The sequence below is a fragment of the Diplotaxodon limnothrissa genome, linkage group LG16 (genome assembly GCF_057381915.1).
Source record: "Diplotaxodon limnothrissa isolate DT_005_m linkage group LG16, D_limnothrissa_male_GT1.1, whole genome shotgun sequence".
NCBI lineage: Eukaryota > Metazoa > Chordata > Actinopteri > Cichliformes > Cichlidae > Diplotaxodon > Diplotaxodon limnothrissa.
Window position 1 is genome coordinate 13,744,050 of NC_140611.1, and position 53,982 is coordinate 13,798,031.

The 53,982-nt window shown below is 41.3% G+C and overlaps 2 protein-coding genes across 3 annotated transcripts; both read right to left on the minus strand.

Annotated features, from left to right (window-relative positions):
• Positions 1-203: 203 nt before the first annotated feature.
• Positions 204-18,946, minus strand: rbm44 (RNA binding motif protein 44). Its single transcript, XM_085374934.1, has 21 exons — positions 18,754-18,946; positions 18,565-18,613; positions 18,381-18,487; positions 12,807-12,881; positions 12,692-12,737; positions 12,588-12,622; positions 10,827-11,014; positions 10,526-10,725; positions 8,085-8,206; positions 7,620-7,975; positions 7,493-7,542; positions 6,125-6,274; positions 5,874-6,039; positions 4,718-4,752; positions 2,753-2,819; positions 2,514-2,595; positions 2,304-2,435; positions 2,152-2,219; positions 1,898-1,968; positions 994-1,198; positions 204-497 (listed from the first exon to the last, which is right to left on the minus strand). The coding sequence occupies exons 1-21, from the start codon at positions 18,944-18,946 to the stop codon at positions 204-206; spliced, it is 2,691 nt and encodes an 896-aa protein (XP_085231060.1).
• Positions 18,947-31,754: 12,808 nt separating this feature from the next.
• On the minus strand, positions 31,755-41,973 carry etv5a (ETS variant transcription factor 5a). 2 transcript variants are annotated; one of them, XM_085374211.1, is made up of 13 exons: positions 41,848-41,973; positions 40,163-40,303; positions 39,895-39,988; positions 39,760-39,807; positions 39,402-39,452; positions 37,757-37,880; positions 37,362-37,664; positions 36,946-37,256; positions 34,452-34,514; positions 34,037-34,105; positions 33,652-33,821; positions 33,464-33,565; positions 31,755-33,114 (listed from the first exon to the last, which is right to left on the minus strand). In XM_085374211.1, exons 2-13 carry the CDS (start codon positions 40,208-40,210, stop codon positions 32,884-32,886), a joined length of 1,614 nt encoding a protein of 537 aa, XP_085230337.1. In that variant the 5' UTR covers positions 40,211-40,303; positions 41,848-41,973; the 3' UTR covers positions 31,755-32,883. The 2 variants fall into 2 exon arrangements, with proteins under 2 accessions (XP_085230337.1, XP_085230336.1); XM_085374210.1 differs by having other exon boundaries at positions 33,458-33,565.
• Between the last annotated feature and the right edge of the window lie 12,009 nt (positions 41,974-53,982).

The following is a 53,982-nucleotide window of genomic DNA, read 5'->3' on the forward strand; positions in this document are numbered from 1 at the left end:
GTGCCAGACAACAGAAGTAGCAGCCTGAACATGCCTCTAACTTTAAGGCAGCAACATTGAGATTCATAAATTCTTCTTCGATCAAAAATTATATTCTTTATAGCAAGCTGATTAATAGCTTTTCCCTCTTCTTAAAAATAATATGATGGAATGAACAATCAAAGGTTCTGTCACATAACAAATCAGAGCTGTTGGTTTCTTTATTATGACTGCTTAGCAGTCTGCGGCCTGGTCAGAAGTTCAGATATCATCTCCCTGATGGTCCTGAGGGGCATGCCACAGAGGACGCCCTGATGCTTTGCCCTCAGCTCAAGCATAGCATCCACAATCCTCTGCCTCCCCACCTCTGGGTAGAGCTGTGTCAGCTCTGCTATCAGAGTATCAAAGCTGCTCATGGTGCCATAGTGTTGTGGCACAAAGGTTCCCTTTGCTGTAGGGGAGATGCACACCACCTTCCTGTTCCTGATGCTGGGCTTAACAGGAGGCGTGGTTATCAGCTGGAGAGAACAGAGGAGCACACATTTCCATATTAATGCACTCAAAAAACAAAAACAAACAAAACAAACAAGCATAGATCCAGTCCCGATCAAAGGTTTAAGACTTGAAAAATGGCAAACAAGCCAGCTGACAGAAAATGACAATGAATAGACATTTTTGCACAGATTTAGCCTTGCACAGGGTATGCGGTCCCAAACTTTTGCTCAGCTTTAAAACAGCCCGTTTCAGTTTAAGTGTTGTTTTCAATGAATTGCATGCTTTCAAAGAAAAAAAAGAAAAGAAAAGTTGTGTCCCACTCCCAGCTCTTCTTGTTGCATGCTGAAGCTCTACTTGGAACCTTGTTAAGATCCAACCATGCAAAATCAGATTTTTTCCCCCCCATTTTTCAAGTGGTCTTAAACTTTTGATCGGGACTGTATGTTCTGCTTCTAACAAAGATCTGAATGCACACTTAAAGTTTGATTGTTTTAGAATGCCTAATGCTCGTCTGCTCACCTCAGTGCTGCTGGAGTCAGTCTTGGAGGTTTGTGGTTTGGCAGCGTCCTGTGAGGAATCAGGTTCAGAGGCCGAGTTCTGGCTGTTGTTCGTGGGTCTGCTGATGTGCTCCAAATGTAAAACGCGACCTTGCATTCTGCATCCATTTAGCTCTTTCACTGCAGTCTCAGCAGACTGGGGGCCACTTAACATAACTATGGCAAATCTTCAGAACATAGCGAGTTGTTAAACTGGCATGCGTGTGCTGATTTGTGAAGCATTAGAATTCGCTGCTACAACCACACATAAGTAAACCTTCTAGAATTGTGTAGAAATGTAACATTTTACAGTTTTGTATAAAATTACAGCCCAGGACTTAATTCTAATCTCAGTGTCATTTAATGTTGGATAAACACTAGCATGACATTGCTACTGGACTTTTACATTACAAGCAATACATTAACATCTGCTTTTGACCAGGTAGATGATTTACTGTATCACTTTGCACACCACTGTGACTCCAGCGATTACATGGAGCAGGGTGAGTACTGCCAGTCTAACAAGAATAGAAATCCCACATGGCAAAACATAATTCCCTAAAGAAAACTGGTGGCCCAAGAGTAAACAGACCTGCTGCAGGTGGAGTGGACACAAGGGTAAAGTAATGTGTTGACAGCAGTACACAAAAAATATGACAGGATAATATCACAGATCACCTGGAATCAGCCAAACACATGCAGGTTTACTTTGATGCAGTTAAAGCATTCATACTCAGGATTGGAGTCACGATTTAAAGCCAAAAACACAGGGAAACTGGGCCCATAATAATGTTTTCCTTAAGGAAAGAATTGATATAAAGACCTGAATGTATGACTACTTAATGAAACAAGCATAAGCCTGAATAGTGGGGGAAAAAGGACCTCACCTCAAATCCTTTAAAGCAGAAATGCTGACTTCAGTGGGATGGTATTTCTCAAAGAACAGCATCATGTCACTCTGACAGGGACAAAGTTTCAATTAAAGTCTACACTGCCCTCTGCTGGCAATCACACTGCAGTACAATGGTTTTACATAAAAGGATCATTACACAATTTAACTTGTCAATTAAAATTTCCAATGCGAAAAAAAACAATGAATTTTAAATGACTACTCAAACAACATTGATGAGTAAATGTTCACCTCCGTCACATTGCTGGGCAGCTTGGAAACACACAGTACGGAGCTCATGGCCTCCTGACTGGCTGATTCTGGAATGAAAACAACTTAACTGCAGCTACTTAGAATTTTAATTCTCCAAACGTTCAGCCCTAATGCACTGTTTGCTCTCTCACCATCAGACACATGTGCCGTCACCGGTGTGGGGTCCTGTCTCACAGCAGTAGCTACATCATCTTCTGGAAGCTCCAGCTCTTCCTCAGCATCATACCATTTCTCACCTGTGTTCACCTCTTGACCTGCAGACCCTGTCCACAAAAAGAATTCCTCAGATAACCAGTATTCATAAATTGGTTACAGACGCTTCTGCGCATTATGGTTCGAACCTCCATCTTGAGGGATGAGGGTAGGAGCTCTCCTTGTACTGTCATTTTTATTTTTGAGCCGTTTTTCCTTTTCCTGACCAACCTGAGAAAAGAGGGGGAAAAGTTGACTTGTTCATGGTAATGAGGCCCAAATACAGGAAATAAAAAAAAAAAAAAAAAAAAAAAAAAAACCCCACACACACACAAAAACAAAACACCAAGCTGAAAAAAAGGACGTGAAAAACAACAATGTGAAGAACCTTTCCGCCTTGAGCATCAGGACGTCCACCATCTCCACTTGGTGCATCCAGCTTCTCCTGGGAGCTGCTTTGGATTAGAAAACATTTGTCATTATTTGGGGGGGGGGGGGGGGGGGGGGGGGGGGGGGGGGGGGTCCTCATCTACTCAATAGCTGAAGCAAAATAACATACAACTACACCGCGTTCCAATTATGCAAATGATATTTTCCCCTTATTTTTTGTAAATAGTCGATTCAGATGACAGTCAGCATAATTTTCGAGTCAACCATTAGAGTACAACTCAAATGTTACTCAACAAAACTGCCAATGAAAAAGTGTTTTTCAAAAATAAACTTAAAATGCACTGTTCCAAATTATTACGCACAGAGTTTCAAAACATTTTATAGATAGTAGAGAATTGAAAATGGTCATTTGTTGAATTTGCAGCATTAGTAGATCAATTTTACTGAAATCAAAAACATCTTAACAGGTTAAAGCTACATATTAACATAGGACCCCTTATTTGATAGCAGTTTTACAATTCTTGCATCCATGGAACTTGTGAGTTTTTGGAAAGTTTCTTCTTGAATGTCTTTGCAGGATGTCAGAATAGCCTCCCAGAGGTGCTGTTTGGATGTGAACTGCCTCCCACCCTCTTATTTTTTGGTTTGAGGATGCTCCAAAGGTTCTCAATAGGATTGAGGTCAGGGAGGAATGGGGACCACACCATGAGTTTCTCTCCTTTTATGCCGATAGCAGCCAATGATGCAGAGGTGTTCGCTGTAGCATAAGATGGTGCATTGTCTTGCATGAAGATGGTTTTGTTGCAGAAGGCACAGTTCTTCTCTTTCTACCATGGAAGAAAGTGGTCAGTCAGAAACTCCACATACTTTGCAGAGGTCATTTTCACACCTTCAGGGACCCAAAAGAGGCCAACGAGCTCTCTCCCCGTGATTCCGGCTCAAAACATGACTCCACCACGTCCTTGCTGACGTTGCAGCCCTGTTGAGACATGGTGGCTGTCCACCATCCACCACTGCATCCATCTGGACCATCCTGGGTTGCATTGCACTCATCAGTGAACAGGACTGTTTGAAAATTAGTCTTCTGGGCCCACTGCAGCCGTTTCTGCTTGTGAGCATTGGTTAGGGGTGGCCAAATATAAGGTTTATGCACAACTGCAAGTCTCTGGAGGATCCTACACCTTGATGTTCGCAGGGCTCCAGAGGCACCAGCAGCTTCAAATATGTGTTTGCTGCTTTGTTAGCAGCTGCTCTCTTAGTCTGATGCATTTGTCTGGCAGAAACAGTCCTCATTGTGCCTTTATCTGCACGAACCCACTCAGCCACAAATTTCTTACATTATGGTGATCATGCTTAAGTTTTCGTGAAATATCTAAGGTTTTCATTACGTGTCCAAGGCATTCAACCATTTCATGCTTTTCAGCAGCAGAGAGATCATTTTTCCTTCCTATATTGCTTGAAAATGGTGGTCTGCTTAATAATGTGGAACATCCTTCTTTAGTAGTTTTCCTTTAATTGGGCTCACCAGGCAAACTAATGATCACAGGTGTCCAAGATTGAGTTTAGTCATCCAAAGAGCCCTGAGACACAATTTCATCCATGGGTTTAATTGAAAAACGATCATTATGACACTTAAACACAATTCGCATAATAATTTGGAACGCGGTGTAAGTGCGTGTACCTGTTTAGACCTCTTTGTGGGGGCCCAAAATTGACATGTTACTATACTTGTGGGAAGCCACGGTCACTTTATGAAGACAAAAGTGCCCGTCCCCACAAGTTTGAAGGCATTTTTGAGACTCAAAATGCCGTTTTAGTGTCAGGGTTACAATTAAAAAATGAATGCCAAACCATAACCTATGTTTAGGGTAAGCAGCTAGGGAAAGCATTCTGTCAATTAGATGTCCTCACTAAGATAGCAAAATGATAGCGTGTGTGCGCGTGCACATGTGTTTTAATGTACCAAGATGAGATTTCTCCCAAAACTTCACGAATGATCTAGACAGGAAGACAGAAAAAGAAGTTATTTCCAAATAAAGTCCAATTCATCACCCAGCCCCACCACAGAGCTGGCAGATGTTTACTAGGGGTGCAACAATACATGTATCGATATTGAACCGTTCGATACAGTGCTTTCGGTTCTGTACGCATATGTATCGAACAATACAACATGTTTAATTTATTTTATCAACTTTTCTTCTGACGATGTCGTCTGTGTTGAGCGCTCAGTGGATCTGCGTTCGACTACTCTGCCTAGGCTGCACTGTCGAGTGCAGATCCACTAGCACAGCGCAAGCTAGCAAGACAGAAGCTAAGCTTGTTGCAACATGGCAAATGCCTCAACGCTACCCGAAACTGAACCTCCCCCACCCTCATTCAGATCTGGCCTTTGGAACCATCTTGGTTTTCATGTGAAGTATGACCCTGATGGTAAGCGTGTCATGGACTAAAGTAAAACAGTATGTCGGATGTGCCACGCAATGCTCAATTGGTGGGAACTAGTGTGTTAGCGCAGTTTGCTCGTTAACGTATTGACGTCGTCCAGCCCCATGCACGGGGCGATCGGCGGTAGCTCGTTAACAGAGATTTGCCGCGTTATGGTGTTAATGTCATTTCAACGAGATTAACTCCGACAGCACTAGTGGGAACACAACGAATATGACTGCACATTTACGCCGACATCATCCTAGTGCAAAGACAAGTGGAAGCAGACAAAACAAAAAGCACGCATACTACAAACTTTACGAGTCATTTAGACAGCCGTTAGCACATGATTCTCCTTATGGGGACCTGATATGTTTAATATGCTGCTGAGAATATAGCCCAGAAGAAGCGTATAGTATAGCTTTTATTTTGGAAAGAGCCATTTCTCTGTAATAAACTCTTTTCCAAAGATGAGTGATTCCTCAATCAGATATTTATTTTCTTTATTATTTTGTTGTTTCAGAAACATTAAATTGAAAAACTGTACTTTTGAGAGAAAATATTTATAATTTTAATAAATGACAAATTAAAAAAGGCATGAACATTTTTTTGTATCAAAAAAAATATCGAACTGTGACACCAAAGTATCGAACCGAAACGTGAATTTTGTGTATCATTGCACCCCTAATGTTTACCTGTGCAGGGATGTAACTTGATCCTGTGAGTATCTCGCCAGAGTCAACAGATAAAGGCTTCAGTTGCTGCAGGGGAAGCCCTGCCTGGATCTTACTCTTCATCTCATTATAGTCCAACTCCAGTTTTTGGAGAGCAGATATAATGTTTGAAGGAGGATTCTTTGCCCTGCAGTGAGATTCGGGACAAAAACTCTTGTCTGAGACAGAGGCTTATAGGCTCAGACACATATTGTAACTTGGTGCATACTTACACTAGGGTGAGCTGGTTTCCCTCAGTAGAGGTGTAGTATAGTCTCCAGCAGTGCTGTCTGCATATGCTGTACTGCAGTGCCAGGAGGGCTAGCTCTGCTTGCTGAGCATGGTCCATACACTCACACTCTTTTCTCAACTTGCCGCCAACACTGAGGGGGGGGGGGGGTTACATACACACATTATACTATACAGATCATGCATAAACAGGTCATGCGTGCGTATACTAGGGCTGCTCGATTATGGCAAAAATGATAATCACGATTATTTTCACTGAAATTGAGATCACGATTATTTGACGATATTTATTTAACCCTTTAAGACCTACCATAGAACCAAGTCCACCAGAGCTTATATTATTATTTTTTTTACATGTTGTAGTGCCATTTGTGGGAGCATTTCAAGTTGCTATACAACTGTTATAGCCCATATTTTAATAATATGTATGCATTAAGTCCATAGTAATTACATAAATTGCAAAAAAGTGCAATAAACTACAAAAAAAAATTGAAAATCGCTTTTGTTTTGTTTACATATATTTCTACTTGGAGAAATTTAAGAGGTTTATCCCTCAAAACTTTAAATACAATAAAGTTGCAAAAAAATAGTTTCCCACCACAGGAAATTTATTTTGAGTGTCTTCATAGTTTTATTTTGGAGATACAGCAATTTTTATATACTGCAGGAAAAACAAAAAACAATCCTATGATGCAAATTTGCAAAGAAAACAGCATGTGCATCATTTTACTGTGGGAAGTGTTACGAACAGCTGATAGGAACGGCAAAGCGTGTTTCTGGAATATTATGTTTTTGTTCCTGCAAGCGCTTTTTATGCAATTTTTGCAAAGCTATATGTGGAACGAAACCGTGACCTAGGACAAGCTGATGGCATAAGATGTAAGTACAACTCCTCCGGTTTCATATGCAAAACAAATTATTGCGCTAGCTTACACGGTTCAGATTCTACAGGGATTTAAAAATAGTTACGCAAAACGGAGCGTGCTGCTCTGACCGGCTTTAAAGGGTTAACAATAACTTTAAAAAAATAATATAAAATGGTGTGCAACACCACTGAAGTTTTTTTTTTTTAAACTCTCTTTTCAACCAACAGCAGTCACTCTCCTCTCCAAATAACTTCTGCTTAGCTTTCCGAGCTTCCCTCGGGTCCTCTTAATCAGCGGTCTCCACCCTTTTTTGCGCCACGGACCGGTTTATGCCCGACAATATTTTCACAGACGGCCTTTAAGGTGTCGCGGATAAATGAGGGAGGGGCTAATAATCGGCTCAGTCATTTTTAATGATCGTTGAAAGCCCAGATCGTAATCGTGATTAAAATTCGATTAATTGAGCAGCCCTAGCGTATACTTCACCTTTTTGTTTTCTCTTTCCCTTCCTGTGTTTTCTTCAGTTTGAGAAATTCCTGAAATATTAATAGACCATTTAAAAATGTTTTGCTGGAGCTTCTATGAATGACAGCTGTTTGGGTTCCAATCTTACCTTGGCGATATAGTCCAGATCTGCCATGCGCACTTCAGTGTTAATGTGTTTGTCAGCTGTTTCCAGGTCCTCAGTTTGAGTAAAGACTGACAGGCACTGCACCACCTCAGTGCCAATCATCGCATCACAGGTGGGGACGCAGGGCATAGGGGAGGTGTGCTTATCTACACTTTTTACCTTGGTGGCAGACTCATATGACCTCAAGGTCTCAGTGCTGGCTTCTGCTGTAACATCATTATTAGTGGTGACTGGACACGAGTGACCGCTCCGGTTTTGTTCTTTCAGACTGTCATTAGCCAGACAGACAAGGATGCTCTTATCATCCGCCATGAGGCTATGAAAGGTGTCGCTTTGATCTTCAAAGGTTAAGAGAGTTGATTGCAGTATGGTCAGTACCATGCATATCCTCATCTCTGCATATATGTTTTGTGGTGTTTTCTTCAGCTTGGCACAGAGGAAACTTACCCTGTTCTGGCTCCACTGCCTGCACAATGCTTCCATCGGTGTACTCTGGATCAATCATCTGAATCCTGTCAGTACTGCTGGAGTCTAGGAGAGACTCTTTGGTAGCCATTGGCCATTCTGACCTGTAACATCAAATAATGTTACTCATTACTCTCAGCCTAACAGGTAACTGTTATAGAAACCAAGTTCTTGTAAATATAATTAGAGTGGTGTAAGAGTGTTTGGTCTATGGAAATTGCATTTTGTGTTTACTTGGGTTATTTTGGTCTAATATCTAATCTTTGTTTGATGATTTCAAATATTTAAGTTTGACAAACACAAATAACAGAAAATCAGGAAGGGGGCAACATATGCACGACATTGAATATGCTGCAGATTTAGGTAACTTTAAATATTTTTTACATTTCTTTCCGATGTCTAAAATAAATTCATTCACTCTGTAGTTGGGGATAATTTAAATCCACAGTTGGTTTAAAGTAGATGTCCGTAGACAGACAGGAGCACCAAAGCTGAAGTCAAAAAGCTGGACACTGTCAGCAGCAACATGGATTTTAGACATGCAACACACATCCTGTGGGCCCACCATCCGCCAGAGGCGGCGTAGGGGTCCGGTGCAAGGTGCTTCAGGTCACTGTCAAGGGCAGGTCCCTTGCAATTTGATTACTCAAGCTGGCCATGGGAAAAGGGAATGTCATCTGTCTGGTATGGAAGGAAACTGAAGTGATGAGAGTTTGACAGAAAGAAAGAGTAGATGTAGCTGGTTCACCTCAACTGACATATTAGGGTCTGAAACTAGTCTCCTCAGAGGGGCTGGGCTCTGCTCCAGTCTAGAGTTACATCAGTGAGAGCAGCAGGCAGGTATACACCAGCCTCTGTGCCTTTGGTAACAGGTATGCACTGTCATTTGCACTTATGTGGCAAAATCATGGTTCAGAATACCTTCTTGCTGGTCAGGGGTTCAAATCCAGTAAACGGTAGGCTAGGCCCTCCATGCTACCTAATGTGTATGTGCTACAGTTAACTCAAGCCATACTGGCTTGTCTGTTGCTCATATTAACAAGGTCTGTGTGAGGTGTTGAATAGCTGTTTTAATGCTACCATGCATGTAATCCCAGGGGAAGGGGTTACATGAAGAGGATGTGGAACTTATGGCTTTGGTAACACCAAACATCTAGACTAAGGGTGAGATAGTAGCTCAATGTTCCAACATCCAGAAGAAGCAACTGCTATCACAACTAGAGATTGATGAGGTACAACACAAATGCTACAGCAAAGGGAACCCAGGACATCAGCTCAAGGGTTGAGAAATCAACATCCCCACCCTCCAAGATTGGTTACCAAGCTCTAAGAACAACTGGTGGGTTGCTGTTGAATGCAAGAGCAGCTGACCTGAAGTTTATGACTAAGCTGGAAACCTGGATCCTCAGTGGCTGATTACCAAGCCTACGTAAAGTACCTGATGAAAGTCTACCAGAAGATGTGAATGCAGCATTACGGTCAACGGCCACTGTCACAATGTATTTGGCTATATGGTAATTAATACCACCCAAAAAAAAAAGTCACTGGCTACCCTCTGCCACCCCTGCAGGCCACCGCCAGATCCTTCTGTCTCAGGAAAAGCAGGGCCCTCACAGGTGACTCCTTGCACCCGTTCACCACTTGTGTGAACCGTCTGGTCGGCACCTCAGGTCAATCAGGTCCCACACCTCCAGACTCACTAACAGCTTCTTCACCTGGACTGTTAACAAATACTACCCCCACTCACCTCACCAATCTGAGCCACAGTCTGAGTAACGCTCATCACTCAGGCCACTCGCATACAATCTATACTCAGACGAAGTCCTTTGCACTGTTTCCAAGAATTTTGTTCAAGAAGTTTGTCTACATTTCTCCTGTTTGTCATTTATTCCTAATGTCTTATTATTTTATTCCTGCAGAGTTGGTGTGGAACACCCATAATTTCATTTTACATGTACATTGACAATAAAGGGCTATTCTAGTCCATCCTATGATGAACAGCCACAAAGAACAGTGTCCTCAGTGGAGATGGAGCATGAAGGGAAGTAAGCTAACTGTCGGAACTGCAGGAAGGCGCAATGTAAAAAGCGGGGCCTAAGAACTGTCCACACCTGTGGCCTTAGAAACTGCTAAACCAAGCCAGCCTTGGCTACCAGCTCGAAAAGGTACACCAGAGAGACAGAAGCAGTAAGAGCCTCACCAAGGCTGAAGATTGAGCAACATTGGGAGAAGGATGCAACACATAACAACAATTCTCAGCGATTAGTAGAGCTCAGCATACCGTAGCAACATTACTGAACAGGATCCAAGAACGTCTCAAGTATGAAGAGTTTGGACAGGACCAGGTCCTGACATGACTCACACCTACTCAATAAAAACACTGCTCTAAGTCGAAGACTCAGTGAAATAAGATGCATACTTACTGTGATGGACTGAAGTCTGCACTCTGGCCTTGTAGCCCTGAAATCTGGTTCCAGGGCTCAGGCTTTCTCCTCTGTCGACATACCTCGAGGTCCGTGTCCAGAGAAACGCTCACCAGGCCGGCTGGTTCCTTGCACACAGCTGCACAGCTGCCCGTTTGAAATGAGTACCTATCTTCATTCAGCTGGCACAGTGGCAGTCCCTTTCAAATAACAACAGTGATTTGTCTTTTTAAAAAAAAAAAAAAAAAAAAAAAAAACACAACTTTGACTACACAAACTAAAGCTCTTTAAACACACTTACAGGTCTATAGCAGGCCTTCTGATCATTTGTTTTTTGTGTGACGGGGCTGCTGCAAGCTGCACTGAAGCCACCAGGCATGTGAGCCTGCCCAAACAGCTTTTCTTGATGCTCGTTCCTGTTACAGCCAAGCAAAGTTAAATTCTCCCTACTGGGGAGCATCTCCAAGTCCAGGTGAGTGCTGGGTGTTTCTTGAATAAAAAGCAAACAAATGGAACTGTTACAAGATTGAAAGTATGTGAATGGAACTTGGTCTCAAGACTTGGTAATCTTCAATTAATACTCATTAAATTTGACAGTTTGAGACAAGAAATAAGCCTTGTTCTATACTAAGACGTGTTGTGAAATTTATTTTTACTACAATTTTGTTGTCATTGCCTGTCTGTGGGATATCTCCAACCGCAGGATGAGTAACCTGAACTTATACCAGGAATTATCCGAAAGTTCCAGGACTTCACTAATTAAAAAACGATTCCAGATTTAAAGATCTTCTTTTCAAAGTCATCTTTCTGTGCAACTGTGGCCCGCTTTCAGCACGATTATCGTTTTTAGATCACTTAACCTCTTGGTCCATTTGCATGGTCTGCATGTGCCTGTGTGAGTTTCTTCTGGGTTCTTTCCACAACCCAGAGACATGCATGTTACATTTTGATTCTTGGCAATGGCTTTAACACAGAAGATAAAATCCTGTCTAAATTAATAGATATTTTAATATCTATTAAGTGTTATTCGGTTGTAAAATAAAAGGAAAGAACAAGAGAGAGAGAACGAGAGCTATTGATGGCAGGCCTGAAAGAACAAAAAAAAAAGAAAAAAAAAGAAGAAGTTTTGAGCATATCGAATAACTTCTATGGCCACAGGCGTATAACATCGAGCATCTAGGAGTGCAGACTGCTTCTGCAAAACACTTGTGAAAGAATGTGTCACTCTCAGGAGCTCGGTGATTTCCAGTGTGGCACTGTGATAGGATGCCACCTCTGCAATAAGTCAAGTCATGAAATGTCCTCAATACTAAATATTCCACAGTCAGCTGTTAGCTGTATTATAAAGAAGTGCAAGTCATTGCACTTCTCAGCAACTTGGCCACAAAGTGATAGGCCACACAAAATTACAGAGTGGGGTCAGCAGCTGAGGCGCACAGTGCACAGAGGTTGCCAATTTTCTACAGTCAGTTGCTACAGACCTCCAAATTTCATGTTGCCTTCAGATTAGCTCATGAACAGTGTGTAGAAAGCTTCGTGGAATTGGTTTCCAATTCCATGGCTGAGCAGCTGAGGAACCCAACAGAAGTTGGAATGAGAGAATAAAATGGGTAGAGGGTTGGAAATCACACCTTCGAGTTGGGCTATTATCTGTCTAAGTCAGAGACATCCAGTGAAGCCAGAAGGTGAGTGCACCGGCAGCATTAGTGACAGCTGAATGTGCTGGAATGCGTATCCATTTACTGTGCTGACGCCAACCAAACGTTGACAAAGCACAAGGTCACTAACAGGCATGTTAAATATTCATTTTGTAAATTTTTATTTAAAAAATTCAAGCAAAAAAAGTAGTTAAAAATAAAGTAAAACAGGTAGACAGCTAATGGACAGGAGCTGAAAATACCATCTATTTTGGAAGAGGTCCTGAGAATGAATATTAGTTATGTTTTTTAATTGGCAGAGTCCCAGAACTATCCACCAATAGCACAATGTCCAAACCAATCTGATTAATGCTTTTAAAGGGGTTTCTGTTTTCTGACTCAAGTGTATGAGATGATTATATTACCACATCCATCCATCTCTGTTCCTGCAGTTGTAAACCTGTAAAGAAAATGAATTTTAGTGAAGTGATAGAACTTGTCTGATATGTGTCTTCACAGTAACACATACACGTGCTGGCTGGCTGTCACAGCTGACTGGGCAGGACTGCTGCCATCTGTAAATTTAAAAATAAATTTAGTCTGAGCACACCTAGTGCAAGATTTTAGTACTATAACATACTTACCCTTCACATGAACATGATGCCTATGTATTTCTAAGGCAGGATGTCTTTGCAAGAACTGATGAAACCCTCCTCCTTCTAGGGAAAAGAAAAACATGATAAGGTAACTACAATTCATTTTCAATGCATGAAAATGTGCCTACACCTATACACAAAAATGCTGAAACTGTTAGAACGGTTCTACCAGTTATTTAATTTGCTCATCAATGTGACAACTCTAGGTGATATTTTTTGTTACAAAGGTTACAAACCTAGAGGGAGTTTTGATGCTCTTCTCGTGTCTGTATGGTTCTCTCAGAACAACTTTGTTACGTTAACTGGCATTTGCTCTGAATGGTTGCCCTCCCCCGACTCCCCAGTTGAAGCAGGAAACATATTAGCCAATCATGTACTGACAGCAGCTATCAAAGTTCTGTATTTTCATTTGTAATTTGATTAGTTATTTCCAGATTAAGTTTGCTTGTTTTGGCTAAGTGTCATTATTTAAACATTGTTGTTTTTTTTTTTTTTTAAGTTTCAACTATTAAAGAAAGAAAAAAAAAATTCAAAACCTCCCCACAGATATATCATTAAGTACAGTAACTGGAGTAGCTGCTTATATTTAGTTTAACAGTTTCTCTCTGATCTTTCCGAGTTAACTTTGTGAGGACTAGAAAAGTTTGCTTTACAAAACCTGTGCTGGCAAATTATATGGGGACTGCAATTAATTTTAGATCACTTTAATGGTTAATTGCATACTGAGCACTCCAAATAAAAATAAGAAGAAAAGTTATAGATTCCCATGATCAAGGGTTGTTTGTGTAGCCTTTGTGGAAGGCTCTGTGCAGGAATGCGGTAGTGAACCGGAGCAAGGTCCAGAAACAGTAGCGCTCACAGTAAGATGGTACCTTAGGCGCATGAAACTGGGTAACAGGTCAGGGAAAAGTCTGTGTGTGTCCATCCCTAGGTGAAGCTGCACCCAATGGAGGAGAACAATGGGCTAAAGCAGGGGTGGGCAACTCCAGACCTCGAGGGCCGGTGTCCCTGCAGGTTTTAGATGTGTCCTTGAACCAACACAGCTGATTTAAATGGCTAAATTAGCTCCTCAACATGTCCTGAAGTTCTCCAGAGGCCTGGTAACGAACTAATCATGTGATTCAGGTGCATTGACCCAGGGTGAGATCTAAAACCCGCAGGACACCGGCCCTCGAGGCCTGGAATTGCCCATCCCTGGGCTAAAGTCTAAACCACCGCACTTCTCAACAGGTTTTGACCAATCAGAAGCACATTCTCTTTTACAAATACCACTAGTACTGCTGGTTAGCATCATCTCTCTGGATTGAGAAAAACATGGATTGGGACCGAAACCCTCTTTTACCTTAGATAAAAAGAACATGCAACAACTTCATTAATTCATTTTTTCCTAAACCACTGTGTCTTTTAGACTCCATTCCAACACAACTCTTCAGTTCTACTATTAATCAATTATTAAATATGATCAGTTTCTATTAACAGGATGTGTATCACGGGTTTTCACTTTAGCTGCAATGAAACCACTAATTAAAAAGCTTTTAATCAATTCAGCTTTTTTAGCCAACTACAGACCAATTTCTAACCTCCATTTTTATCTTAAAAAGTCTTGAAAGAATTACTGCTGTTGCGGCTCCTCCAACCTATGGCCGCGGCAGGCTAAACATGAGGACACAGATGACGCGCAACAATAAACACATAAAATACACTTCTGTACCATTTGCTCCTTTTATTTCCACATGCAACTGTCCAATATATAAATCAGCACATGGGATTAACTATTAAACAAATGCACAGATTGCACAAACAAATAACTGCAACTTACCAATAACTGCACTAATTACAATGCCAACTTACAATTAAGGCTATGGCATCAATTAGTGCACAAATATACAAAAACCCATCAAGTTCCAGTTAAAATACATCAAGCTGTGGTCAACAGAAAGTTTTGCCTCATGCTCACCCTACCTTTCTGCTCATCAACATCAGGCGCAGTGAACAGGTGAGTGCAACCACATTTATCATCTACCACTAAGGAATGGTTTTATTTGAATGGTTTCGTTCTGGATTCACAGTGCATCATAGCACAGAAACAACACTAGCAAAGTTAACAAATGATCTTTTTATGGCCCGTCATAGTGGACTGCCTCGCCTGTTAGACTTCAGTGTAGCATTCAATAGCACCAACCACAGTATTTTACTGCAGTGATTAGAACACACCACTGATATATAAAGGAAATAGTCTGAATTACATCTGATTCCAATGCTTTATGTAAATGGAGAGCCGTCTTCACATATGAAAGTTAATCGTAGAGTGCCACAGGGTTCGGTGTTGGGACCAGTACTATTAGCATAACATATACGTCCCTTAAGTAACATTATTAAAAAACAATACATTTTCATTGCTATGCAGATGATTTGCAGCTTTATTTATCTATGAAGCCTGACGAGGGCATAAAGATGTCCTTCAACATGCATTAAAAAAAAAATAAAATGTAGGAATGTTTTCTTTCATCTGCATAATCTCTTAACATTGGAAGCATCCGGTCTCAGAGTGATGTTGAAAAACTAGTTTGTATGTTCATTACAGCTAGGCTGGGCTATTGTAATTCATTATCAGGTCAAATGCTCCCAAAAAGCCTTCACCTAATCCAAAATGCTGCAGCAAGAGTACTGGGACTAGAAACAGAGAGTACATTTCCCCTATATTAGCATCTTTTCATGGCAACCTCTTAAATCCAGAATTGCATTTAAAATCCACCTCACATACCAGATCTTGAATATTCAGGCCCCATCTTATCTGAAAGACCTCATAGGGGCATTTTACCCCATCACAGCGCTTTGCTTTCAACCTGCATAGCCTTCAGTTTTCAGGCTCCTCTTCTCTGGAACCAGTTCCCAGTTTGAATCCTGACAGACACACTCCCTACTTTCAAGACTGGCTTAAAACTTTTCTTTTATCAAAAGAAAAGTTTATTCCCCCAACTATAAGCTTTATCAAAGCTTATAGTTGGGGGAATAAAACATTTTCAAAAAGACAGTCATTCAAAAAGCCTGGAAGTCTGCTGCCCAAAAATCACATTGGCAATTACAAGAAACTGGCGCATTGAAAGCAAAATATGGTGTGGTGTGGCAAAGACATGCATAGTACTATAAGCCCTAATACATTCTCTTTCACATCTTTCTTGACCTCTTTATGTCTTTTACTCTTATGCTGTTTTGTGGATCACAAGGTTTAAAACTACTTATAAACACACACACACACACACACACACACACACACACACAGTAACTCCACCAGAGTGCCTATTTCGGGTCACTTTTGCCGGTGTTCCAGATCTACTGGCGTTTAGATCAACTGGCGTTAGTCGAACAGATGTGTGGCAGTCTTGCGTTTCAGGAGCTGCTACCGACAAACCAGCAAAAAAAAAAAAAAAAAAAAAAAAAAAAAAAAAAAAAGGCAAATGTGTCATCTGTGACACTTGTGAGGTTCTCAAACACACTCCGTCAGTCTTGATGCTGTTGAACAACAAAATGTTTAAAAATGTGGCGAGTTTACCTGGTGATATCCTCATGCGCGACGCGATCGCGAAAACAGCAAACAAGTAATACCACGCCGATGTTGTTCACAGGACAGCAAGAGTAAACGATCGGGAGACTCTAGTCGTCGTTATCGTTCCGCTCGCACGGTTTATTTCTCCGATTTCAGCGTTTTTGCTTCACAACTAAAGCGAGCAGTTTACTTTGTGCACTAACATGGACTCGAGTCAACCAGCGCCACCTCTGGCCAAGTGCCACAGCCTACAGCCAGATCAACCTGTGACACACATCTGCACCACGTTTGAATTCGTGTCATGCACAATACATTTGTACCTTTCAATTGTGTCTGTTTGTGCGTCATGCAAATAAACCTTTGAAAAGAATGAAATGATATCATATATTCCTTATTGGCCTACATTCGTTCAAAATCCCAAATTATATACACAAAGTCATAGAAATCACCACTCCAATTGGTCATCATGATTTTGATATTCTCTTTTTCCATAACAATGAAATACGCCTTGGACAAATATGACACATCAATATTTCATTAGTGTTGTCACATCACATCCTGTAAGCATCGTCTGTCTGTGTCCTTTCTCTGGAAATTAATATTTCCAGCCAATATAGGCAATCCATCAACATGGCTGGAGAGTTGGTAGTTATATACAGTCTGTATAAGTGTGGTTAATCCAATGAAGATTTGTAAGGAGACGGCAGTTACTTTGAATTCACAGCAGTTACACAGTGATTAGTAATAAACAGAGCCGGTGAGAGTGAATGGATTTAAGAAAGTCAGTGACTCAGGTGTGTCGCTTGGTTTGTCATCTGTTTGTGAGACTGGAGGAGACGTAGAAATCTTTTGTTTTAAATCTTAGTTAGGAAGATTCCTGTTTGAAAACAAGCACTTTTTGTGAGAAATGCAAGAAGTACATCTGCAGAAAGCACACAGTTACATTCTGTCCATCATGTGGACAAAATAGAAAATGTTGAGCATTGGAAAACTGAGAACGTTGGGCAAGTTCAAAATACGTGTTTGTAAGAACGAAAAACCAAATTGTTCCTAAAATAGTTATGGAAAGTCACTGTTGTATGTCTGTGTTCTACATGTTTATCTGATGGGAAATAAAGTTGCTATTGTTTTATTGCAGTTTATTGCAGTTTCTTGACAATTCTGAGTGGATTTACACAGTACGGGTCAAATGACCCGCAACAAAATCAATGTCACTTTTGTTTTTCAACATAATACAAGGGTTAATTTCCAAAACTTCCATATGATCTTCAATTTGTAGCAGATCCACTATCACACAGCAGCTGTAGTTGTGAAGCAAAAACGCTGAATTCGGAGAAATAAACCGTGCGAGGGGAACGATAACGACGACTAGAGTCTCCCGATCGTTTACTCTTGCTGTCCTGTGAACAACATCGGCGTGGTATTACTTGTTTGCTGTTTTCGCGATCGCGTCGCGCATGAGGATATCACCAGGTAAACTCGCCACATTTTTAAACATTTTGTTGTTCAACAGCATCAAGACTGACGGAGTGTGTTTGAGACAACCTCACAAGTGTCACAGATGACACATTTGCCGTTTTTTTGCTGGTTTGTCGGTAGCAGCTCCTGAAACGCAAGACTGCCACACATCTGTTCGACCAACGCCAGTAGATCTAAACGCCAGTAGATCTGGAACACCGGTCCAAGCCCGGGTAAAGGAGCAGGGTTGGAATTGTGACATTAAAAAAAAAACAAAGAAAACAAACCAATAATTGCTAAAAGAAATTTAATTTGTAGTTCTAAATAAACTCTAAATGCATTTAGGACGTTTTTTACTCACTTTGTCTCTTCCACGATGTTATTTCTCTCTCCAACAACATAAGTTACAATTAGATTAGCATGACCAATTATGCAAATTAGGCGATGACGTCATTTAGCGAGTTCTAGCGACTTTTAGGACAACCAATAGCGATTTTCCTTACTGAGAAGTTGGCAACACTGTTGTGGACTGCTGTAGTGGGAGTACCGACACATACCCTGTATGAGCTTTCTGTCCTCGGGTGACAAACGCAGATACCAGCCCAGCAGCTTGGAGTCAGTTAAGGCCAGTTGCGGATAAGCAGCCACCAAATCATACACAGACCTGAAAGCAGAACCACGTCTCTCTTTTTTTTTGGTTCAGGTTATTTAGCTGGACACAAAACTGTCGTGGTTACATACCTGTCCAGAAAGAACTTCCTGCGCCCCTCTGTTGATGCAGAAACCGACGTTAAGACAAACAAATGACAAACTAGTAAAATGTAGTTACTGGTCAAGTTTGCGGTACAGAACACAAAGCCTGGACACAGAATAATATCATTGCGCTAGGACATAAATTGGGATTACTTTTACCCATGATTTTATACTTACGTGGACTGGGTCTTTTAATATAAGGATTGTAAAAACTGCTTTCTGCCCACACACCCGCAGAGTAATGAGGTGCCTCGTGAAAGCCACGCCACGATGTTTGATAAGAAGTCATGGGTTGGGTGTCTATTGCAGTCGACCAAACGTAAACAGGCCACGACGTCCGCCACGGGTCATGCGTGTAGCACGGCTCCATTATAACCGCGAAATGGCGTCAGCTAAACACGTGAACGTAATGACGGCTAATGTTAGCATTAAGCAAAGCTAATGTTTATCTGTTAGCATTTGAATTTTCGGTTTCTCGTTTAATATTTCTGAAAATAAAAAGGCACATACGCTTCTCCTTTTAGTTTTCGGAGTTAGCTTGCTAACTTGTTAGTTATGCTACATCCAAACCCCGCGTTACTCTCGAGGCCTTCAGTTGTCTCATAACTACAATAATGGAAGATATATTTTCTCACTCCACTTCATTTTAGCCATGCCGGGGAAAGATTGGTTCGTCAAAGTACAGGAATAGTCCACTCTCTAATTTTACCTTTAGTTAATCTTCGCTATTGCCATTTGTGAGCTTTAACATTCTCCTCCTACGACACTCTTACACATGCAGCGAGTTCTGTAGGCGAAGGACAGTCAGTTTACCCTGTTGTCATTTACCTCAGTCTGGTAGTTGAGAATAGCACTCAGCAGATAACTTTTTTTGAGGGGCGGGATTACATGTATTTATACACAGTACAATTTTATTTGAACATTGAGAAAAACTAATACAATTCAAGTACAGTTTTCATGGATCGATCGATACTAGCGTGATTGGATCGATACTTTGATTTTAACTGTGTTAATTATTTCTTTGGAAAAAGTAAACCTCAAACATGCACTATATGAAAAATGTCCGAATCTTTTTTTGTGTGTGTGCTTTAGAGACAGAAAATTTTAAATTCCAGGTCTCCAAAAGTTCAGTTAAAAACACATGAAAAGGTGAAAGGTGTGTTTTTTGTGTTAACTAATTATTGCGGAAAGTAACGATCACAGTGATGATTAAAACGTGTTCAGAATTTGGAAATTGAGAATTCATCTCATAAGTCGTGGCACATACTCTCCCCCAATTAGCTGCCCGAATACTTTAAAATTATTGGTACTGATTGTATCCATATCAAAATTTGTAGTTTTTGTACAAAGTATCAGTATCAGATACTACCTTGAATTTTACTTAATATCTAATTGGAAAGGAAATCAGTGGTATCCCACATCACTAGTTTTCATTTCCTTTACTATCATATGTATATTGGACAGTGGTAATGTCCATATTAAACATGGCCAAAGTTTCAGGTAATGAGCATGGTGTTAACAGCAGGGATGAGGAGTGAGACTTGTGAGGTCAAAGGACAGCATGTTAATTTGCTTGTTTCACTCTCAGTGGCATGATATTTAAACATAAGACCAAGACCAGATTTAAATATCTGAAAAACATATGGGGCACAAACACAATATATAATTTTTTTAACATAACTGTACAAAATGTACATTATATTTTAGAATAATTTACTGGGAATAGACTGCATTGCAATGGTGCCGACATGATTGGCTTACACTAAAAAACAGATACAGTGCTGTGAAAATATTTTTGCTCCCTCTTAATTTCTTTTTAAGTATTTGTTTAAGATCATCAAACTAATTTCAATATCAACAACAATGCAAGTACAAATACAAAATGCAGTTTTTAAATGGTCCTTTCATTTCTTAAGGAACAAAAGCTATCCAAACCTATCTGGTTCTGTCTGAAAAAGTAATTGCCCTCTAAATATGATAACTGATTGTGCCACCCTCTGCAGAAAAAACTGCATCAGCTGTTCGATGGCAATGACTCTTTCACATTGCTTTGTGTAAAGTTAATATGTCAATCCAGTCCCACTGGTGGAGTTTTGAGCATGAACGCGGCAGATGTGATGGGACTCAAACCTTCCAAAAAAATTTGTTCAATCGGTCCATAAAATATTTACCCAAAAGTCCTGGAGATCAAGACATTTAATGGCAAACATGAGACAAGCCTTTGTGTTGTTTTTGGTCAGCAGTGGGTTTCATCTTGAAACTCACCTATGGATACTGTTGTTGCTTTCTATGATCAAGTACATTCTACCTAATGTTCACACTCAGAGAGCAACTTGGGGTTAGTATCTTGCCTAAGAATATTTGGCATGCAGACTGGAGCAGCCATGTATCAAACCATCCACCTTCCAATTAGTATGACCTGCTCTACTACTGAGCTACAGCCACCCCAAGTCTTTCCCATTGTGGATAATAGGTGTCGCTGTGGTTCACTGGAGTCCACAGCCACTCCTTCCAGACTGATAGATGTCACTGACTTTGTTTCTCATCTGTTCTTGAGTTTCTTTAGATTGTACCATGATGTGCTGCTTTTCTTTTTATGTTTTAGCCTACTTGGTTTCTTCATTCATCATGTCTGGCAGTAATCAGGCCTGAGTATGGCTAGAGAAAATTACTCATGTTTTCAAGAACTATTCATCCATTACCTTTTCATATAGGGTCAGGTAGGTTTAGATAGCTTTTTCTCTTAATAACTGAAATCAAAATTCTAAGATAAAGTGTATATATAATAATTTAACTATCATAAGTTATCTTTTTCTAACATAAAAATTCGTTTTATGATCTTAAACATGCAAGTGTCACTAATAAAACAATAAAAAATAAGAAATCAGAATGGGGGCAAATACATTTTATCAACACTACATGGTGTGCAACAGGCCACCTATACTTTACACCTATAGGAGCTGCTCAGCCATGACAAACTCAGGACATATTTGTTACTTAAAGTACTGACTCTGAGCCTTTATTTTTGTTGGTTATGGCTGTCAAACGTCTGGCTGTACAGTAAACACATACCGTGCACAATATCGTGTTAGTCATTTAATTACAAATGAGAAGGTAAACCAGATGCCCTAGTACTTACTTTATGTGCTTTAGTAGAATTTGTCCACTAGAGGGCAGAAATGGTTAAAGTAAAGTAAGCATGACCCTCTTAAAAATCAGAACTAAATGCCATGTGGGTGGTGTGTGTGTGTTTGTGAGAAATCAGTTATGCAACAGAGTTTTGGTACTAAAGTCTCACCATGGTAATGAGCATTGTGTGAAACACAGCATGTTAGCCAAATTCTGTGAAAGATTTGAGCTGTTCCCTGGTAGCGTGACCCAAATTTCTCAGTAACTGAAGCCAGAACAGTGCGGGTGATCCTCTCAAACTACAGTTTAAGGATTCTTTGTGTGTCTGTGTGGATGGACACATCTGAAAGCTCACAGCAGAAAACACATCACAATGAATTGCTTTGGTTCAATAACTTAAATGCAACAGCTCACAGTTGTGTACTGTATGTATGTGCGAGGACTGCCCATTTTGTTGCTCTCTTTTCTCTCTGTTGGAGCCAAAGGCAGTGTATCAAGCACTCTGTTTGTGTATTGATTTGGAGTGATATTTATAATGCTGCCTTAAACATATAGACACCCTGCCCATAACTTACTGTTCAACTTTGTCAAGTAATTTAAGTGGTGATGGACAAGAAGAGGTGTTTCAAAGGTGACAGGACTTTTTCAGGGCCTCACTTGCTCCTGTGAAATGAATCACAGTCATTGCATTGGCTTATTTTTGATCATGGACAGCAGGTTTGTAACTGGGAGAAAGAAAACTATATAGCACCTCAGAATTAGGTGGTCATTTTCAGACCCATTGACAATCTACAACAGCGGGCCCCAACCTTTTTTGCGCCACGGACCGGTTTATGCCCGACAATATTTTCATGGACCGGCCTTTAAGGTGTCGCGGATAAATACAACAAAATAAAACTAGTACCGGTACCGAAAAAAAGAAAATTTATTCATAACACATGTGAAAAGACCCAGGAAAACCGAGTTAACGATAAAAACGATAACAAAATAACGCTGAAAAACGATAAAAACCCTGAAAACTATACATTTCACACCTGAGCCTCAACTCTCGCGGCCCGGTACCAAACGACTCACGGACCTGTACCAGTCCGAGGCCCGGGGGTTGGGGACTGCTGGTCTACAACATGCAGAAAGATCTGGATAAACATGTCAAAGATCACCCTGCCAGTGATCAGGTACCCTGCTGGGATAATAGGCTGGCCAAAGGAGGAGATAGAAGCCACTGATATCAAGACCAAGAAGCTCCTGACCATGCATGGATGGTTTCAGCCCAAGTCCAGCACCCTGAGGCTGTACGCTAAGCAAATAGAAGGAGCCCTGGGACTGGTGAGTGTCAGAGCCACAGTCCAGGAAGAAACAACAAACATCCACGAATACATCAGGAAGATAGCCATGACTGGCTGTGTGCTCAGTGAATACCTCAGGCAGGAAAAACCCAAGAAAGAGGAGGAACCATCATGGAAGGACAGGCCCCTCCCGGTATGTAACACTGGCAGATGGAGGAGGTGGCTGACATCCAGAAATCCTACCAGTGGCTGAACAAAGCTGGACTGAAAGACAGCACAGAGGCACTAATCATGGCAGCACAGGAACAAGCTCTGAGCACAAGATCCATAGAGGCTGGGGTCTATCACACCAGGCAAGACCCCAGGTGCAGGCTGTGTAAAGATGCCCCTGAGACAATCCAGCACATAATAGCAGAGTGCAAGATGCTAGCAGGCAAGGCATACATGGAACGCCATAGCCAAGTGGCCGGCATAGTGTACAGGAACATCTGTGCCGAGTATAACCTGGAAGTCCCGAGGTCAAAATGGGAGACGCCCCCAAGGGTGGTGGAGAATGACCGAGCTAAGATCCTGTGGGACTTCCTGATACAGACGGACAAAATGGTGGTGGCTAACCAACCGGACATAGTGGTGGTAGACAAACAGAAGAAGACGGCCGTAGTGATCGATGTAGCGGTTCCGAATGACAGCAATATCAGGAAGAAGGAACACGAGAAGCTGGAGAAATACCAAGGGCTCAGAGAAGAGCTCGAGAGGATGTGGAGGGTGAAGGTAATGGTGGTCCCAGTGGTAATCAGAGCACTAGGTGCGGTGACTCTGAAGCTAGGCGAGTGGCTCCAGCAGATTGCAGGAACAACGTGGGGAGATCTCTGTCCAGAAGAGCGCAGTCCTGGGAACAGCTAAGATACTGCACAGGACCCTCAAGCTCCCAGGCCTCTGGTAGAGGACACGAGCTTAAAGGACAGGGACCTGCGCAGTATCTTAGCTGTTCCTGCGCTCTTCTGGAGATCTCCGATGTTGTTCCTGGGATATACATACAGAGAAAAACCCAACAATCATATGTCCCCCTATGAGCAAGCACTCTGGCGACAGTGGGAAGGAAAAACTTCCTTTTAACAGGAAGAAACCTCCAGCGGAACCAGGCTCACAGAGGGGCGGGGCCATCTGGTGTGACTTATTGGGGTGAGAGAAGGAAGACCAGACAAAAGACATGCTGTGGAAGAGAGCCAGAGATGAATAACAAGTATGATGCAATGCGGAGAGGTCTATTAACACATAGTAATGTATGAGGCTTGACCAGAAGAAATCAAAACATCTCTCTCCAACTCAAGAAAATGTGGTAGCCATAAACATGTTAGCCAGTTCACCAAGTAGCCTCTACTATGTAGTTATGCTATTGAAATACATGAAACATGTAACATGCTGTCTAGCATTGTCTTGAGGTAATATGCAACGCCTCATCATGTGGGAGCAGATGTTGCATATGTCCCACTGAAAATGCTACGTCCAGATGAGCAGAATCAACCTTTTGCGGCCTGTATATGTCGTTCAGCACCAGTGTTGGTCAAGTTACTTGAAAAAAGTAATCAGTAACTAATTACTGATTACTTCCCCCAAAAAGTAATCCCGTTACTTTACTGATTACTTATTTTTGAAAGTAATTAGTTACTTAATTACTTAAAATGATTAACAACCTGAATAGGTAATAAAGCGATAGATCTTTCAGCCCAATTCTATTTTTTCTGCATAATCCATCATATAAATGTAATCAAATGAAAAAGTCTCTTTTTGAAACTAGTTTTATTAGTTTTAATCTTTTAACTTTACACATGAAGCAAACATTAAATTATATGCAACACTCTCTGACTGGAAGAAATTTGTTTAACATTTAAACCTATTTTCTGCATATACCAGTCTATAAAATAAAATAGTTTTTTGTGTTTACACTCACTCTTTCAAATAAATGCACGTAAAACACAGCAGAAAATAAATCAAATCAAAGACTCAGCGGTCCTGTTGCTCTAGTTTCACCTGTATAGCAGGAGTGGGGCAGGCGGAGGTTTGCCCTGGTGCAGGTGTGTCGGTCAGTGGAAGGATCTGGCAGTTTCACATTCCCGTGGCAGCGTACTGTCGGTGCTTGCTTGGAAGTTTAGGAGTTTTTTTCGCTGTAAAAGAAGTTTTCTTCCAATGCAGTGAGCAGCGGACGCTAATGTTTTTGTCACTTTTTACGGAATCAAACTCAAAGTAAGGTCAGTACTTCCACACTTTAAACGCTGCACGCTCATACTCTCTCCCGCACTCCTTATATTATCCATTGTTGATCTGCACAGCTGTTGCCACGAATATCGCACTCGCTTAGTCATTGTCATGAGACACTGTCGCAAAAAAAAATCACGGTTTTAGTAACGCAGTAATGCAGCGTGCTTACGGGAAAGTAACAGTAATCTAATTACCTTTTTTGCAATAGTAATCCCTTACTTTTCTCGTTACTTGAAAAAGTAATCGGATTACAGTAACGCGTTACTTGTAACGTTACTTTTAACGCGTTACTGCCCATCTCTGTTCAGCACTGATGGCAGTATTCCAGATGTGCTAATGCAGGATTCAGGATTTTGAACTGGGCGCTGATAAGAAGCCAGATGGTCCCTCTCCTCTTCAGGCCATAGGATACTCTATCCACCTTTTAGAAAAAAAACAAAAACAAATTTTGGCTCTTCAGATCACTGAACAGTTTTTCACTTTGGCTGAGTGCATTTTAGTTTTGGTTGAGAGAAAGCAGCAGTGTTTTTGGGATCAGGAAAACTCTCATTTATGGATGATACGGTGAACAGTGTTCAGAGATTTCTAGATGTTTTGATGAGCCCATGTAGCAATTTGCATAACAGAATGTGTTTAATGCAGTGCCACCTGAGTGAAAATCACAGGCATTAAATATTAATTTTTGTCCCTTGAGTAGAGCAACTTCTCTACCCAAGGGACAATATCATCTATATCATTATGTAGCTGATGACATGTTCAAAGTCTTTACAATTTTATGTTGAGGAACATTATTCTGAAATTGTTCCGGGATTTTTCTTTTTGCAGCTGGTGAACCTCTGTCCAGCTTTTCTTCTGAGAAACCATGTCTCTCTTAGATGATGTTTTTTTTTACCCAGTTATGTTACTGCCCAGTTATCTTAACCACTAACTTTTCCGGCCTTTTGTTGCCCCATCCTAAAAGTCCAACAACTAATCTCCCCAGTTCTCAATTTCAGCTGTGATCAACAACCTCAATGCCATTCACCCATCTTAAGTGAACTTTTGTACACTTGCCACATTCTAGTCAACTAAAACCTTCCTTCAGCTACTTTCCTCAGGCAGAAGAAAACACAAAGAGGTTAATAAAAAAATGTATTATGAGTGCTGTTAGAAACTATACTCATATATACACATGATATCAGACAGGGGAACCTCCCTGGAGCTCACTAAAAGGCCTTTCATAGCATTCAAAGGCACTCTGCTCTCTCAATCAATGAAAAGTAGCACCAGGCTGTGCGAGTGGAGGCCAGAGCTCGGCTTTTATACTCCGTGGTTTGATAAGGCTCTGACTCATCACCACGCAGAGTGCTGCTGGCCATCGAAACAAAGTCTGAGTCTAAAGCGTCACAGATACTATCGGATATATACTTGAATTTGAGAAAAGTTGCAGTTTAACCCATTAACCATATTATAAGTCAGACACTGTAGAAATACAGGCTAGCAGTTCCCTCGTGCTCCTGGCCATTGATGCAGCTTTTTGAGATTAGACTGTGAAGCCCTGTTTATTATGAAATATTATCTCTTTGATTTGTATTTTGCTTTGTTTTTCGTCTTCCTGTGTTCCCTTGGTCACATCCTCTTTTTGGTCTTAGTTCCAGTTTGGATTTGTTTTATTCCCTCAGTGTTCCCCGTCTTGCCTTCTTGTGTCAGTTTCCCTAGGATAAGTCCATTTAGATCTCTGCCTTTCTCCATTAGTTATAATTCTCACATCCTGTTTTATTTTCATAGTCATGTATCTCTTCTCTTTCCTTTCGTTTCTTGTATTTAATTTTAATTCCTCTTGTCTTTACATTGCTTGTTTTTTTCTGGAACTGTCGCATTCCTCTGCTTAGCCCTCAGGGCGTTTGTGTATATTATGGCGTGCTCTTTGTTACCTTCCCTTGTCTGTTCAGTTTTGCCTTGCTTTTTGGACTTTGTAAACAGCCTGAATGAACAGGTTCACATTTTCAAAAATTCAGTCTGCCTCCCAAGTCTACATTTGGGTCAAAAAAATCATAATACTACTACGCTTTGACTATAGTTGAACCCCACAGATTTGGAACTTCATGAATAACAGCAGTTGATCCTTTTTTCCTTTTCCTTTTCGTTTTAAAGGACGGTGACTCATCTTCAGAGGAACTTGCCGTGAGGGCTCCCACTGCGTGGTCCAGGAGAAGCCTCACCTCCCTGGTCACTGGTTCTCAGCTCCATATTTAACGGTTAAATATGCAGCAGCTAGCCACCTGCCTGAGCCAGATTCCACCATTTTTCCATCTTCAAAGAGGAAGCATGTTCTTGTTGCAACTGCCACAAACCTGAGCCAAAGTAAATTATGCTTCTTAAAGACCATGCCAGCTCGTCTCCACTCCCAGTGCTGAGAACGAGAAATGCCAGATCCATATCAGGTCTTCTACCTGGGCCAATGGAGACTGGGCACCTGCATGTTCCTCTGTCTCTACCTGGGTCGGCTGAGGTTGGGTCCATGCAAGTCCCTGCTCTAAAGAGGAAGAAGGTCGTCTATATATGTGCTTCAACACCACTGCACCCAATACTTTGGATTGCAATTGGTGATGGTTGATGCAGCTGCTGGAAACCCATTCCAGGACGATCTCTATCCACTGTTCTTGAGCTAAACTGAAGGCCACATGAAGTTTGAAGGTCTGTAGCGATTGACTCTGCACAAAGTTGGCAACCCCTGCGTACAAGCACCTCAGTATCCACTCACCCCGCTCTGTAATTTCATGTGACCTACTACTTTGCGACTGAGTTGCTGTTGTTCCCGATTGCTTCCACTTTAAAGACGATTAACAGTTGACTGTGGAATATTTAGTGGCAAGGTGCACAGGTGGCACCTTATCACAGTACCACAAGATCAATAAAGCCTGGAGTCCACCACACAAGGTAAGATCCAAGGTGTAGGCTGTGCAAAGATGCCCCTGAGACAATCCAGCACATAATGGCAGGGTCCAAAATGATAGCAGGAAGAGCATATGTGGAATATGTGGGATATATGTGGTCTGCATAGTATACAATAATAGCCATTCTGAGCATGGCCTGTAAATCTGAGTCCATCTGACAGACATGAAAAGGTCTGGAGAAGCTGTTGAGAATATTATGCTGGCTGTGATGTAGTTCAGTGTGACTGGTTTGGTAGTGATCAGTGATGATCTAGGGGGAAATCTCCGTAGAGGGATGCAAGGAACTCTACAGGCTAGCCAACAGAAGCCTGACTACCATCAGGTATCTGGATGGATTTCTCGTGGTACAAGACAATGCCTGGCCTTTTGTGGTGAGAGTATGTAGGCAGTTCCAGGAGGATGAAAGAATTGATACCACTTTCCTGAACTAAGTTCAATAGAAAACCTCTGGAAGGAGTTCTACAGGCTGCACCTCAGATAGTCCAGGAGCTCAGTGATGCCCAACTCCAGATTAAGAGTGTGCACCAATGTTGTCAGGGATGCATACAAGCACCTGCGGGCCAGAAACTACTCAATACCATTTTTAAGACTAGCCTGCCGCATAATTTTTCAGTGATTTTCGATATTTATTTTCTATAAAAAGATGTGGCATCCTTCTGTCCATCTGTCCATTTATTTACTTTTGCTTATCTGAGGCCAGGTGGGAGCAGCAGCCTAAGCAGACCACCCTCTCCCCTGCCACCTCCTTCATCTTATTTTGGGGAATACATAGACATTCCCAGGCCAGCCGAGAGATAATATCTCTCCAGCGTGTCCTTGCCTGCTCCAGAGCCCTCATCTCACCTCCCTCATCATATGTATAAGGGAGAAGCCAGTCACCTTTCGCAGAAAGCTCATTTCTGACATTTCTATCACAATCTCATTTGTTTAGTCACTACCCAAAGGGTAGGGATGTAGATTGGCCAGTAAATAGACAGCTTCACTTTTACGCTCAGCTCTCTGTTCACCACAATGGACTGGTACAGCAGTCACATCACTGTAAGTAAGTAAGTAAGTAAAATTGTATTTATATAGCACATCTCTAGATAAAAAAAAATCACAAAATGCTTCACAAGGTATAAAACAAAAACAGACAAAAGTTAACAATGCAATTCTAAAAAGTTGTTATTTAAAAGTGATCACTGAGTCCGCAGATCTTAAGTTCTGAGGAAGAGAGTTCCACAGTCTGGCGGCCACAGTGGCAAAAGCTCTATCTCCCTTGGTTTTCAGCCTTGTATGCTGAACAACAAGTAGGCCCTGATCACAAGACCTCAGGGACCTACTAGGGACATAGGGCTGTAAAAGTTCAATGATGTAGGCTGGTGCTTGTCCTTGAAGAGCTTTAAATGTCAGAACCAGTATCTTAAAATGGACTCTGAATTCAACGGGGAGCCAATGCAGCTGTATAAGCAACGGTGTTACATGAGAGTACCTTGCTGCAGCATTTTGGACAATCTGCAGACGCTCCAGGGAGTTTTTGTTTAGACATGTAAACAGTGAATTACAGTAGTCCAATCGTGATGAAATGAATGCATGAATAACAATCTGTAGTCTGTCAATCTCTCAATCCCTTCTCCCCTCACTTGTGAACAACACCCTGAAGTGCATAAACTCCTTCACTTGGGGCCAGATCTCATCCCTGACCCAGAGTGGACCTGCCACCTTTTTCTGGCTTTTCTGGCTGTGGACACTCAGATTTGGAGGTGCTGATTCTCATTCCTCGCCGCTGTGAATGACTCCAGTGTGATTTGGATGCCACCACCTGATGAACCCTATAGAACCACATCATCTGGAAAAAGCAGAGATGGAAATCTGAGGCCACCAAAGTGGAAAATTTCTGCTACCGGGCTATGCCTAGAAAGTCTGTCTATAAAAATTATGAGCCATAGACCTTCTCAGGGACGCTGAAGAGTGTGATCCCCTGTAGCTGGAGCACACCCTCCAAACCCCCTTCTTAAAGATGGAAACTACCATCCCACACTGCCAATCTAGAGACAGTGTATTTGTAACTTTGAAAAAATGTGTAACACTGTTACGCTCACAGTAAGACGGTAAATTAATAGTAATTCTTATATACTGTAGTGCGTTTCCAAATGAACACTCAAAGTGCAACATGCTTCATTTACCCGTTCACACAAGCACTTTTTTCTATTCATAAGTGCTCTCTGCCTAACATTCACAGACATCCAGATTCTGATGGAGCAACTTGGGGTTAGTATCTTTCCCAAGGATATTTGTCATGCAGACTGGAGCAGTCAGCGACTGAACATCCAGCCTTACAATTAATCAATGGCCTGCTCTTCCTCCTGACCTACAGCCGTCTAGGACCCCAGGTCCTAGGTTGAATCAATCAGCCAATGTTAATGTTAATCAGCCAATTGATTCCCTCCCACAGTCCCGAGTCATGGATGTTAGGTTAACTGGTGATTCTCAACTTAAGTGCCGAATGAGAACCTATACATTTTTATTAGCACAAACAGGACAATTGTTTAAACTAGCGATGCGGACACAGGTTAAACTGCAGATTAAATAAACTTCATGCAGACTTGTCTGAATTCTCAAGTTGTACTGTATGTTTTTTGTACACAGGTCTCAATGGACTAAATATTTAACAAATTGAATAACAGATTACCAAAAATGCTCAAAAGCCTTAACCTGAAATATAGCATTGAAAAAAAAAATGCATGTATAGCTTTGTCTCCTTTTTTCATTGCTCAAAGCACATTTGGATTAAGCAAGTAATCATTTACCAAGAAATGCAGCAGAAAGAGTCAGGAGAGGCATGTGACTCACACATCAGCCAGGTCAAGCAGTGACTGCCAGACCACCACAGCCAGTCAGCTGACTGGCTCATTGCAAGTAGGAGTGGGTGGATGGAAGGAGAAGGGAAAAAAGAAGAAACACACCACAAGTGCAGGCAGTGAAGCATTAAGGACTGTTTATTGTACCCAGTACAGATTATCAGAAAGCCAGCAGTGTAAGAAACACATCGTGAGGGGGGGGAGCTGAAGCCTGTACAAGTGCAGACAAACCCTGTGCCTGAGTTGCATTACATGATAGAACACGTGTTCACTTTGGCCTTTGCTGGTACTCTGGCCTTTATATGCATACATTTTACAGGCAAGATAATATCTCAGCCTTTCTCCAACCCAACACACACAAAAAAAAAAGAGTAGTTGTAGTCTGCAGTAGTTGCATCACAAGAAAAGACTTTTTTGTTTTGTTTTTGTAAAAAAAAGGTACATTTCTATTAGAGCCAAAACTATACAGCTTATACATTAAAATCAAAACAAACGCAGCCTTATAGCAAAAATATATACTTTATATAAGTTTGTCTTTGCCCCCATTCAGAAACAGATAAACACAAAAAACTGCAGAGAATATCACAAATATCTTCTTTGTCCAATGACAGTAAAGCAATATGTTAGTGGACACAGTCTTGAACAGATTACACCATGCAAAGAGAAACAGAGGTCTCCTGCTGACAGCTTGTGATTGGCAGAGGTGTCAAATGTCCAAGTTTCACCTCTTTTCTTTCTTTTTTTTTTTTTGCATGCAGCATCCTGATGCTCCTGCCATACTGGTGCATCAGAGGAACTAGTACACTGCCAAGGAAACATTAAGCACCCAGACAGAAATACAAAAAACAATGAGCAATGTGACCATTTATCATACAACTTCTTAGGCTTAAAAAAAAGAACAGAAAAAAAGGAGATGGGAGTTCTATGCTAAAGTTTGAGCAATACAGACCCAGCAGTGATGAACGGACATGAGGAGTGTACTGTATAGACCGTAGGCTCTTACTGTGGGGTGCAGTCTTTAAAGGGAAGCGGATACAATCTCTTACACGGGCAGAACAGTTAAAGAACATTTACACGAGAGAGCAGCCCAACCAACTGACTAGCCTGAAATACAGCAACGCCTCAGAAAGGACCTGAGAGTTCTGGGTCTCTGAAGTCTTAACAGAATCATAAAACAGCTGGCACAAAAACAAAAACAAACAAGGTTGTCCTATCTACAGAAATGTTTTCAACATATGCTGTGTGTTTTGTCAATCAGTTTTAATGCATTTAAAGCCCTTTCACGGATCTCATGGTTCAAATGTGGTGACATGAATAACTTGGGGACCATAAAGGCAACTATTAAGAAGTTTAGAATATCTCATTAGATTCGTCATGTTTATACTGATTGTTTTAAGAAGAGCAGATTGTCACAAAATCAAAAGTGTAACAATTTTTTTTCTCCAATCTCTTACAAAAGGAGGGGTGGGAGATCTATCAGTCCACCTAAAGTTGGCTGCCTGTGGCCACAATTCATTTGGTCTCCACAGCAACAGCAGCCTATCTTGCTGAGTAACCTAGTCCAGTTCACCATCACTGGTTTTACAACCCTCTCTTCTCTTGTTCTCTGATGGTGCAAGTAGGGGAGCCTCGCAGGCCCCCTCCCACCCTCTCCCTTCATTCTCAGCTGAGGAGCCAACAGAGTTCTATTTTCCAGCGAGCAGGAGAGGGAACCAAGAAGGAGCAGAGTGCCAGGATGTTGATCCAAGTAGCTCTGCAGCTCCAGCTCTGGATTCTAAAGACTGGGCGCCGACAGACTTATTGGGAGTGTTTGCATGTACATGTGTGTTTGTGAGTTGGGGAACCCCCACTGCTCATTTAGTAGCCGTAACCATCTGGAAAGGGCAGGCCTGCCACACACTGCTCCCCGCCGTCCAGCAGGTAGGGAGCAGTTTCGTCATAGTGAGTGAGGGGCACGGTGTCATCGTCGAGCCCCGGCAGGCTGTCTGGGTCAGCCTTAAGACTGGGCCTCTGTTTGTCGGGGAAGGCCATGGAAAACAGAGCCTCGGGGTCACACACAAACTTGTACACGTACCGCTCACCAGCCACCTGAGCAACGAGACAAAACACACTGAGATCAAATAAAGAGCTTTAGATCTACAAACGTGTCATTTTATTTGTACAAAACCTCTGCGCTACTGAGTAACCTGATTTAAAAAACTAATTCAGCATTATTCTGTGTTTTTCAAATTAAAATATAAATGATTTCTGTTCATTTTAATGCACTAATTCAAACTGAGTCAGACAACATCAAACAAACACACATGAGAGCCTATTTACCAGTGGTTAAGATCAGAGGATGGCTCATGGTTGTATTTAAATATCAACGTCACTATATTAGCCTCATTTAGCACGCAGCTGCTGAGGGAAGAAAAAAAAAAACTGAACGTGCCTTTACCTTCTGCATGATGCCCTTCTCATAGTAATAACGCAGTGAGCGGCTCAGCTTGTCGTAGTTCATGGCAGGTCTGTTCTTTTGGATGCCCCAGCGACGAGCCACCTACAGACGACAAGAGACAAATAAAGACTGTAGATTACAAACATCACAAAGGATGTTAGTAATGCTGCACAAAGGCGAGGACTGACCTCCTCGGGCTCAATGAGCTTGAATTCCATCCCACGACCAGTCCAGGCTATGAAGTGGCCGTTGGCTGGGTCGTCCAGTAAGGTGACCAGGAACTGCCAGAGCTGCAGGGAGCCGCGGCGCTGATAAGGAGGCCCATCACGATAGACTGAAGGCTCCTGTTTTACTTTACCTGTGAGCAGGAGAGGATGGAATTGAAAGAGGCCGAAGGGGAACCAAGCAGGAGGGAAAAAAAGAGAAAGGCTCAATCAGTAATGTTCTCCAGCACAGCCACAGTGTGGTGAGACATTCCTGCCAGATGGTGAAGCGCGCTTGTTTATTAGGCAGCGTGTAGAAAATTCCCACTGCTTTAAGGGCGTATAATACTGCTTTTGTTTTTCTCCTTACCTTCTAATCTTTCAGGAACCACGCATGTATCATCAAAGTACAGCTGAGCATCTCTGTCAAAGGAGAAGCCTGGAACAGAAGAGAAAAGAAGAAATCCAGCAGATGAGAGTGAGTATATTTTTGATCTGATATGAAGGCCAGTGACCATGGTCAGTCCAGACATCCAAGCTTAATGCAAAGCAACAGAACTGAGCTGCTTGTATGGATGTAGCGCACTAAGGCCTTGGTGATATTAGAAATGTACTGTGCATGTGCATCTGGATTGACTGATAGATTCACTTCCCCATGAATGCTGCTGACCGCTCTTTCCACCTCATGCTGCGCTTTCAGTGGCTCAGTAAGTCGTGAGGGTGAGGGTCACAGGAGAAACTTCACATGTGAAACGATTCAAAAGCAGAGAAGAAGCTGAACTTACTGTCATGGTTATTTTGGTAGAAGCTTCCAGCTCTCCCGAACGATGACTGACAGTTAGGCACTTCTGTAGACAAAGAAAATACAAGACTAAATTTAGACCAGAAGCACCCTCGTTCTCACATCAAACATCAAAATCCACCTAACAACTGATGGATATATTCAGGCCACTGTGCACAAAGACACATGGCTTTGATGCTGTACTTCAGCAGAGTTGTGGTTACATTAATTTTGTCCAGGCTAAATTAATGTATTACTGTATTTTCGCTCCACTTCACACATGGCCTATGTTCATCTAGAGGTCCAACAGCTGTGCAGAAAAATGCATAGTCTGCTTACACATTTGAGTGGGCTAAAGCCCAGATCAGAGCACACTGCACCGCACTCAACATCCCCTGCATGTCCTCCAAGCCTTTAAATAGGATTAGCACCATGGTGGCTGTATTAAATCTCAATGACAATCAAGTTACGCCAGTTCCTCCCCCTGAGGGGTCAAAGCCTGCCTTCCGTTTTCAGCATCTCTGCAGAGTGTACTAACCATCCACACCACAACCTCCATTGCTCTGTCTCCTGTCTGCTGATAAGAAAACCAGACATCAATCTTAAACAAGTGTTTCTTAAAGGAGCTCTGCAGCTGCTGTTATTAATAACATACATAATCTTTAAGTAAACTGAAGGTGTGCTTGCAACGTGTGCAAGCTAGCATCAGTCAAAAGTGATGCATGACACCGTCCACCCGTGAGACTCGGGCACATGCAAGTATTAATATAAGTGACCTGGACACGAACCAGCCCCTACCAGATACCTGTACCTGTCGTAGTCAACTAGCATTTCTACTCAAATGCGATTTTCCTGTTCATAACATTAACTCATTCACTGCCAGCCATTGGCAGTGAATGAGTTAAACCCATTGACTCATTCACTGCAATTGACGGCTATAGACGTCAATGGCAGTGAATGAGTTAACAAGCAATGTGACTATAGCCAGCTAGTTGCATAAATCTTGGGATTTATGCAATGGCTAGTACCATTATTATCAGTTGGCTGATAATAATCTGGACATGACCAGCTAAGGTTCCAGATGACTTCAAGAGTTTGGATTAATTAACGGAATTTATCCACTCAAGACAGTAGTTTGCTGTGTGAGAGTCCCAAATGTGGCATATTAAAAGTTACTTATCCCATTGTAGAAAGCCACTAATTTCTACTTGCAAACAGGCAAGCCAGAGTTGGCTAACATTTCTCAGAAGAAAATAGCACTAAGCTCAATTTTGATCCCAAAAACAAAATAACTCCATGCACTGAATGTCCTTTTGCCTTTCTGACCACTGCTTTCCCTCGACATTCATGTGATCAAATTCTTGTTTGGCCTGATGAGCTTCAATACATAAAACTAGCTTTCTCCTGGATAAACATTATGTGCCAAAGGAGACAAACTGCTCAATACCAATGTACCAGCTAGCTAGCTTAGCTCAAAAGCCAGCAAAATACTATCTGACACTATATTCACTTACATATTTATGTATGTTGTTTAGTGGAGGAACACAGCTCATCTGAGGAAAATCTATCCTTGACATAGAAGCGACTCTAAAGCATGTTGAAGGCAATTGAAAGAGTTGGTCTCCTCTCTCGAAAAGACTGGAGTCTTTCTATGGTTTGCAAACGCTCAGAAGAGAATAAATTATATGTAGATATGCCCAACATGAACATGTCCCCTCCATCTAGAGATATGAGGGGACTGTGACGTAGGTATTTAAAGGCTATAAGAACCTAAGAGGATTTGTCATTACATCACAGTCCAGCCAGCCAGTGATGTGCCCGCACACAGAAAAGGAATACAAAGTGAGTGACGGGGTAAAGATAAAAAAAATAAATAAAGAGTTGCCGAATTTCAGGAAACAGGGATGTTAATGCAACAGAGCAGGGATAACAGCTGGCTGTGTGGGCGTGGGGTCGCTCTGGTTTGTTTGAATTAAACCATGTGAGCAAGCAGCCTCTGTGCCCTCACTCATAGCGATACTTTTTTAAAGAGGAGCAGCATCATTTGGCCTCAAGCTGACAATTTCAAAGCCCTTAGAGCCAACTTTGCTGTCCGTTTTGGGCACTGGCCCAGATCCTTTCCAGGTAGGCTCAGTGAAGACAAGGTTCTCTGCACCTGGCTGAGTGACCCACTTATTTCTCTCCCTCCCTTGGAAGCTAATGTTGAGCTAGAAGAGCCACTTTTACTGGCACGACTCTGGCTTTGAGGATAATTGTGTGTTTAAAATGAGCAGCCGTGTCCAGACCTCTGCTGCATACTAAAACTAACAAGCATGTGCTGATGCCCAGAACAAACATGGCCAGGCACATTCCTCGCTCTCAGTTGGCCCTACTTGCAGTCCTGAACAACTGCTTTCACACAGCTTGCAAATGATGCGCAGAGAAAGGTACCCAGAGAACTCGACAAGGAAAGGTGATGAGCGCTTCACATATTTTATAAGTGCTGCCCTTTGACTCACCGGAATCGAAGCAGAAGTCTCTAGGCTCCTGTTTGATAGCCATGGGGTGGAAAGCTGCCTGACGTGGAGGGCCCGGGGGTCCCATGGCGGGGACACCCTGCTCTGTGTATCGTGGGTCAACGAGCTCCTGCTTGAAACCCTGGGGAGGCACAGCCACCAATGGCTCTGACATCTGCCTGTGGTATGGCGGCCGGCCATCGCGTGGCAGGCTGTTGGAGCTGCTGCTGGGGGGCTGAGGCAAGAACTGGGGGCGCCCTTGACTCTCAGATGGGGGGAAAAGTAAACATGGTTCTGACATCTGCCTCTGGAATCTACACACGGAAGAAGAAGTAGAGAGACGATGTAATAAGTAAAGCAAAAAATAAATAAATCAAAATCACAGAATGCAACAGCAAAGTTCATCTGTGGAGGCTCACCTGTGCTCAGGTGTGAAGCTGTTGGCATCCTGGCTGACAGGGGCACAGGGCACGGCAAAGGGTGGGCTGTGGTTGTTGACTGGAAGGCCCTGCGCGTTGGGAGGGGCTGTGCTCGCTGTTATAGACTGCTGGATGTGCACTGGACGAGCGCCTGGGGTTGGGTTAGCTACATGGGAGTGCAGAGGGGGGGTCTGTTCACTCAGTGGGTGGGTTACTGCTGTGCTGGTGGGGCCACAAGGAGAGACTGGTGTGGAGGGGGGAGTTAGTGGCTTGAACCCGGGAGTGGGCTTCCTGTCGCAGGCACTGGGGATCAAGAGAAGGGACGGAGGTCAACATAAAACTGGCTAGAAATCCTTCATTTAGAGAGGGATGTGGAACGTAATGACACAACATACCTGTAGCTATAAAGGCACTTCTCTCCGTAGGGCATGGGACTCCTGTCCTGGTGACAAGGAGAAAGCTCTTTGGAAGGAGTCAGCTCTCGTTTGATCTTGGCTGGTGGCGGGCCATGAAACATCACTAGACAGGAGGAGACACAGAGACAAGGAACACGACTGAGTGCATTAGATAAACTCCAGATATGACCTAATTGAAGCCATAAGCATAAGTGCAGCAGTTCTCTTAACCAGATTTGGAAGTGAGGGATAAATGGATGCATGGACAATGTCTGTATTCCCCCGACTGACAGAGCCACTTAGCAGCTATTTATCATCTGCCCTAATGACGTTTGACTGAAAACAACCATCTATCCACCATCACTAGGTAGCATGATACTAACTGCGCTGTACACACAAAAGCTATCAAACCTCTCGTCTGATTCCCATTACAGCTGTCAATACCCATACTGATGAATCAGTGGAGCTGTAATGTAATGGCTGTGAATGATTTTCATTCTCCTGTGCTGTAACCATTAGACACTAGCTGCAGCTTTCTGCCGATCGGCCGCCGTTTCCGGGGCGCCACATAATAGCCAGGCAGAAACTAGATCCCCAGGCACAGGGGAGCACAAGCCAAATAAATCACTCGGCGTGCTGATGGACCTGTGTGGAGATAACAATGGGCATGTGAGCTCCCCCGAGTGCACTCTGAAACTTGAGCAAGCGAAGGAGCGGCTCACCGTGTGATGTCCTGCCGACTTTGGAAAGGCTGGTTTCGCTGAACTTGTGCGAGAGAACAAGCTGCAGCCTGGCAACAACAACAAGTGCCCCTCTCTCTCTCTCACACACACACGGCATACTGACAGCACAAGGTCAAAGACTACGCCACAGCGGCATTTTACAGCGCTTACAACACTGGATGGAGCCTTCTATGAAAACTCATCAATGCATCGACCTCCATTTTCTCCACCTCTGCAGGCTGGTGGACCACAGAGGCCAAAACTGAGAAAGGCAGCCCTGACAATGAGACATTAACCACACCCTGTCTACACCTCCCACACGCTGGACCAAAACATAAACTCAGAGATAGGAGAACTGGAGGGGGTACTCCACTTGGACATATATACACTGCCTCAGTCCTCTGCAGCTTTAAAATGACCTATGAAGACAGTTTGAAAGACATGATTTGTGGAGAGCAGGACTGTAACAGGCAGCTCTATCCACTGGAATCTAGCCCACTTCAGCAGCAGGGCCTGAGTGCGGGAAAGTGTGAAATCAGATTAGGAGCTTGGCTCATGTGATGCCCCATGCCAATCGGCTGATTAAACTCAAAATGGAGGAGCGGGAGAGAGGGAGGGAGGGAGGAGAGAGCAGCTTTTTCCCAGAGCTGTGTTTTTGAAGACAAAGAGCGATGTTAGTGAAGACGTTCTGACAAAAGACAGAGACATGAACCAGCAAGAGGGGAAAAAAGACAGTAGGAGGAATAAGACAGATCTTTAAGACGCAAACATTGCAGTTTCAGTTGGGTTTTTAAGCCTGAAGTGCCACCGCTGCAGGACTCTGTGCACAGGTTTGCCCAGGCTCACTAGTTAGAGCCAGGACGAATACAAGACTGTCGACAACAGTAGGACTCAGAGATAAACAACAAATATCAGGTACTCACAGTTATCTGACTGGAAATCTGGGACAAACTGTTCGTCATCAGGCACCTGGGCTGTAAAAGCACAGGAAAAATGTAGCATGTTTTAGAAGAATACACACATCACACAGTAAGTGTCCTACTCTCCAAAAAACATGAAAAAAAAAGCCCCATGAAAAAAGGGTCTGAGTCAGCAGTTTGCACAAGTCGTACTTTGCTCTGAAGGTTAACTCGGAAACAGTTAATCTTTGATGTTATAACTTTACCAATTTCATCCTGTTAACTATTTGGAAACAAAGTGGCACATAACACATGACTCTACTGATGTAACTTCTACCAGAAGAATTGAGGGTTTCTGAGCAAAAACAAATGGAGAACAAACCTTCTGCGATCCAGATCTCCTGGAGCTGACTGAGGTCTTGGAAGAGTTCTTAAAAAAAGAAAAAGAAAAAAAGATATTAATCATAAAGTACAGTAGCTTCTATCTCGAAATGCTGATCGACACCAATGCTGTTACCTTCCGTGTCCTGGGCGAGTTCCGTGTCAATAAATTTCCTTTTCCTATCGTTTAGAGGCCTGCTGTGAGCTGCTTCCTCCAAATGGGATTTGTGCTGTTGGAGAGGACAGACACAAAGAAATGCGAAATGTCACGCAGCACCAGAAGATAGGCGATGGACAATGCAGATGATCTACTATCAGGGCAGGTGCGTGTGGCGGGGGTGGGGTCCAATCATGATGTCGAGATAATGTTTGAAAGTGTGATGAGGCTGTGTGTGTCCACTTACACTGGGTGGGACCATAAATGGGACTTGCTGGTCATAGAATCCGTCCATGTTATCTGCGTCGATTAGGTGGGGGCTCACAAAATTAAGGGGAGGGGGAGGTATTCGCTTTAAAGCGACAGCGTCGAGCGACTTTCTGGGTCACTGGAAAACAAACAGCATGTGTCACAAACCTGCTCGGATAGCCCTGTTCTCAGAAGCACTGACTGTTACGGTCAAATTTTACAATCTGGTACACCTTGTTGTCATTTCTGAGCTCTGACTTCATCTCACAGGAATGTATACGTGTACTTGCACTATATTCTTGTGCCCTTTATCTGAACTACAAAACAGCTCTTTGAACCACAGAGGCCCAATGTAAACACAATCATTAAAGAACACATGTAACATGGTTATATAAGCCACACTCATTGACCATCTGTGGGCACTACTTTCCACTATAATCAGCTTGGAGATCTTGAGTAAAAGACTTGGAGAGATGTCTGTGGCATGCTTTAAATCTCAAAGCTTCCTGAATGAGATAGGAAAATGGGCCAGTCACAGAGCTGATTAGTGTCTTACAGAAGCTTGGAGCTATTGTTGGGTGACAATGGTGGTGTTCCAATTGGCAGAAGCAGAGCTCCTCGCTCCCCTGCGTCCAGTATCATCCCGTTAGTGACACTAGTTCCCTTTAAACAATAACACTGGGCAGGAGCGCTGCCCTCTGTTCTCCCTCGGCACACAGACATGACTCACTCCTCTTATCTCCCGTTAATGGATGACGAATAAAAGGATAGCTGCTGGGCAATAATTACAGGCGCCCAGCACAAATAGTACCTTTAACATTAGAACTCACTGTACAGCATGTCACGTGGGACTTTTGTTCAACTTTAAGCTAAGTTGGCGCATTTGTTTTCTCCATTTTGCCTCCGCATTTACACTGATTTGTTAGACGAAGTGAGAATTTAGTTGTACGCACGAAGCAGGCGTTTCAAATATTTTTATTCAGACAGTATACTTGAATATTTCTTTGTCTTTATAGTAAGCGCGCTGTGTCGAAATTAATACATACAGCGTTTATTACCATCGTTAAGTACAGCGGCATACCGCAGTCGGTTTTGGCACAAGGCTGGTGCTCAGAAACGTGAAATACGATGTGCGACATAAACATGCCAAAACCAGACAAATTTAAGCAGCTTTAGCAGAACTGAAAAAAAAACTTAAACTCTCATTCGGCGCATTCCAGACCTTTCCCTAAAAGAAGAAAACATATTTTGGAAAACTTTTTGCACTTCAGCCTTGACCGGGGACTGGGGGGCTACGCTCACCCGACACCCCCCTGCTGCCGCCTCCTACCCGCCCTTCCCCCACCCACCAAGCCCTCCCTTGTTTTTCTCAATGGTGTGAAACTCGATCCGTGTGGAAAAAAAGCGGCCAGTCCATTCATAAAAATCACAAACAGTCGCCTGAGCGTGCTGATAAGCCAAAGCTAACATCCACGCAGATAAACCAGGGGTCAAATCCAACACATGCTGGGTTAAAACAACACGCACAGCGACTCTATTTCACTCGGATATAAGTAGATATAAAATGGTTAAGATGGCGTTGCGCTCGTTCGTAGTCTAAAAAGAGCATTAGAAAAACATGTACCCATACGAGGGATTCGCAAAAGCAAGTTTTTTTTTGCCAAAATAAAAATTGTAGCCTACCTTGTTTGTCTATATATATATACGTCCCCTTTTTCGAAACAGTAAGATAAAATATCCAGAAATAAGAAACAGCGTGTCGAGAATCCTGTATTCGCCTGCGTACAGACAGACTGATGTGTCCCCTTCGACTCGCAAAACTTGACTGAGCTTTTTTTCTTTAATGGCCCGGTCGATTCTCCCCTAGGCTCGAGCAGCACGCAAGAGACGCACTCTGATTGGTGGAATTAATCTGTCCGTTAAGTAAAGAGCCAATGGTTTCTCCGGAGCCATGACTTATACATGAAGCTCGGCTTGGCCAATCACAGCGCAGTGATGGCCTATTTTTATGAATGGCTGGATTTCATTCACATTTTTTCAACCATCAATGCCAAGAGGTGTTTGTTAAAGGGCCAGCTGCAGTGGAAATATACAAAAAATCGAAACCTACACAGAGGGTGCCGGAGCGACGTCAGCGTGACCTTTTCCTGTGCTATATAATGATAGATCATTATGCTGTCAGAACAAATTGGATATTAGCTGTGCTTTTTGAGACACAGAGCATTTAAAGTTAAATTTAACACCGTAGTAATGTAACAGATTAGTTTTTCAGGAGAATGACGCAAATGACAGAGGATTAATATGGATAATGAATAAGAAAATGTTTCATGGCAGCGAATAAATTTTAAAAATGAAATGAAAAGCTGCAACACTGTTGCACCATGGCTGTGTGCACATGACACTGTGTGTATAGTTTGCGTCTGGTGAGCCTACAGAATTATCTCACAAAAAATAGGATCAGCAGCATTATTTACATATTATATATCAATCTCAATAACCATTTGGCAATGCAAATGTGCAGCACCGTCAGAGCGCTGAAGTTAAGTGCAGCTGAAATAGGCAAAACATGCTAGTGTAAAATGTAACTGGTGCAAGAAGCTTTGATGAACACACAGCCTATATAGACAAATGCTTTCTAAGCATTTAGTTTGTAACTCTGTTGCATCTTGTAGATTCTTGTTATTAATATTGTGTATTTATTTTTTACATTGTAAGTATTTTTTGGTTACGAAGCTTTTCTTTCTGAAAAATCTTATCCTATTAGCAACATACAAACATTTACCCCTCACAACCACTCTGTTCCCCGTCATTTCCGTTTCTGTCCTAAAAGGAAAAAGAAAAGTCTTTGCTATTATCATTTATAATTACTAATTACTAATAATTTAAATTAATACATAATAATGTAATTATGTATTATTACATATAAGTTCATTTTTTTCACATTTTTAACCATTTGTTGTCCTTTGGTTTTCTTTCTCGTGAGGCATTTCCTTGAAAGTCGCTCTGTCCTACAGTTTGATAACAGAATAATAATCTCTATGATGTTTATTGCAGTGACTTTAAAGAGAACCAACTATGCTAATTTCTAATACCGTTTGTTTTTTGGTTTTGGACTAGCTTTGCATGTTTCTTGAACACACACTAATCTTATCATTTGAAATTTTGTCCATTTTCTTTTCCCATGACATCCAAAAATATCACAGTATGTAATTGAAAATAAGGACAAGCAGAATGGGGCGACTTTTTTGACACATCAGCAGTGTTGGGGAGTAACGGAATACATGTACCGCCGTTACGTATTTAAAATACAAAATATGAGTAACTGTATTCCGTTACAGTTACCGTTTAAAAAGGTGGTATTTAGAATACAGTTACTTTGTTGAAATAAATGGATTACACGGCAGTACTTCCCTGTTTCATATTGTCGCGGGTCAGGACTGTTTGGGTTTTGTTTGACAGCTACGTTCTGTTGTTCCAGGCGGCAGCGTTACGGTTGCCATGGTTACAGGGTGACGCTCTCTGTCTGCGTGTTTCCTGGGTGAGAGAGCGCCTTTTTGTTGTTGTTGTGCTAAGCTAATAGGCAGAATGCTACAGGTATAGCTCTAAAGAATGTAGCATCATAGGCAAGCAAAGTTGACCCAGACAACAAAGTAAAGCTATTTTTCGGCTACGAGCCCGACACAGAACCCGCCGTATTAGCCAGAGGTCCCTTTACTAGGGTTCGGAGCCGCGGACCTTCAGTAACAGAAATAAATCACAGCAATAGTACATTCACGTAGTTGTAAACAGCATGATAATATATTAAGTAATCCAAAGTATTCAGAATACGTTACTCTCATTGAGTAAGGTAACGGAATACGTTACAGAATACATTTTGGGGCATGTATTCTGTAATCTGTAATGGAATACATTTTAAAAGTAACCTTCCCAACACTGCACATCAGGATTATTCCCTAAGACAATTTTTATTTAGGCTTTTCAAACTGCACCTTCTTATGAGAGGTCTTTAAAGCTTTTAATAAATATAGCCTCATAAATGATTTTGAAATATCTGTATGAAGGACTGGTTATTTAAACCCAGAGGTTGTAAATAAATCACCATTGACACCATCATTTCCTTCACCAAATTAGGAACCCCTCAAATAAACTATCCCAACGTGAACGTCACTCAGTGTTAAAACAAATTTCAGCAGCTGGTATGAAAACTATAATCCCCAGCAAATCCCTGGAGCCATGAAAGAGAGATTAAGAAGCTGCTGCATAAGCAATAATAGTAACAAGACAAACACATGTAGTCGACAGGGCCCTATCTTCACTGGCCAGTCCAGAAGTCCCAAGCCAAAGGCAAAAAGGTTGTCTTTCATCACATGGGTTCATTTTGGAAATGTCACGCTGAATAATGTGGAGGTGAGAGGGTTTAAAAATATCCACTGCCAGACTTAATTGTACATGTGTGCGAAGCATTAAATAGCAGAGGACATATTTCAAAGGCAGTAGCCTGCAGGTCCGCTGTATGGTGCACCTCTTTGCTGGTGAGGATGTGGTGGGTGGTCACTTGGAGGCGTGTGGAGAGCAAGCACATTGTGTTGCTGTTCTTACTCTTTCCTTAAATAAATGTGCCATATGTAAAAGGGTGACACACTGCTTGTGTACATACGTCTCTCTCTGGATGACTACCAGTGTGGCAGTGGGTGTCATGAAAATGGGGCAAGATTCAGCATCCCTGCTTTCTGTTTCCCATCACTGTACCAGTAACTGTATGTTAGTGGTACACTGGCATAGCAGCCAGGTCAGTGGCTCTGCCTGGGTGCTAATCCTGATCCTCACCACACCAGGTGAAGACTGTCGAGGAACAGTGTCCCCGCAACCTCTGATCATTCATCATCATTCATCCAGCATTTGTTTGTTCTGTTGTCTCTGAATTTGACTTACCAGAATTAGTTTGTCTTTAGTACTTAAATGAATTTTGTCCATTTTGTTGGTTATTTTTATTTAGATTTTCAGCTAAAAACATCTCCACATTTACTCAGTAAGAGCTTCACAGCTATGAAGCCAAAATGAGATTAAATACAATACAATCAGACCAGAGCAAGATCTAAAGAAAATAAAAGTGTACCCAAGCTAATAGACTGTATATAAGAGAGAGACAGAGTTAGTGTGACATATCACATAGTATAGTCAAGAAAATCTTGGTGTTTTGACACCGGATGTGAAAAGCAAGACATGACCTCGCTGAGAAACCAAGAAAAATGTTCAGTAGCTAGTCAGGTAGGAGCAGAGATGGGCAGTAACGCGTTACTTGTAATGCATTACTGATTGTGGGAGAGAGTATGAGCGTGCAGCGTTTAAAGCGTTATTTTGACCTTATTTTGAGTTTGATTCCATAAAAAGTGACAAAAACATTAGCGTCCGTTGTGCGTGGGAAGAAAACTTTTTACAGCGAAAAAAACCCCCTAAACTTCCAAGCAAGCACCGAGTGCGCAACGACGTAATGGGAAATTCACAGAGAAACTCGCGGATTCTTCCACTGACCGACACACCTGCACCAGGGTAAACCTCCGCCTACCCCAGTCCTGCTTTACAGGCGAAAATAGAGCAACAGGACCGCTGAGTCTTTGACTTTATTTATTTTCTGCTGTGTTTTACTTGCATCTATTTGCAAGACTGAGTGTAAACACAAAAAATATTTTATTTTATGTGCTGGAATGTGCAGAAAATAGGTTTAAATGTTAAACTAATTTATTCAACTCAGAGAATGTTGCATATAATTACATTTTTGCTTGATGCATAAAGTTAAAAGATTAAAACTGATAAAACAAGTTAAAAAAAAGAGACTTTTCAATTTGATTACATTTTGTATGATGGATTATGCAGAAAAAATAGAATTGGGCTGACAGATCTATCACTTTATCACCTATTCAGGTTGTAAATCGTGTTTTTAAAAAGTAACTAAGTAACTAAGTAATTAATTACTTTTGAAAATAAGTAATCAGTAAAGTAACGGGATTGCTTTTTTGGGGAAGTAATCAGTAATTAGTTACCGATTACTTTTTTCAAGTAACTTGACCAACACTGGGTAGGAGTGGCTTAAAGCTTAGTTTGCTGTTGGGCATTGTTCTTGGCCGGGGACTGGGAGGCCAGTCCCCCCAGTCCTGATTACTTGTAAGCAAAAAAATAAATAAAAATAAATAAATAAAAAAGGTATAGTTTGCTGTATTGCCCTTTGAATTATGTGGGAGTACAAAAGGATCATCATGTTCTAATGAAATACAGTCTCATCAGAAAAGTATTTACTGGGTCATCAGTAAACATATCTGATCTATTGCACAAAAAGACAAGAGCACAATGGTAAGGTGCAAACTGTGTCTAGGATAGAAACAACTAGGGCTGGGTATCGTCACTGATTCCTAGAATCGATTTGATTCCGATTCACAAGGTCCCGAATCGATTTGATCCACGATTCGTTTCGATTCAATTCAATTTGAATCTGGGAAATTTTGCCTCAGACAGTCAGAAATATTATAATTCAGATCAGTACATTAACATATTTTTGTATCTATAAAAAGGAAGCTGATACTCGCAAGACTTTATCAAAGGTGTGAGCATCACAGCAGATGCCTTTGTGTCAAAATAGCTGAAGATAAAACACAGAAAAACATAAAGGTGGTTTTCCTGGGATTTTATAAAAATATTCTGCAGTACATCAAAAACGAAAGAAAACCATTAATCAACATATGAACATTACCTCTGACGTTACAGCTGTTTTATTAGAGACACAGCTGAGCGTTTTGCATTTTGCATAATTTAAAAAAGTTGAAATTTGTTCAGAAGCCTGTTGAACAGCAGAAATTAGGTTTTCTTTTCAGAAGTAAGAAAAAGGAAAAAAAAAACAGCGGCCGACAGCGCAGTAAACAACCATAGACTTGTGCGTAACAAGCAAGTGAATAATGCAGAAAACAGATTTTTAGACGGGAAACTGTTCTTGAAGTATACAGAGAGAGAGAGAGCTGTGCATGAAGTGTGATTTTATCACGGTGGAAGCAAAACAGTAAAAGTCAGAGGGAATTCATGACGGTGTTTATGTGAAGCATAGTTTGGATCTTCTTTTGCTGCTGGTTCAGTCAGTATTGTTTGGAGAGAGATCAAACTAACAGCTCTAGAATCAGCGTAAAAAGGGCGTAAACACAAAGCGTGGACCTGCCGAAACATCAGAGTCAGCGAGCTGTCGGCTTTCAGCCCCGACCGTGTCCGTGCCGTCGGGTGAGAAAGGCGAAATTATTACAAATAAATTATTACAAAATATTAATAAAAACTATATAAATGGAGGCAACTTTGCCTGTGGTAGAATGTAAACCATGTATGAAAAAAATCTTTATTGCAGATACTAATTTTACTAATTTAATAATAATAATAATAATTTTGTGTTGTAAGATTTATGACTTTCATGCATTCATAGTGGTACTTAAGAGAGCTTGACATTTTTATCAGGTGGTACACACTGTAAAAAGTTTGAGAAACACTGATAAGTGTATGTGTGCTTTTGGAAAACATTTAAAGCTGCTGTACAGAATCTTTGAAACAAGCTTAAAACATTTTTAGAATATAAACAGAGCATCTGCTTCTCTTTACAGCTCCTCACTCCACCAGGGCACGTTTGGCACTTTCTGATAGTGTGCAAATGTGATGTATGTACTGCACCAGTCATACAGACAACTGGACGGTCCAAAAGTTGGCCTACCTATTACTGACTGAGGTTTTAGTAGAGTTGTGGCTGAACCACATAAAAATATATCATTAATTGTAATCTCCCCAATTATAATGTTATGTTGGAATGTTGTTAAAGAGGGTCAAAAATGTTTCAAACCAGTTTGTTTAGCAGATTCTGTACAGCAGCTTTAATATAGGGAGAACACAGCTTCCAGATTATATGAGTTTTTTTCTCTTTGTCAGTTTAACAGTTTGTGTTGTGCCTGTCACTGTTCCCTGTCTGTTTTCTTACCTGGTTCTTCCTGACCTTGCCTTTTCTCCTCACGTTCCCCTCTTTCCTCTCTCCCTCTTCGGACTGACAATCATACACAAATAGATTGTATTCAATTAGATGAAAAATTACATTAATATGAAAAAAATTCTATTAAGATCACTAACAAAAAGTCCTCTCTCAGTCTACTTTCAACCAAAAGGCAAATAACCAAATCACATGAACATCTAATACAAGATATAAACATTGAAACACTGATCCAACATTATTCTTGATTGATGGATCATTTGATTTTACACTTTTACCTGAATGTGGCTCCTTTTTTTGAAAAAATTTCAAAAAGTGTTGAAAAACACGTTTTCAACACTGCATGTTACCTGGGTGTAATGCTTTTCAGCTAAAAAGAAACTTGGCCTGACTCCTACCTAATTATATAAAGAGTAACTGAAGGTTAAATGCAGCTAATATGTCCTGTTTTAAACCAGGCACTTACACCTCCGCTTCGTTGCTCTCAGCCACCATCGCTCTGGCAGCAAGAGCGCTAGAGCCAGAGCAGGGGAGAGGCGAGCTGGAACAAACCATTTTGGGAGGGGGGGTTATCTATACTTTTGTTGTTAAAATGTTACGTCTCAAACAAGTACAGTACTGTATGCTTTTTATATTTTTAGTAGTGTGTCACACAAACAGGAAATATTGTCAAAAAAAAAGTAAGAAATCTTTGGGGGTGCTTTGATTCATTTTGGGGGTGCTGAGGCACCCCCCAAAATGGGCTAAAATCGCCCCTGATCTGCACAGACAGCATGCTAGTACAGAGCTAGCCACCAGATGTGATGTTAAAGCTCAGTGAAATGCCAACAGCAGCCCAGCAGCCAGAGCCTATACTTGAACAACAAAGGCAGTCAGGCCTGCAGCCTCTGTTTCTACACCTCGTGTTTCTACAGTAGAATCGCTGTCTTTGAGCTGGATTTCATCTTTAATTTGTGTTGTTTGCTTTGTATACATAAACGCCAAAGAGAAAAAAAACCCATTGTGTGTGTCTGCATTAATATATAAATTTGTGTAGCTGTGTGGGACTGTAAGTATTGTAAAGTATTGTAATGAGTAGTATAATGGATTACTTTATCAGGCAAATAATTAAGTAATGTATTGCATTACTTTTAAGAAAAGTAACACGTAATGTATAATACATTACTTTTTCTGAGTAATCAGGTCAAAACTGTGAAAAACCTTCAAAACCACTACCTTGATCATTGAACCTCTTCATGATAAACAAACCATACATACACCTTAGAGTTCTTTCCCATTGTTGTCTTTATTCTGTTTGTGAACCTGACCTTTATTCCATTTGGAGGTACAATAACAACCATAGTGTTGAAACACAAGTGGCTGAGAGCCTTATAAATGAGAGTCTTATCAGTCTGCCCTGGCTTGCAAATGTCTGTCAAAATGCACATTTCAAAAAGAGTTAAAATGGGAAAGTAGTGCCTCTGGGCGCAGGATGCTCTCTCACTGAGGGACAAGATGTGACTTGCCTGCTATTAATAGCACTTTGGGAGATAATTCCTGACTTGTTATCTCTGCAGCCGTACTCAAGAAGCCTTGCCAAAGGCAGACTCTTCTAAGGCTCTGAGTTGTATAACCATGCTATCTTTTATTGTCTCTCGCTCTCTCAGTCTAAATTCAATGCATACTTCTTCACTCTCTGTCTGCTTTAGCTTGAAGCTACTGGGCCACAACTCAGGGCCAAAAGGGCAACATGACTCAAGCCCTAACAATGATGATTAGCTGCAAACAATGACCTTTGTTCTGTTGTAATTATCTTATTATTGTCTCAGAAATAAGGTCTATTTATGTAACTGCATATACAATCTACATGAATGCTAAAAAATGAAAAGCTAAATGTTCTCAAAGAGTGTTTCTTCTGGATTTTAAGGTGCAAAACATTCCAACACCTGTAGTTCACATAGATTTTTTTCAGTTTAACTGGTGATTCTGAGTTTAAAAGGCTGCACATAAATATTTATATATAAAAATATATTACATTCATTCATGTGTACTCATATACCCAGTTTTGCGCAGTTTCTTTGAAATAAGTCAATTTTATAGTGATTGTTACTATGAATGGTCTCTATAAGCGACAAACCACAAGGTGCAAATTGTACTCCATGTCAGGGAGCATTAACTTAGAGGGTACTGCTCAAGTGACAAACTACTGTAACACTTGAGGTACATTTTAAGAGATTTTTTTTTTGAGAGTGTACCTTGACATGTTACCATCTGTGGCAGTAGTACAATGTTAAATGTATTCAACACTAAACAGAAAGTATTGTTAAAAGTAACAGTTAGTGTCTCAGGTTTTTCATTAAAACAGTGTCCAGCAAATGTATGCATGAAATATAAAGGCATTCAATCTTACATGTTTCTCCATTGTTTACCTAAAAGCCAAAGTCAAACTTACAGTCTGACACTGGTCAGTGACTCACAGCTGTTATTGGATACGTTTCTCTTCAAATCATCCGTGACCATCAAAAACAATCAGCTCCCTGTCTTTGTCAGTCTTCAAGTGTGACTTGAACTCCAATCTCCTGATAGAATGACGTGTATTTTTATTTTAATGTAGACTTTGTTGCTCTTTGTTTATCTGTAGCTGGAGTCATTTTGGTATCTATTTTGTCCGAGTAGCTTAAACCATTAAACCATTAAACTGTTTTTTGAAATTTCTGCCTGAATCCTGTCCAGCTAATTTTATTCCACAACTGCAGGTTCAAAATTAAAATGTCCTTAACTCCATGAATAAGAGACACTGGAGACAATTCATGAGATACAGTCTCTGTTGCCAGGCTACGTATCTGGAAATTCTCCAGGAAAAGGGTGCAAATCTTTATTTTTACATAATAAAAACTGTGAGTTAGAGAGAAGTAATACAGATGCACTGATGTCATTCTCAGCTATAACTCTTTCAATACTTCCAGAGTGTTACATGAACCATTGTAATTATGTAACTTGATTAAAATGCTAATACTAATCACAGTATTAGCAGGTGGCCACACTCTTACTCTTAAGAATATACAATAAAATTTGTTGAGTATATAGATGTATAACATAAGGTCCTGTGCAAAAGTCTTATGCAACCCTCATTACCTCCATGAAGGAGGTTAAGTTTTTGTTTGTGTGTGTTTGTACGCCAGGGCTGGACTGGGACAAAAAAATTGGCCCAGGCATTTTGACTAGAGACCGGCCCATGATTTATAGGTTGATGATTAATGATTTATAGGTTGAAAATGGGCAAAAAGTCAAAAAGTCTTATAATTTAGAAACTATAACTCTCACAACTGTGATGTCTATTGTCAGCAAAGTACTGTATAAGGATCTCTGACTTCTCCTTCAAGCTCAATAGATTTATCTGAAGGTTAGTGACAATAATGGTATAGAGACTATACTTTTTGACTGTAGTTGATTCATTTCCTTAGAACTTCGTTATGTACATAACAGGTTTGAAAGAAACAGTAACCTTGGAAATACATCATAATTTGAGTACATGTAGGATGTTCCCGAAGTTTTTGAAAACAAAACTTTTACTTACTGCTTATTTAGTACTTATTATGAAACATTAAAGAAATGTTATTAAACAATGAAATGAGTACTACAATGTAATATATCCACATAAATAAAGAAATTATTATACCCAAACGATGTCAAGTATTTTAAAATAGGTTAGAACAGCACAAATAACAAACGCCTGCACTTGCTTTTACTGTAGTAGAAACTTCTTCAAATTTCTTAGAAAGAACAAAGAAGACAAAACAAATATTATTCCATTAAAAATGAATAAACACTTGTCTCTTGGTCTCTTTTTTTTGTTTCTATACAATTTGCTTCCAAGGAGCCAGACCTTCTTGTAACTTTTAAAGTGGTCTTGAGAAAAAGTTTTTCTTCTGGCAGATTTTCACTCGTTTTCTGTCCAGTCCTTGTTCATGGCTATTTTCAAAGGGATGTTTTTTGTTTGTTAAGTCATTTAACATTGACTTATGAATCATTCAAGCATTAAAGAGAAGAGGGAGAAACCAGTATTTTATCTGCACATGACAGACAACTTGGCAAAGAAACCATTTTAAATGGTATCTTTGGGCACTTTATTATGGACAGGCTGTCAAATAAAACCTATCAAATCTTCCAATTTCTTTGGTTGAATTTACTGAAGGAGCCAGCTATAAAACACCAGGGAGGTTCTGTAATGGCTTGGGACTGCATTTCGCCCAATGATGGTCAGGATGTTGTCAAAATTGATGGAATTATGAAAACCACTGCCAGATTTTGATCCACCAACAACACTATCAGTCATGGAGTGGCTTCCCCAAAGCCCAGAACTCAACATTACTGCAGGTTTTAGATGTGTCCTTGATCGGCACAGTTTATTTAAATGGTTAAATGACCTCCTCAACTTGTCTTGAAGTTCTCCAGAGGCCTGGTCATGAACTAATCATTTGATTCAGGTGTGTAGACCCAGGGGGAGATCTTAAACCTGTAGGACACCGGCCCTCGAGTCCTGGGGTTGGCCAAGCCTGACTTAAAGAAATGACGAAAAAGCTTGCTGATGAAGCTTCCGGTTGCTCTGAAGAATAAAGGAAATCATAGCAATTACTGACTTTCAAGCTCAGTGGAATTGTACAAACCATTTTATCTTATATTCTCTGGAGTTTTCCAATTTCCCATCGCACAGTATAAAGAAATCAGGGGTCTCTGAAGAATTTTGCATGGTACTGTACAGTAAATGGCAATAAACACACCGTGTGTCAATTTTGTCCTGAATATTTTCTGTGTAAAACGACTCGGTGTCTTCCTGCCCTCTGCTACCAATTGCTGACGGTAACTAAAAATAATCATAAAAATGCAACAATGCTGATGCTGTAGTCTGGATTGGTGCTGCAAGATCAGCTCTCTGGCAGAAAAGCATGCTTTCAGTTAATGTTTTACTGATAAGTTCCATGTTAGACATGCTAATCAGCAACTTGTTCTAATTGCAATGACAGAAACACAATTCTGTCACAACTGTGTAAAGTGATTGCTGGTGTCACTTAGTCACATACAAATAAAGACAGAGTCAATGCAGCAAAATTAACAAAACACTGTGAGTTAGATTAGTTGAATAAAACACGTCATTGTCTCCACTTGCCTTCAGAACCAGCCTCCACTTTCTCCCCCTTTCGTAAACCAACTGTGTGTGTAACTGTGTGTGTAACTGTTTGTGTGTGAATAAGGTTTCTCTGAAGTTGTGAGGACATATGAGAGGTATGCACTACCAGTTCCAGCTGGATCTGGCTGACACACCTGCTCCACCTCAGTAATCACTCACCTGGAGTACTTAAAGAGAAGTTCATTTATTTTTCCTTTGTCGGGTTTCTACAGTAGTACAAGCAGCAGCATGTTGGGCTCACTGTTTTTGAGCTTACCTTTGGGTGTCCTTGTGTTCTGTATCCCTCCTGTACATCAGCCAAACTTGTCCTTGGAACTCCACTCACCTGAAAACCTGCATCTGTATCCTGGATCTCCAGAAATCAGCTCCTAGGAAAATCTACCTAGCACTGTTGTCTGTGTCATCGTTTCACCCCTTTAACCCCTATTTTTTTGTGGCAATAAGCTATAATGCATACAGTACATAAACAAAACAGTCATTTACATGTAACAAAAGATTAGCTACTCATTTCTATATATGATTTGGCCTCCTGCAGATGTTTTTTGAAGATGAACCTCTTGTCCTGGAACACTCTGTATTATAATAACTAGCTTGTAGAATTGCTGAGCTCTATTTCTGTTGCATCAAACTTGGATGCTTCGAAGAT

What these genes read in the sequence shown, in the direction of transcription:
- etv5a (XM_085374210.1), bottom strand. Translation starts at nt 40,210, where the DNA reads ATGGACGGATTCTATGACCAGCAAGTCCCATTTATGGTCCCACCCAGT. An exon ending in ACTCGCCCAGGACACGGAAG is followed by an intron (nt 39,808 to 39,894) that starts GTAACAGCATTG and finishes TCTTTTTTTAAG; the next exon opens with AACTCTTCCAAGACCTCAGT. An exon ending in AGACTTCTGCTTCGATTCCG is followed by an intron (nt 34,515 to 36,945) that starts GTGAGTCAAAGG and finishes CTTTGTCTACAG; the next exon opens with AAGTGCCTAACTGTCAGTCA.
- rbm44 (XM_085374934.1), bottom strand. Translation starts at nt 18,946, where the DNA reads ATGGAGCCGTGCTACACGCATGACCCGTGGCGGACGTCGTGGCCTGTT. An exon ending in GCAGACTTCAGTCCATCACA is followed by an intron (nt 8,207 to 10,525) that starts GTAAGTATGCAT and finishes TTGATGTTACAG; the next exon opens with GTCAGAATGGCCAATGGCTA. An exon ending in GGGAAAGAGAAAACAAAAAG is followed by an intron (nt 6,275 to 7,492) that starts GTGAAGTATACG and finishes CCCCCCCCTCAG; the next exon opens with TGTTGGCGGCAAGTTGAGAA.